Below are 72,089 nucleotides of genomic sequence, written 5' to 3'. Positions count from 1 at the left end.
CAGAGGGCATTTTGAACCTATGCAGCTGTGTCGACACTGTAACTGTAGGCTCCTCTATGACCACCCCAGAAATGTAACAGGGGTTCGGGGAGGGGATGCTAACTTTTTGGGGTCGTGTCTTTATTATGGCTTATTTTCAGAGACCTGCTGCTTATTTCTCCTCACGTGACCTGGCAACACTGAAAGCAAGTAGACAACACAGGGCCGCATGGCAGCACAGCTGATAGTTCCAGATATAAGAGTCCGATGAGTTGGATATGGACGTACAGTGTGAGCAGTCAGATCGCATCCAAACATCGGATTGTGTAGTGTGAGAACAGGAATCGTGACCTGCTCCTGCGAATTCACTCGAACAGTATGAGCAGCAGCTGAATACCGCGATTGAAAAAAAAGTTGCACAGTGTATGCCCAGTTTTAGAAAGTGGTGACTAGTAGAAATGGTTGGGAAGAAATACTGCAAGGTGTGACATTCAACCGTAGTGGAATCAGTCATTTTAAAAGGTCAAAAAAGGCCTTCAGCATTGTTGCTCACGTAACCTAGCAATTTGCTGGGCATCAATGTGTTACATTATTAGTGGTCAGGACAGCCACGCTCACAACATCAGAAAGGCATTCTCTCATTAAGGGCATCATTCAGGGATGAGCATAAGTCCCTGTTTAAACTCACTGAAGCTGGCCATATAACCCAAAGCACTTAAAGAGAGCGAGGTTAGTTTTGTTTGTCATTGAATTTCAAAAGCCCTTTAAGACACAGAGCCTAAGTTTTTTACTTAGAAAACACAATCGGCCCTTGAATTAATTTCTCAGAAGGCTTAGGTGATTTGCGGGAACATTTTAGCCTCTGATTCAATAAGGACTTTCCTTCTGCTGCAGGAAATGAAGACAAAAGGAGACCTTGGGCCAAATCTACGCTAATAGAAGATCAAAGCTGTAATGCTTGAAGAGCAAGAGCTTGTACATGTTCCTATTATTTATTTATTACATGTTGCTCTTAATGGAGTAGCAGGTATTCACATCAACCATTGATGTATCCTTGACAACCAGGCCAGGGCAAAATGTGATGTTTATTAAATCCCATACTCTGGCGAAACACTGAGCAGAATCCGTTCAAAGACACAGTGAGAACTTTCTGAGGTCATCCTTTGCCAATTTTTCTCTGGAGTTTGTTTAGTTTTAGCAGTTACAGAAGATTTGTGAATCCCTGTCTGTTCTTCTCTTTTCCAGTGAAAAATAACAGATTCTAAAATGGATTGTTCCGGTCCTTGATTATGATGACTGAATCAAGTTTGATGCTGTCGTAAAATTCAACACAAACACCTTGACCCCATTCGTAGGCTACGTACAACAATTTCATATCGGAAAGTTACCCATTTCCGCCCGTGCCCTATTGTTGCCCTTTTACATGTATGTGTCACTTAATATTAAATTCTATACAAACCAAAGGCAGATTCCTAAAGAAACGCAACCACCTACCCCATAAGGGTATAAAGGATCTCTGTATCAAAAATAACATTGTCGAGTTATTCAAAGAGCTGTAAACACTGTTGTAAGGCTAGTACAAAACCACTGAGAGCTCCAGAGGAGTTTTGATTTTGCGACCAGAATTCTCAGTCAAATTGTTGATGTGCCGTAGCCTGACCAGCCAGACCCACATCAAGATGTAAGGTCTGGGAACTCACCATAGGCAGGGCTCAATCGGAGGGGTGGGATAAACAGTTGTCTTTCAAATTCCCTCTCCACATAAGGATAACCGTCACAACGTCTGGTTGCATGTTATGTTAAGCCCGCCCACCGACTCTATACATGATGTGATTGGTCCGGTGATCCCTTCATTTCCCAGCTCCCATTATTTTAATTTATTTAACCTTTATTTAGCCAGGATTGTCCCATTGAGACTGAGCGTCTCTTCTGCCACTTCTGCTCTATGGAGCGTTGCTAGACTGCCCTGGCAGCCCAATTAGGTTTGCTGACGCTAGGGGCGTCTAGATTTCTAGGATAGATGTGCAGAGTAAGTGTGGAAATAGGGGCATCAACCAGCCCAGCACCAAACTCTGAGCACGGTAAACAAAATCGGATATTTTGAGGGGGAGGTGAGGGGGGGTGGTAGCCCAGGCCGTCATACAAGCTAGTGCACACAATGCAGGGGTGTCCAGGTTTTTATTTTAGTAAGGACCAAATACAGGAAAATAAACAAAGGGCCAGGCCAAAGCCATCGATATCTCAAAGTTGTGTCAGCTGTTGACTTCGCTGTTAGAGCCAGATTAGAGCGGTCACGTGGTTAGTGGTAGTCTCAGTAGTTCCTTTGGTCCCTGGTTTACTACGGGACTGACAGCAGCGATCGCATTAATATTTACGGAAAATACTCAATGAAAATTACTATAAACTGCATTGCCACATTCATATTACTCACTGAAAATGCATTATTATGCACACGACCATAAGTCATGTAGACAAGTCTTATGATAACACCTGAGATATTCATTCATTTCCCCATTGAGAGGAACTATTGAACGACCATGACGTACCGGATGTGCCGCCATTTTTTGGACACGGGAGTGAATGGATTTGTCGCAACTTTGAGATATCGATGGCTTTGGGCCAGGCCACACACTAGAGGTGACATATTGACACATGAATGTGTTGTTATGACCTGGCTCGTACTCAAGGTCTCAACAAGGTTAGGTTTTAAATAAAGTAAAAAGTGTCTAGCTGGTCTAAATACATGTCAGTTGCGTGTGGTGCAAGCAGTCTGGTTAATAACTGGAACTGCAAGCCCAGCCCGTGCACTGGCACAACAGGCCAGCAGGTGAACATGGGGAGTCTGCGCTTTATTTCTACTGCACAAGAGGCGTGATCAATGGGCATAGTTCAAATGACTCTGTCTGCATTTGGATAATCTTTCAACCAATCTGACCAATGATCTGGGTGCACCTTTTTCATAAGTTTGTGATTGGACCCAGCAAACGGGGACAGGAAGCTGGAGAGATAGATATGCAGGTTTCCAGCCTGAGCTGCAGTGCAAAATCCAAATCGCCAGCAGATCAAGCTAGGTTTACCCAGCTCAGTTACGAGTCTGAAGTCATCAAAATTGTGAGTCTAGTTCTGACTCATCCAAGTCATGTGATATAATATGTAATAATGTTATCTATTAATACAGTTATATGTCACTAATTTTCTTAACAACTTACATGTTACATTTTAGCAATCATAAAACAAACATATCATTTAGTAATCAGTTGATATATATTAATAATATATTACCCAGTAATACTGTAGGTGTCGGTGGTTGGGTGTGATATAGCACCCTTTTGATGAAAGGCTAATGCCTCCCTCTAGTGGTTGCATGTAAAAATAACCATGCACCCCTTTCTCTCATCCCGTCATGCAGCAATCCACCAGTGTCACTGAGAGGCTGTTTAAAAATATGATTCTAAAACGGATAGTTCCGACCCTTGATTTTCATTGGCTGAATCACATTCAATGCTGTTGTAAAACCAAACACAAACATACACCTTGACGGCATATCATTCTGTAGACCTCCACAGTCCCACCCACAGTCAATTCCGGAAGTAAAAATCCAATCCAATTTCTCCATTGACAACTGGAGAATAGAGAATGAGACATAAAATCGTAACCGTCCATGGTAGACTTACAATCAGCTACGACACGACTAAGCGATTGTACATACAAAAGTTAATGGGGCATCAACCTTGTTCTGAGAGAAAAGTTTCATTTGTGATTTAACAGAAAAGTAGCCTATAGAAGTAGTTCACGGAGTTCCGTACAGCGTTCTATTTCGAAAACAACACTATTGCGTACACCACAGTGTTCCGTACAGTTGGTCTTTTTAAATGCAAATATAATGAACCATGTCCAGGTCAATAAAAAACGTTTGTCTCCTTGGGAACCTTGTGTTGTCTGCTTTATATATTTGCCATTAAACTTTTTTTTTTTTTTGCTGCAACAACTTCTACAGCAAAGTAAGTATGTCGACACTGAAAATCTCTCAAAATGGCACCGTATCTGCTGTAACAGATTGAAACACTGAATACTATACAGGTCTTACATAAGCCATAAAGTAAACTGACTGATGTCACCTTTTATGTGCTTGTATTCTTTTGTATTATGCTCCATCAGTGTATAAGGCATTTTTGTAATAATAGAAATGTTTTTGTGTTTTTATGTACTTTTTTTTAAAGAAACATGCCACGCAAAACAGCATACTCTAAGGAGGATATGGCGAGGGCCTTGAGGGCCTTAGAGGAGGGGGGGCAGCCTCCGCAGGGTGGCTGCCCAGTTCAGTATCCCTCACACCACCCTCCAGGACCGAAGACATGAGAGATACACCCTCCAGCCCCACCCCAACCGGGCTTTGGTGCCGGACGAGGAGGAGGCACTCTTGAGGTACATTTTCTGGATGGCAGCCCACGCCTTCCCGATAACGAAGTTGGTGGTGTTGGTGCTGGCCATCCAGATCTGTAAGGCGTCGGGACGGATCAACCCATTTGTCAACATGGACCGGGGCCTGAGCAAGATGTGGTGAAGCCGCTTCCGAGCTCGCCACCCCACCGTAGCCTCCAGGAGGGCTAATCCCTTGGAAAGGGAACGAGTCCATGGGGCTATGGTGGAAAGGGTGGACGAGCTCTTCCACATCTGCCAGGCCCTGTACGACCAACACGGTTTCAGCGGGACCCCGCAGCTCATCTATAACTGTGACGAGACGGGATTCGGCGACAAGGGCCACTCCAGGCAACGTATCCTCTGAAGTGGCTGGGGCACTTCATGAAGTATGCCCGGCAGGAGCGGCCCCTCCTCCTCTTCATGGACCAACATGAGGCTCATGTTGGGACGGGGGTGGTCGACTTCTGTCGGGCCAACCAGATTGAGCTGGTGTGCCTGCCAGCTCACACAACACATGTGCTCCAGCCACTGGACGTGGCGGTGTACAGCTCCCTAAAGGCTGCCTTCTCCAGGCTGGCGAGGGACACGGAACTGGTGAGAAGTGTGACCTCGTCATCGGCAAGCGGCAATTCTCGTTTCTAGTAATTCTAGTTTGCGCTAGAGGAGACTTGTACTGCCCACAATATCATCAGTGGGTTCAGGCGTATAGGCCTCTTCCTACTGAACAGGAAGGAGGTGGACGAGTTAGAGGTCCACCACCACAACCACCATCCCGACGCCTTGGTATCCAGCCTCCTACTCGTCTGCCATCACCACCACCACCGCCCCTGCTGCCTCCACCGCCGCCGCCTCCACCACTACTGGACAGTGCCCGACCTGCCGCCGCTTCCCTAACCCCCTAGTGCGTGCCGGTGTTATCCCGGCGGCATTGGCAGAGATTTTGATGCCGCCCCATTTTGATACATCAGCCAGGGCCAGGAGGAGGGTGCCTCAGCCTGCTACTGAATGGAGGCCGGAGGCAAACTGTTGCTGTTGGAGGTCCACCGAAATCTGCAGGGTCGCTCACGGCTTCGGACTGCTTGGTGCTTCTGCTGCTAGGCCTACTGCTTCATGGTGCTCTCCAGACGGCCTGCCTAGCGCCGTCTTCGGTTGGTCTGATGGCTAGGCTGTGCGTCTTCATTGCCCTGCACTTCTCTCGGCAGCGGCAGGATCAGGCAGCCCAGTGCCTGGTCCGCCAGCAGCAGGTCGCTGCTCAGCTAGCAGAGAAGGGCAGCTGCACGGGCAGCAAGGGAGCCCACCATAAGGCAGCGGGAGGCGGCCCAGGTAGCAGTGCAGTAGGAACGAGAGACCAGGCGGCCCCAGCAAGCCGCGCGAGAAGACCCGGCCCACTGTGCTCTGTGCGGGCACATGAATCTGCCTGGGGCCGGCCAGGTCCTGTTGCTACAGTGCAACAGCTGCACCCTCTTTTTAGCAAAGCTTTCGGTCCTTTTTAGATGTTCTTAAAGGGATAATCCGGAGTGAAATGCACTTTAGATCAATTTTTCGGACTATTGGGAGTACATACGTTGAGTATCGAGTCCGTACCTTTCCGGAAATGTTACTAAAATGTTGTTAACGCGTTGCTAGCTGCAGCAGTGACATTTCCGGAAAGGTACTGACTCGATTAAATTCATTCTGGACTCTCTATCCGACCACATAAAGACGTGGGGATACTTCGGTTTGGCTTTAGGGACCCTCTACTCACTACCATGTAAGTGTAGTGTTGGTTGGAACAGTAGAAGAGGAATAAAAATTGCGTTTTGTAGCGGCAAAAGGACTTGCCCCGGTCACTTCCAGGCTAACGAGTTTTGGCTAAAAACGGTGAACTCGAACTTTCTCAAAATACATCCGAATGACATGATTTTGGTGTCAACTCAACGTATGTACTCCCAATAGTCCGAAAAATTGATCTAAAGTGCATTTCACTCTGGATTATCCCTTTAAACCCCTTTTCTTGTTTTTTCCTCTTTTTTTCTTTTTTAATAAATTGGTCATCTTATTTTTGTTTTTAACCTGTAACACTTTGAGATCAGCGATGTAAAGTGCATTATAAATAAAATGTATTATTATTATTAAAAGTGTTTGCTAAATTCAACATTATCAAAACCACATTATTAAGTAACAAAATGCTTCATTGGCTATTTAGTCTTAAAAATAACACATCTAGTAACATTGAACGATGTAAAAATGAAGTGTAACAACGTGCCAATGTTACGGCAAACAAGACCATTCTTAAGGATGGACCAACTCTTATCATTTTTAATTATAAATTCTGACAACACACCGTTTAGTAGGTTGTCAGAGCGATTTTCAACTATCAACTTGGGTCCGAGTGAACATATGAATACTGCGGAGCATCCTTCAGGGTATCTTCCAGAGATATGTCCGATCTGGACTGCCAGTGCAACTTATTTTTCATGTAATGGTTGTAGACATTGGTGGAGCTATAGATATGAGAGCAGCCAATGGACCGGTTCGAGGATTTCTGTAGGTGGGGCGCAATTAATTGGTGCAGGAATTTGTAGGTACGCTGACAAAGCTAAGTTCGCAGCGAACGTTCTGTCTCAAATAATGTGTTCCAAACTGCGTGGTGTTTGTAATGTAGTGCCATGCAATAACCACTCCTCACCGCATGGTGGGAGTACTGTTTTTCCTGAATACCACTGTGACTACGTTCAGCACAACCCCCCCCCCCCCCCCCCCCCCCCCCAAGCGTGAGGCATTTCGAATTTCGAGTCGAGTTTTAAGATTGGTCTCATCTTTAAGCAGTCGGTGGACTTCGTCAACACTCCGGACACCAATAAAAGGTACGTGGACCTATAAATAAAGCTTTTACCATGGTACTGACCAAATTTGATCGAAATCCATGCAGGAGAAAGTATTGTACTAGATCGCGGAAATTGAGTAGTGCTAGTCACATAATTTGTGGCGGACAGATTAGCGAACGTCATGTGAGATCCACCACTACTAGCATTGTTCTAAAAATTCTGAAAAGCATTGTCTTGATGCAACTCATACTCACCGTGTTTTCTTGAAGTTATTAAGGATACTATGTTATGTAGCTCATAGTTTATACTATGTTATGTAGTTCCTGACATACTTGTTTAAATGGTAATATAGTTTACTTCACTACGAATTTGATGACTAGCCTATGTAACTCTCGTTACAGAGAGTAGCTGCTGCGCCTGCAAAATTCAGATGACAGAGTGTGATCAACACGTTTAATCTGCACTTTTTCATGCTACCTTTGAGTATAGCAAATCTTCATAATTCGTATAACTGAACATAGTTTTTAAAAGTGACATTTTATTGGATGTATGAATGTGATGATGAAGTTATATTTGCTTATTGTTTGTAGCCTAGTCTTTCATTGAAAAGTATCCTGTAGGGCTTAAAGGGACACTTCACCGATTAGCATTAAGCTTTGTATCTTTAGAAAACCAGTCATGTTTTTGAATGGTCATGCATCATTCCCTCAGTTTGCCTTGAGATGAGAGAAATACGGATTTCAATGAAACCCATTGGTTGGTGTGTGTAACCTAATATTTGATGTTCTGTCTTAGAGCGAGCCATGAAGAGAAGAGAGGGAAAGGGGCCCAGCACACAGCCAGGTTTGGCCAAACAGCATCTCTTCAGCAAATACAGTAACATACCATCAGTCCATCACCAGCTCATACCATCCTAAATGGTCACATTTTATATATCTACATCTCATCTAAGTCAAGCAGAACTGCAACTGCAAGAGAAGTGATCAAGTACTTGCCAGAACTGAATATAGAACAATCAAAAACTAAAGTAAAGCTGCTTGTCGAAAAAACCTTAACAAAATACAGAAAGCTCACAGACAAGAGAGAATTCGATCAGTTTGAAGAAATTTGTAGCCAGATGTTTTGTGGAATCTCCACCTCCGCTCCACCTCAGCTCTGCCACCGCTCCACCTCAGCTCCGCTACAGCTGCACCTCCGCCACCACAGCTAGTCAAGCGAAGTCTCCAGCCAAACACCTTGAGAACCATTCACTTAGTCCTTTGAAGACGAGACAGACAGCTAGAACCATTTGTCCTTCTTGTGTGAGATATAAGGACTCTCTTAAAAACAAGAGGCAGAAACAGTTGCAAATGCAGAGAAGCAAGTACCTGGCAATCAAGACACTCAGAGCACGGCAGAAGAAGATGGGAGCAAAAAGAACACTTAATCAGAAACTGAAAAGAAAAGAAAACCAAATATCTTATAATAGCTTAAGAAACCAGTTGAAATCACATGAAACCATCTCTAAATTAAAAAATCTGTACAAAATCAAAGCAAGAAGTCACAAGTGCCTAAAGAAATCCCTTACACACATGAAGCAAGAGGTCAGATCAAATTCTATTGATGTAGACAGATGCTGTGAATTAGAAGAAAGGACTGTGAAATTCGTGATCTTCAGGTGGAAAACCTAATTTTGGAAGAGAAAATTCAGGATTTGGAAAGTGAGAAAAAGCTCACAACAGCAGATGCCAAGTCTTACTCAAACGAAATGCGATTGATGGTGTTTGATGCGATATCCAATCAGGTGCCCACTGCCAACATCCACAATTTGATCACAAAGTTTGGGCAGCGCTTCAACATCGGTTTAAGTGATGTGCCAAGGAGGGCTACTGTGGAAGCCATGACCAGAGAACTTGGGGCCATAAGTGACCTCCAGACTGCTGAAGCCCTTTTAGAATATTCACACTGTACACTCGGTTTTGATGCAACCACACAGGAAGGAATCCACTTGAACAGCATACACTTCACCACCAAAGAGAGCTGTTACGTTATTGCTGTCGATGAACTTCCAGGAGGCTCTGCTGAGGATTATCAGATCCACATTTGTGACTCAGCAACCTTGCTAACGTGTTTTGTCATTTCTTTGAGGCAGACTACGAAGTCATTCTTCAGAAAATGATCAGTAATATCTCAACACTCACTGATTGCTGTGCAGCTAATCATGCGGCCATTCGTCTTGTCTGTGCTTCTTGGAACAAAGCTTTGAATGAGCTGTATTGCAACCTTCACCCTTTGGAAAGCATTGCGTCGAAGACTAATGCTGCATTCCAGACCTCATCCAAACGAGTGGGAGGTGGGACCTACCCTACCTGGAAGGTTCTACCTCCCACTTCAAAGCGTTCCAAGCATTTTGGAGTGGGAGGTTTAGAAAACATGGGTGACCACCGTAACGTTAGCATACCGTCGTAACGTTAGCATATTAGGCTAGGCTAACTGTATAACGTTATAACGTTACTTTCACAAGACGTTGTATTCTTTGTTGACACAATTTTAAGTCATAATATGAAGAACAAGTTAATTACTGTGTCTAAAACAACCCTACCCTAAAGTTTGTAGCGTAATCCTTGAAGTTACCTCTTACGGAGCATGTCTCCATGGGCGCCGCCATAATCCTCCCACTTCATTTTGTTGAGGTCGGGGCAGGTTGAGCTCCTACGAGTTCGCGAGTAGGAGCTCCCACTTCGACAGGCATTCCAGTGCATCTTTCGTAGTTGGAGGTAGGATAAATCCCACATCCCACTAGTTTAAATGCTGTCTGGAATGCACGATAAGCTTGCTCTAAAGGTGATAGAGAAATCCATGGGCGTAACTGGGAAGATCAAGGGGAAAGAGTGCTTTGCAGCAAACATTGTGGTGCGGATAAACAAGATGAGGTACATGGATGGCAAGGGTGACCCTCGTGGGTTTAAGATTTTTCTTAATGAAAATGACAAAACAGCCACATGAAACTGTGACTCTGTCCATAGGTCTTCTTTTTGTCAATGTTTGGTAAAACAGCAGCCATATATGACACCGTCAACTTTCTGCCAACAGACATAATCACATTAACGTAAAGCTATAGTAGGCTAGCAGTACCGCATCACAATCCGTATAGCGGCGCTTCCGTAACAGAAATCCGGACAGTAACACTTTGTAACAAATGTACAATGAATAACTTCCAGGTCAAATAAAGTTATATATACCGTTGAAAACTGTGTTTTGTCCTCTTTGATCTTCTTCACACCTTGACCTAATCAAAGCCTACTGAAGACGACATTTTATCGGTAAGTACAATGACAGCCAACGGCATTTTAAAAATGGCAATTGGTGGGCAATGATCTCGCGTTGACTCCGTTGAAGGAGGGAAGCGAGTCAGCGAATGAAATGAATGAAGTTTTGGTCATGTGGTCAATAGTATTGTAGATAAACATAATGGTAATTGATATTGAACGTTTTTAATCTAAATTGCGTGTTATAAGGTTAATAAGACCCCATTTTAATGGCGGTTTAAACACAATGTTCTCGGTGTTGGAAACGATCTGTGGTGACTGAAAACGCCATTTTTCTTAATGAACAATATCAGCGATATGAGGTCTTTAAAGTCAACCCAAAAGTCAAATGCTAAATATAAATGATTGTGTACAAATTGTGTATTAATGAAATCTAGCTACTATAAAGCACCCTGCACGATGAGGCAGGGTGTTTTTAAAGTGAGGTAAGTAAGTTATGGGTGATCTGACCTTGTTTGGCACTGATCCAAACCAAAGGTTGTTCTGTTAATGCAATCGCAAACCTTACTTACCTTTCAGATGATGCTCATCCCTCTAGCCACTGTTCCCCCCACCACCACCGCCACAGCTCCCACTACCATCACCACCACGGCTGCTGTGCATGCGCTGCAGAACAGTGACCAGGTAGCTAGTGACAAAAACAAAACAAAACAACAGACATTGCTTAACTACAACAGAAACAGTGCAACAATCATTTTCAATCACTAATATCACTATCCTCTCTTACTTACCTTTCAGATAATGCTCTTTCCCACCACCACCGCCACAGCCCCCCCTACCAGCACCACCACCATCGCGGCCATAGTACACCCACCTCCCCGCCACACCTGGCTGGCTGATCCCGACATGGCGATCACCTCCGCACCACCATCACCTCTGGCTGCTCCCGACAATGACACCGTCACCACCACCACCTCAGTGCCAGTTCTGGCTGGCTGCGTTGAGTGCCCCACCTGCCATCGGCCGCCAAATCCTCTGATGGCGGCTGGAATTATCCCCGCGGGGCTCGCCCACATCCTGGTCCCGCCGCGATTTGACCAGTCAGCCCGGAGGAGGAGGCGGCAACAGACTCCCGCTGGGGCACGCTGCATTACCAGCGATGAGTTTGCCGCTCATCAAGCGGAGAAGGAGAGGGAAGAGAGGGAGAAGCAGGAGGTAAAGAGGAGGAGGATGGAGGAGCTCAAAGAAAGGAGGGCTCAGGGCTCTGCTGGAGGAGGAGAAGAGAAGAAAGCAGAGAGCAAGGGAGCAGAGAGAGAAGGACAAGGAGTAGAGAGAGAGAGAGAAGGCGCAGAGAGAGAGGGAGCAGAGAGACCTCTGCGCGGCATGCAAGCTACCCACTCCACCAGGTGTAATGACAGATTTTGGTGGAGTGGGTACAGTGTGAGCAATGCCTTCTCTGGTACCACATGGACTTCGTCAACCATGTGGTACCAGAGGAGGCGTGGATCTGTCGGAGGTGTGCTCTCCGCAACGACCTGTAAATATGTTGTTATTGATCAGTTGCGTTTCATATTCTTTGTTTTGTTCAAATTTCATGTTGTAATTTCTTTTAATAAATATGTTCATGTTTTAATCTGTCAATCAACCTCTAACTGCATTCATTATATAGGCCTACATACAGTACCTGAGGGTTCAGCTGTTTGTCTTCAACATTTGGTTTTCGTCAGGACGACTCTCCGGCTACAGAGAGGCCCTGACAAAATCAAAACTCACCAGATAACATAGCAGCTAATGGCAAATGCAATAATGTAATACAATATATAAAGATATAAGAATAAAATGATAAACAGCAGAATTTAGCAGCTATATTCACACTGATTCGGAACTAAGAAGCCATACATGAAAACTTACCTTATAGTAGTGACCAGATTTCTCTGAACTAAAACCGGGACACTTTGTGCGTGATCAAATGTAACGTCAACATGTGACAGGTGAAACTTTTTTTTCGTAGCCGTCCTTAAGCCCAAACGGTAGTGGGGGTTCGGGGGTGTCACCCCAGAGAAAATTTCTTAAATATTGCTGTGTAAATGTAGCCTGGAAAACCAGCGCCAACTGCTGGACGGCAAAATGTTTTGCCTGCATTTGGGTCTGGCCTCGGACCATTGAACATTTTGAAAACACTGCCCTGAATCTGGCAGATGGCAACTAAACCAATCACAACGCAGAGATGTGTTTTGAATCAACGCGGGCGGGGCAGAGGGCTCTGGGGCGGGGTTTTGAGGGAGCGTTGGCCTATAGGCACAGACACGGTTTGAAAGACAACGGGTTGTGCTCATCAAAAATGTTCCGTTGTTTCCATTCATCGAGGCCAGACTAAATTAGACATCCAATCCATTTAGGCTGGTTTATCAGGCTAGTGTAAATGCACATATTCTGTACACTTTCAGTCAGAGATTAGGGCCTGTACTGTCTGACTCCTAAACATTCCTCACCTATTATCCAGATAGCCTGCATGAAAATTTTTTTTGAAAACGAAACTCAGCCATATTATTTTCTCAACCATAGTTTACATTATGTGTGATAACCCTAAACAGCTACTCTTGTCAGATGGCCATTATACATCATTGAAAAGCTGAGATTCCAGGCTTTCAGAAAAGGTATGGGTTTTCCACCTTTTTGGTAACGCACCCCTCTGCCTCACGAACTAATAGGTTATTGAGAATGATGACTCTCTTCAGCATTGTCGTAGCGTAACCTGCTAGCCATTAAAACGAGGCTATGAAACAATGTAACGTTGACTGCAAAGATTGTGTAGACTGCGATTGACTAGCATGATCACACACACACAAATCATACGTCGGAGGCTTTATGCTAGTTTCTACATGGGTTTAGGTAGTGATCGGGCTATATTAAAACCACACTTCAACAGTGGTTGGTGAAAACCAGGACATATTAGCGTCCCGACGGGCTTTTGTCGAGACTCGGGACACGCCACTCAAAATCGGGACTGTCCCAGGAAAACCGGGACGTCTGGTCACCCTATCTTGAACACAGATTACCGTTAACGTTACAGAGATCCCGCCCTCCTGCAAACTAGCGTCTACTAGTGCTAGCTTCTGGCTAACTTAACATGCAACACTGTAAACTATTCAGTGCTATCCCGTCAAAAAACACTTAATTTGATAATCATTAAATATGGAATAAACACTGCCTACCATTACACGTACGCCCACAGGTATTCTGATAACAACCTGTCAAATGGGCTAACCTAAACCTAGCGTTAGCTATCTCACCATACTAGCCTACTATGATAAAGCTAAACTTGATAAGATGACAGTCGACTCATAGCAGCTATATTGCCTATTTTAACAAAACATAGGAAACCAACAATATAGAGCTGGGTTTCAGGACACGACAGACTCCCCAAAATGGGCACGTTTAGCACTACAAGCTAGTCACCCTAGAATCTATCCATACATTAGCAGAAAGTTTGCATGTAAAAACGTCACTTGAGGCTTACTAAACTAGACCAATTAAGTTTTGATGTGTCAGTTTCTGGGGAAGATTGTTATCTTCACTTCTTAGCTTTGATTGGTTTATTTTGGGCCAATGAAATGCTCCTAAATGACGGTTTCCCTCAGGTGGCGCTATGTGGGGAACTATAGCCCTTTTTCCATTAAAAAGTTAATTCGCTTAAAAACGATGCGCATCAAAAGTTAGTGCGACATATCGCTCTAACCTCGGTTTTGTCGTGATAAGTTAATTCGCTCGCCAGCGGTGGTTTAAGGAGAGTTAAATCGATATAAATGTGATGGAAAAGGTTTGTAGCGATAAGCTACTGTGACGCCTGCTCAGAATGTTCACAAAGTCGGCGCAAAAATGTGAGTTCTGTCTCGCGCATACAAGGACGTTCACCTCACAGTGGTGTACCACTCGCTACCTTTGATTAATTCGCTAGAAGTGTTCCATTCGCTACAACTGTTGATGGAAAACCATCCAGCGCAGTAGAAATATGCGCATTAACAGGGCTCTGATGACATCGTTTTGATTCGCTAGAATTGTTCTTTTGAATGGAAAACCGTCTTGGCGCTTCCTATATCGCTAAAACATAATTCGCTTAAAGAGTTAATGCGCTTGAAAATCTGATGGAAAAAGGACTTACGTTACATGGTACAGTCGTCGTTAGGAGGGTAATAGAACCGTACAATGGCGTGCAGGTAATGTTTTTACATGAATTATAGAAATTACCACATCTATTTCTGTTTGTTACCTTATATGTGTAGTATCTATTGTCTGACCGAAATAATCAATTTAGGTGTTTATTTTGTTGTAGTATAACCTTTAAAACCGTCGTCTATCATTTAATCAGTACCGTATGAGCTAGCACGTGTTTTCGACGAATCAGTGTGAACGCCCTCACGCACTCAAATTAAGTATTTTAAGAGCAGAAGTACGCCATTTGAGACACAGTGCCAGTCTGGCAAAGTTGGTGGATGTTTCTTGATAAGTAATATATTTGGATTTTTGTTTTTGTTTTTAATTACTAACTTTGTGCTAATATTTTAAACTAAATGTGACATGTAGGGAGTTAATCCTGCTCGAACAAGCAAGGATAACTGACATTGTAGCTAACACAAACTTTTTAACCACTTCACCTGTACCATCAAAGCTTACCACATGAGATGATTAGCTGTAGGGAGCTAGCTAGGTAAATAGCAGCTAACTTATCAAACAAAGTTGCATTGTTAACTAGAAAAGCACTCGGAGAGCGCAGACCTCCGCCTGTATTGTTCTTCCTAGGTTGTCATACATTTGAACCTAAACTATTCAGAATGCCATCACGTGGCCATACCATGCCATTACACCACTAAGCGAAACACAAACGCCTACGGAATCCCGGCGGAAATACGGATCACTCCTAAAATCTAATCGTTCCTTCCTTGGGTCATGTCTGACATTCGCTGAAAATGTCAGCAAAATCCATCCATTACTTTTTGAGTTATCTTGCTAACAGACAGACAGACAGACAAACAAATGCCGGTCCCGATGAAAACATAACCTCCTTGACGGAGGTAACTAGCAACATACCTCACAGTCTAACCTAAGGTCTCTCTACAGTAGAGGTCTGCGCGGGACAAATTCTTCAACATGCTGCAACATGCTGTCCCGCTCCCGCAATAATGTGCCATTTTTTGTCCCGCTCCCACCCGCAAGATGCAGTAGAGGTCTACGCGGGACATTTTGCTCCCGCAATGTTCAATCCAGCTCCTGTAAATCATTGTAATTTTTAGCCATGATCCCACACGCATCTGTGATATTATGTCCCACTCCTGCCCGCGGGGTGAATATCACCATTTTGGATTGGCAAAGGGAATTTTGTCCAAATTGAATTCAATTCACCTACCTAGTTGCCTTCAGATAATTCGGTTGCAATTTAACATTGATGGTTTACCCATTTTTAAAAGTTCTAAAGTTCAGTTTTGGCCAATTCTGGCAATGATTGATTGTCATTACATGAAAAAACCCTTCATCGTGGGTCTGTTCTGTGGAAACGCAAAACCGTCTAATGTGCACGATTACCTGAAGTCATTTGTAGATGACCTCACCCAGTTACTGAAGGATGGACTAACTCTGAAGGTGATGGTGTGTTCTTTTATATATGATGCTCCAGCACGGGCTTACATAAAACAGACAAAGTCCCATAATGGCTACTCTGGGTGTGACAAGTGCCATCAAGTAGTTGTGTGGCAAAATAAAATGACATACCCTGAGATGAATGCCAGGCTTAGGTCTGATGAAGACTTTGATGTCAGACACAGATCACCACCTACATCCTAGTCCCTTAACTGGCATTGTCCTGAAACACAGTTTCCAATCGATTACATGCACCTGTGGGTATCCGCCGTTCATTCCGACATACCAGCACTCCGACATTGACGTCCAATTGTCGTAGTGGAGGCATGTCTCCTTATGGGAAAAAGTCCCACCACTCCGACATATTTTTTTTTCATGGTCGCAGTGGCGGTATTTAACTTCTTTTTTCAAACAACGTGCCATTCCGACATGAGGTAATTAATAGGCTATTAATGTTACAGTTATTATTTCCCTGTCACTTTGTCTGTTTTATGACCTAGAAGGTTTTATTTGGCATCTGTGGATAGCTCTAGCTCTCCTCTTTTATCTGACATGCAAGCCATATATTTTTTACCATGGTTTCACGAGTAGCCTAAATCAAACGAAAGTAGCGGTAGCCGAAGCTATATGACATTCTTATTTGCTTGTCACTTCGTCTGTTTTTATAACACAAAAGGATCGATGTGTTTGGTATCAATGGAAAGCTCTGTTTCTCCTCTTTCATTTGATATGCTTGTCTGTTGCCTGCGATGCCTGGTCCCGGAGTAATCCAAGCGAGAGCAGTGGCTGCGTGGAGCAATATAGACTGTAAATATGATAGGCCTATACTTTGATTTAAATTCATGATTTTATTTTATTTTCATACTTGATCGTACAGACACTGTCTAGTCTCGTTAAAGCCCCGGTTCTGCTCTTTCATGCAATATAGGTCTCAATTCGCTATGACTAATAATCGCGGAGCAATGTACAGAGAAAAATGGGTGTGTTTTTTGACGCACTTTGCGTCCGTCGGGCTCATAGGGTCCGTTAAATTGTCTTGGAAAAAAATAGGATTTGTAAATTGTCGGAATGGGGGTACTAAAATGTGTCGGATTGGCAGCATGTCGAAATAGAGGCATGTCTAAATGGAAGCATGTCGTAGTGGTGGCATGTCTGAGTGGCAGCATGTAACCGCACCTGTGCTGTTTGGGTGTAACCAGAAAACGTATTCTGATCCAGATGAAGGGGAAAAATCTGGCCACTAGACAGCCATCTAGAGTGATCACAGCAATATCCTCTAAACTAACTGCTCTCCGTCCCCATATTCCCACTGAATTTGCCCGAAAACCACGAGAACTAGCAGAAATAGACAGATGGAAGGCCATAAAGCTAAGACAGTTCATGGTCTACAGTGGGCCTGTGGTTCAGACACACATTCTCCCAAGAGAGATATTTGAAAACTTCTTGTTGTTCTCTGTGGGTGTGTTTTTATTACTCAGCCCCTCTCTGCACCCATGATTGATTTTGCAAATAGATTACTGACAGCATTTGTTAAAAACTTTGGCGACTTATATGGTGAAGGGGAAATTGTTTTTACTATGCATCAGGTGATACATCCAACTGATGTATACCGACAATTTGGTGCCCTTGACCGTGTCTCTGCGTTTCCCTATGAAAATTATCTTGGAAAAATAAAAAAAAATGCTGAGAAAGCCTCATCAGGGTCAAGAGACTGTCAGAGGTGCCTGATGCCTTGACTCCACCAAGTGCGCAACTCCTTTTGACTCACACCAGGATGGTCCATTGCCTCTGCAATACAGCAATGCCAAACAATACAGAAAGGCAGTAACAAAAGACTTCTGTCTGTCAACAACGACTGGGGACAACTGTATAGCGATTTTCCGTTATGTTCTGGTTCATTTAAGTTTGTTTAAGTTTGTTAACGTCTATTTTCATTTACCCTGGGGCTCGTGGTGTTCCGGGAGTGCGGCCGGCACTTGGGGGAGCGGTATGCGTCGCGGTATGTGGTCCGGGCAGATCCTCCTGACTGGCAAGACGGAGCAGAACGTTCCATCTGCCTATGAACATCTTGGCCGCGTTCAACTACGTCTTTGCCAGAAGGGAATGGAGGGAATTTGTGTATTGTTGATTTGGGGTTGTTTTGTTAGGAATAAGAGGGTACTTATAATTTACTTAATGTTTAGTTAATTTATCTCTAGAGAAATGTTTTGTTATCTTTTCTATTGTTTTGTTGTTTTCTATAAGTTGATTGATTTTGATGGGATCCCTTTTAACAGCTATTAGTTTGACCTGTTTGTATATAAGTTTCCTTTTGTGCTCATTCTGTGGTTCATGGTGGAGGGTTCATGGTTTTCTGTTAAAGTTTGGGCATTGACACTTTCTTTTAATTTGGAATAAATCTAGTTTTTGTTGAACCCGCAATCCCGTGTCTCCGAGCCGACTGCTTGATCCCTCACATATGGCCCAAAACATTGTGAAGTCATCTGGTTCAGTTTTTATAGTGTACAGAACATTTAGCTACAGAGATTCACATTTCACTTATCCCTGCCCATCCGCTCACATAAGCCCCTTTCCCACATGACTTCTAGAAGTCACCCGGACATATTTACCCGGGTAGAGGCACGACACGGACGGTTCCCACATGAGCTTTATGTCCGAGTGAGATACGGGACCCTTCCAGAGCCACGCCCTAAAACCGCCACAGGCCAATCGTGGCTTAGCAACCCGTAACTAGGCAAGCAAAGCCTGGCAAGCTTTCGAGTTTTTGCCATGTTAACCTATGGAGACTGCATAACTTGTGGGCCATTAAGGGCATTTATTTGGATGTGTGGTGCCCCAGACACGTGAAATCACGGTGAAATAACATGTTGAACTAAATAGACATGGTATAGTTTCGAACACGTATTTTTCTAACTTCAAAAATGTGCATATTGCATGATATTTCCATAACCGTGAGATACGTTTCACGATGGCGGCAAAAAGTTCTGAACAGACATTCAACGAGACGTATGTATAGCCCGTCAGCAATTCTGTCTAAAATAATACCTATTTGAAGTACCAATAATGTTATATTGTCAAATATTGACGTTATGGGAAGTACATAGCTTAAACGTTATGCTAGTTTTGCCCCCCGCCTGTTTCATTCGTACTAGCCAGGAGGAACCATCGAAAACATCACGTACCTTCGACTTTTGCTTAAATAACTCATAAACGGTTTTGTTCAGAGCTGAAAATGCAACTGTATTTGACAGAGGACAGATGTAGGTCGCTATTGACAAAATATGAGCTTTCAGTGTGGTACGATGTCTTTGTAAATTACATTTGTTCAAAAAATCCTGTTTCTCCTCCATTGTAATAGACGTGCAGGGTGCGAAAGCTTGACAGGCGTAGCAACAGTAACTATGGAAGGCGGGACTTCTGGAAGGGTCAATTGTGTTCACACTAGACCCGAGTAGGAGCCGCGAGGGGTGGGGCAATGTCAGCACTTGCAGGGGGAGGTAGATGACGCTAAATAAATGCGTTGTTGTGCTGTTGCCTGGATGATGCGAACTTACATCAGATCCAAAACATCATGAAACAACATAACAAGTAGGTAGCTCACTAGTCAGCGGGAGCTAGCATAGAGGAAAAAATAGCTAACGCCAGGACCACAGTATTTAAACAAAAGCTCTGCTTCAACCCTGTCTGGTATAAACATCCAACACAACAAATTAATAGAAAATAATGACACACCTGGAAAATATATAAACAGCACACAGAGGTCTGAGGCTCCTTCCCAACTCCTACAAAAAGCAACAATGCTATATAACAGCGACGTTAACTATTAGCTGTTAATTGTTAATCACTATAATAACTACAGTATACAGTAATAAACAGCTAGTTGCAAACTAATCGACAACACTTAAAGCTATTCACGTAGCAGGTGCAAAAGCCAATTTAAGAGGCCATCGATAGCATATAGCCTATTCATCAAATGACCAAAGCCATCGAACAATTCAATTCCTTTAGGCTATTCATGTTGCTTTAGGCTTTTCATGTTCATGTTCATGTGACGATGTTTGCAAGGATAATCCTGCCTGTCCCGCAACAAACACAACAACAATGTGATTGCAGTTTAAATTTGTATTGTACGTATACACAACAAAACGTCACTGTTTTCTGTACTCCGGTGTTCTCGTCTGTGTTCATACTCGTAGGGCAATGATTATCGCTACCATGGCAATTTGTACTTTCAGCCTCGCGCTGCAAGGGCGCATTTATTCGTCATCGGTACGCCCTCCTCACTCTACCCAGAACTCTGCCTGGCCGCGTTCCCACCTAAGCGCACCCGGATAACATCTAGAAGTATTACTAAAAATAGAATAGAATAGAATATATACTTTTTTGATCCCGTGAGGGAAATTCAGTTCTCTGCATTTAACCCAATTTCACCGAATTAGTGAACACACAGCACACAGTGAACACACAGTGAGGTGAATCACACAACCCAGAGCAGTGAGCTGCCTGCCCAACCAGCGGCGCTCGGGGAGCAGTGAGGGGTTAGGTGCCTTGCTCAAGGGCACTTCAGCCGTGGTGGACTGGTCGGTGATCGAACCGGCAACCCTCCGGTTACAAGCCCGATGCGCTAACCAGTACACCACGGCTGCCCCCACTAGGGGGCTAGTAGGGTGAGTTCCGGGTAAGAAAATACTCGAGTTTTGCGTTCCCACATACAGTCACCCGTTTGACATCCGGATGTCTAGCTCATGTGGGAAAGGGGTTATAGGCTGTTTTCAGGTCCACACGCTAAAGGTCAGGCTTGAAGTTGGGTACCTTGAGGATGTTCAGAGAAAATGTGTGCTTTTGCCAGACCAAGACTATTTTTTTGCCTCCCTCTTCTTCACCAATCCTAATTCCTAATCAGCAACAACACCTAATTCCTAATCCTTAAAAGGAAAAAAAAAAAAGGCTATATATATTTAAAAAAAAATCTATCTATCTATATATCTGTCTTGACAAAATGCTGTGAATGAGTAGTTAGAGTGCTTCAGCTGAGTAGCGTCTACTCTTCCTGCAAAGTTTTTTTTTTTTTTTTTTGTCTTTTATGAAGGTAACTCTGGGGAGGGGCATGTGCCTCGAGCCCGGCAAGCCTTTGAAGATAATTAGGCTAATGTAGTTAATATGTTAGTTTATGATTAGTTACAGGCAGTTCTATCACTTAACATAGTAATCACTTGTAACATACACACCAATAGTGACTTTGGTGTGTAGATCAAGACAGATAGATACTTGTAATATAGAACATTTTGGATATATATTTCCAAGGGTTATTTTTCACACATTCAATACACATCAGAACTATTGTTCTATTTCAAGTGTTTCACTCATTCACCTTATCAGATGGCACAGATGTGGAAGGTGGTTGAGTTCATGGACAAAGGCACTGCCGTAGTGCCATGCAGCTGGCTGGAGAAGGCAGGGGAAAGCTGGAGGTGTTATTGGCCTGGCTCCTATGACCACTGGCGGCTCCAGAAATCTGTTTTAAACCACCTTCCAGACTGGGATGTTTATGATGACGTGAGGGTCTTGGTAGGCTGTGGTAAGGAAACATACTGCATTAAAATATTTTTTTAAGATTCAACTTGTTATATTGCACTAAGTCATGTCATTCACTTTCAGCGACATATGGCAAGGCCAAAGAATATTTGGATAAATGTTTGCAACCTGACTGCCCAACAGACATCCAGTCAGAGGCTGAAATTCCTGACAAGAGAAAAAGAAGGTAAAAAAAATTCTGTCCTGTCTAATCAAAACCGAAAAGCTCACAAAATGTAGCCTATACAAAAAACAACAAAAAAGTTTCAGTGTGTTCTGTTTACATTTCTGGTGTTCCTGTTGACCCACTAGCATGACTGTTCCAAAGGGCAAACCCACGCTACAATCAAGGTCGCAATCTTGGAAGAGCGGTAGGTGATGGAATTGAATTCAATTTGGACAAAATTCCCTTTGCCAATCCAAAATGGTGATATTCACCCCCACCTAATGTTTCCACAGCTATTCTCTTTTGAGTGCCAAGGAGTGTCCTTGCATCTCTAGGCAGCTCTGGGTGGTATACTGTCTGTCAATATTGACAGAAGCAGTAACTGCAACAAGATGGATTCCAAAAGTCGATGACCATTGCTTAAAGAGGAACTAAGCAGGATTGGCGATTTCATCTCTGGTTTCGGTTTCGGTTTTCGCTCGTTTTATGCTTGCATTTTCTCTGCAGAGCTTCCCCGACAGCTTTAGCGTGTATATTTATACATGTATAGGCTATATTTAAATACATCAATTGCAAGCGTGGTTCTTCATCTCAGACTTCCAGATGTAAACAAGGAGCGATCGTCTCCTGCAGAAAGTTGCATAGGGTCTCTTTAAGTTTGTCTTGTAGACTCATCTCCCCAGGCTCACTTTCATCAGAGCTGGATGACACACTAAAATCTTCGCTGCCTGCCCAGACAGCAAACTGACTCCGTAGCGGATCCGCCGCGGAGGTACCGCGACTTCCGGAACGGACCCGCGAAATGGGTCCGAAACTGCGTCCACTTGCACACTGCAGAATTGATTTATAAAGGTCTGAGTTGGAAAACAACATGTAGCCTGCAACAGAACACAGGCCTACTTAAATTAAAACTGAAACAATTTGAAAGAAATATAACATTTTATTGAGCTACAGGCAGACATTTAGTGAACAATAAACAAACGGAACATATAGGCTACATAAAATGTTGGCATCGACCTAGACCTTGGCCTCGTCCTGGGCCTGGGCAGCCCGGTTCACACGCCTCCTCGCCGCGCCGCGGTCAGCAGCCAGGTTGAAAAATCTGATAGCATGCCTCTGAGTGTCGGTATCTGACGTTGACCGGCACAGGCTATTCAGACGGACAGTGCCTGCAAGCAGAATACATATTTTTTTCAATATATTATGCATTAGACCAGGGGATGCCCGGTCACAAACAACTAACTGACTTGCATGGCAGAAACCACGCTCCAAATACACAATTGCTTATATAATAATGCTGATAGTTTATGTTATTGTGTGATTGCCGGTGTTTTGTGGTAACTGGCTTCCTATGTCAACTTGCTTCCTTGATGACGTTCCACGATTGATGACGTTTCTTCGACAGATGTGACACCTTGATTTGTCAACTTCCTGATATAAACGGGAGACGAACGAATACAAATATGCATGACATCTTTAAATGTCAAAATTGGTTGTAGTAGGCTACGTGCACTGGATCCGGGCTAACTGTCTGAAACTAGCACATACCGCAATGAATCTGCACTAATACTTTAACAAATTAAAATAATGGTTACGTCCCGGTTATAGCTGAAATATGCGGAATGGGGATTCAATTCAGCGTGGTTAAATTCACAATGCTAACTTTATGCTAATGTTATGCTACACATAAGCTATGAATTAGCATATACTGTAACACCCAATAAATAGCAACCAAAAAAATCGACAAACATTTTATCAAAAGCCTTCGACATGCATTTACGTAGGTAATGCCCATAGATTATATTTCAATGGCATATAACATTAATAAAATATAACTTGCACTTACATTGCCTTCTGGTATAAGCAAGCAGCCGCACTTCAGGAGAAGAGGATCCCAACTAATTCCTTCACACACAACCCAACCTGAACCGTTATTAAAGGCGCGTCCGCAGTGCGGATCCGTATGTGATCCGTTCTGTGTCCGCCGATTGAAAGTGCGGGCGTGGCCGATTCTGGAGGTGGGGCCGATCCTATTAGCGCAGCTAAAACGAAGCCGACAGTCAGGCGGATTTGCTGACAGTCAGGCGGACCGCCCCGGAATCCATTGCTGTCTGGGTGTATTGTCACTGACATCATTGTTTGCACTGTGTTGAGAAAGACTGTTCGCATAATGATGCCTCACAGAGCTCGCCCCTTTCAAAACCATATTTGACGCCTTTAATCATAATATTGTCTGTAGTGCTTAATATAATTCAGTGTAAAATTAGACATCATGTAGTCTGATTTTCACCATACTCTCAATTGAATGAAGATTGAACATTAGTCTGGGGAAGATTTGCTTTGATTCTACTGCAAAAGAGGCGTGATCAATGTGCATCGTTTAAATGACTCTGTACGAGCGGGGCTAGTTGGTAAATAGGGAGGTAGAGTGAAAACCACCAGCGCCCCAAGCGGTTGTGTTCCTATCGAAGAGCAGCTCCAATGTTAAGTTCCATAGGCCGACTTTTCAAATAAATACTACGCAGCTATACCAGCTATCTTATCCACCAAAAATATTTTTCAGTCTGCATACTGTAATAATCTATTAACTGTGAAAATATCAGACCCTATTTCACCTTATTAAAAAAAACACGTAATTGCTCGTTTCATTTCATAAATGAACTACACTACAAGTGACGTGACACCCTTCAACGACGTTATTCACCTAGCATGGTTTGTTTATTAGCCTGTTAGCTAGTTGGTTAGTTAGTAGACAATCACACTTACTGCCAGCTCTTGTGTGAGTAGGAGCACAACACAAGTTATCCCAACATAAAGGTAATTACCACGCGGTTTACATCGCTCTCTGTTATTACAAAAATATGTAAAGCCAGTTTAGCAAATTGCCGTTTTGATCAGTTGGAGATTAAGCGCCCAAACTGGTGACGTCAAATGCTACTGTAGCTACTGTAGTTCGTTATCACCATGTTACAAACAAACTCAAAACAATTAAACTGATCCTAAAAAATAAAGTATGACCACTAGAAGCAATAGAGCTGACCTAAATGCATAGCATACAGAAGGCAGTTCCCATCATGGGCCGAGATATATTTTTTCTAAAAGAAAATCCCATCCCCTCCCGCTAGTCTCTAGGAACGCAACCACTAGATGGCGATGAGATTACTTTCCCTCCCTATTAAACTTTTAGCCTATACCAAAAGCCACCGGTAGAATCGCAAACACGTCCTTCTGCTGTATGAATTGTTCCAGGGCAAGTTTTTGTTCTGTTTTCAAAGAAAACTTGCCTTTAACATCTTCTAAAACAGAAGTGACAGCGGCTGCTGCATAATTATCGTCACCTCACTGGCCAATAGCGTTCCAGGACTAGAGTATGGCCGTTTCTGATTGGATTCTGGTAATGAAACAGAGAAAGTAGACATGCTGGTATCAGAGACGGTTTATAAAGCGAGACGATTCATATGAGGGTAATTGAATTCTGGTTTCATTGTGACGCAACTGCCACTCCCATTTAGGAGGCAAACGGAGGTATTTATATGGGAGAAATAATTCTACACCTTTCTAAACCGATTATTTCGTCACTGAACACGCCCCTTTAGGAGGCAGGAAGTGCTGCTATTTTGTTCCATTGAAAAACCCCTTTATGATTCATCTTAGTAACTATACGATCTTTGCTGGTATCCAGCCTGAGCTGCCGGGCGAAATTCAAATTCCCCAGAAGTTCAGGCAGGGTTCACCCAGCCTAGACATCATGTAGAATACATGCAATGAACTGGCATGTGGCAGGTGAAAATGTAGAGTAGGTCTCGGGTAGTGATATGCCTTTGGAGCGTTAGGGTAAAATCTCCACACTGCCTTGACAGGAGATGAACCGGAAGATCTGAAATTAAACTAGAAATGTACATGTCCGAGGACCTGCAAGAGTGGGCTCGCAAAAATGCTAACTGTGCTAACAATGCTAACCAGGTTGATCAGCGAACTTGGCTAATGATTTCTAGCAGTTATGCTAAAAATGCTAATTATGCGAACCAGATTGATTAGCTAACTTCGCTGATGATACAACAGTTTGGCAAAGAAAATGCTAACCATGCTAGCTATGCTAACAATGCTAACCAGGTTGAGTTAGCTAACTTAGCTTAGCTTATTATGTCAACAATGCTTAAAAAAATAAGGCTGCAAAAATAAAATACCAAAACAAATCTTTTCCCCATTCATTTCAATGGGACCGAAGAACGGGAATAGGCCTACCGGGAAAATGTCAACCGGCAGCTATCCGACATTAACAAGCAATCTACACCGAATCGGGCCTGATTTTTTTAGTGTTGGAACGGCGTTGATATCTCAAACGCTCTAGGAGGCGGCGTTTTTAAAAAATGGGACAGGAATAAATAAGTATAAAACTTAAGAAGAACAATAGTGGGGCTTGCTTTACAGCAGCCCACTAGCAAAAGTGATTCAGCATGTCTCCTATTAAAAGTAACTAGGAAGTCAACAAAGACTATATATTACACAAACTATTCAATAGAATATTTTTTATTTTACCTGTATAACATTCAAGCCTGTCTATCAGCTCTTTGATGTTTAGATTGTTCTCCTTCAGCTCCTCCAGAAGACCCTGCATGCTGTTCTTGGCCCTCTTTTCTCTCCTCATGGCATTACTTTTTTCCCGCAGCAGTTTCCTCGGTCCCGTTGAGGCGTGTTGAAGTTTGAAGTTAATGTAGGAAAACAGACACGCAAGGCTAATAAGCGCTAGGCAAATAAATTGTTTCAAAGTGTGTGTGTTTGTGGGTTGAAGGACAGGAAATGATGGTCTCACAGGGCTGGGCCAGTAGGTAAGCCATTCCATTGTCTTCTTGGATGGACAGGTCACTGATGACGAGATGAACACCGATATAATTATAGTTACTGGAGTAGCAGCATTGTCTCATAAACACACACACACGTACCCTTTTCCCCCGAAGCCCAGCCTCTTCTTCATCCATTTGAGGAATCTGACAAGTTTGTTTTTCTTTTTCTGCTTCTCGCCTTTAATGATTGGTCGATCCTCCTCGGAGTCAATGTCATTGTCTTCAGAGTCAGGAGGGAGGGCATTCATCTCTGCCACCAGGTGGTAGGTGAATTGTTGAATTCAATTTGGACAAAATTCCCTTTGCCAATCCAAAATGGTGATATTCACCCCCATCTAATGTTTCCACAGCTATTCTCTTTTGAGTGCCAAGGAGTGTCCTAGCATCTCTAGGCAGCTCTGGGTGGTATACTGTCAATATTGACAGAAGAGCTGTAACTGCAACAAGATTGATTCCAAAAGTCGATGACCATTGCTTAAGTTTGTCTTGTAAACTCATCTCCCCAGGCTCACTTTAATCAGAGCTGGATGACACACTAAAATCTTCGCTGCCTGTACTGTCACTGACATCATTGCTTGCACTGTGTTGACAAAGACTGTCCTGTCCTCCTTCTCAGACTGCTCCCTGTCCCTTCTAACCAACTCCTCCCTCACTCTCTGCACCACCTGCAGCTGAACTCTTTCCTGGGCACGGAGCTGAGCTCCAAGTTTATTGGCTTGACTTGACTGCTCGTTCTTCCTCCTGACCCATTCCTCCCTCACTCTCTGCGTCTTGCAGCCGAATCTCCTGGGCTTGGAGCTGAGCTTGAAGATAATCAACTGGATTTGATTGCTCCCTCTCCCTCCAGAGCAACTCCTCCCTCACTCTCTGCACCTCCTGCAGCCGAATCTCTTGGGCATGGAGCTGAGCTTGAAGATTATCATGTAGACTTGACCTCTCATGCTATTGCGGGAGTCTCCATTCTTCGCCCAACCATCTATTCATCCTCATACAGCGTCCCTTTTGCTCTCTGTACAGTTTCCTCCATATTTCCTGGTCCCTCCTCCACAATCAGAGCGTCTAGTTCAGGGATGGGCAACTGGCGGCCCGCCTCCTCACTCAGTGCGGCCCGCGGATGATCATTTTTACTGTGATTAAAAATGCGTGTTTTTTTTTATTATTTTTTTACCGCACCGTCATTGTAATTATACTGTTCGCCGATAGATAGCGCCTCCTATGCAAACCATCTCGGGCCCTCGGACCTTTACCATCACTGAGGAAAAACAGTGCACACATAGAAGAAAAGTAGAAAACTCATTTAGAAAACCGTAGGCTACCTTTCAGTCAAAATCGGAAGCAGTGTCTGTTCATAGAATGGTAAGGCAAACCCATGTCAAGTTTTGCTAGAAACTATATCAGCCATGAAAGATTTAAACTTCAGTCGCCACTACATTACAACACCTTGCGAAAAGTTATCAGAAGTAGCCTGCCCTACACACACGGAGCTTCTCGGCCGCTGTCGTAGCCGACCTCAAATCAAAAGTAGGCTAGCCTACACTAACAATAGCGACTAATTGCCAGAACTACACAGGAATCCGTCTTTTGCTGTTTCGCTTGAGCTTGCCAAAGCAAAGAAGCTGTATCAGATGGCGAAATTGTTTGGGTGCGTAGTGGAGGTAAAAACTTCGAAACGGTATATTTGTCCCGACGCACGGTGATGCGCATAATTGTTGACATTCTAATAATGTCGAGGGGGGGAGCTGAGACAAATCATGCATGACTGCAAGTAGGCCTACTGTAGCTTACTTTTTGGCGTTGGATGAGAGTACAGATGTGATGGATGTTACATGTTACATCTGTAGGCCTACTCTCATTATGGACGTTAGGGAATGTCTATAAATTCTTAAAAATGGAGTGGGAGCATAAATGCATTGAATATGAGGCTTGTTGCACTTCATGATGGGCCATTGTTTTTCAATTCTGTGCCATCATTGAATGGTGATTTATGTGAGCCCTTTGCACTGAAAATAATACTTATCACTGGCTGTAAAATATTTGTATTTGTTGTTAGGGAGTCTATGTAAAATATGCATTTGAGCATGAAAATGGACATATTTCGTTCTTATTCAGAATTATTTTGCAGCATCAGATGTGCGGAAGTGCGCGGCCACATTTGGCCCTCTGATGGTGATGATAAAAAAATGTGGCCCTCTTAGTCATGAAAGTTGCCCATCCCTGGTCTAGTTGCTGCACCCTGATCCCAGTGTGTACAGCGTTACAGCGCTTGCCATGCCTGAAAAAATTAAATGCCTCATCATGTAATTTCTGGATTTTGACATGAGGTCAAGTTAACACAAATAGAGGTCGACAGTCCCGCCCCTCCTCCGAGAGAGCTGCTTGTCCGGATGTAAATTTCTCATTCATTTCTCCCATTGACGTCTGGAAAAATCCGTGTTTAAAGAGTTTTAGACCATGCCTTAGGCTAAACAGCTACGACGTGACTCATACTTATACAACACATCATTTCAAGCAAAAAAAACTATCAGAAAAACGAAAAAAGGCAAAGGTACAAGACTGTGTACATATCTTAAATTCCGAGTTAAAGAACTCAAATCCTGTGATGCTTTGCAAACGTAGTGTTAATTTTGTCACCTATTTTTAATTTAGTCATAAGTGACGAAATGTTCTTTTAGTCTTAGTCATATAGTCATTCAAATATCATTTTTGTCAGTCTAGTTTTAGTCGACTAAAAGTTTCATCATTTTAGTCTCGTTTTAGTCAAAAGAAAACTCAAGGTATCTTTGTCAAGTTTTAGTCAAAACATTTTAGTCTTTTTTATATAACAAGATACTTTTGAATAGGGTACTATCAGTCAAATAGTGTTTCAGCTATGTATTTCACACATCTCAATTTTCCCCCAATATCTTATGTCCACAGCAGTAGACCCAAAGAAGGCCTACGAATGTTTTACTCCGCTACACTAGATGGCGGTAGGCCTATGCGCCTAAACGCCATACAGCCCCAAACATTTCATATTATCTTCCATTAGCTTGCTTGCTAGCAAACTTTGCATCATCAGTGTAACTAGTTAAATAGTTGACATTACTTGCTGAATATTTCCGTATGGATATTCTGAGGGATGTTGATTTGTATATGAACGAGAGAAGCTGCAACTTATGTGTTGTGGCACTGGTAGTTAGTCAGTTAGCTTGCTAACTCTAGCAGAAATCTCCGGTGTTCTTGCATGTAGTTTGGTGTTGCAGCCACAGGATTGCAGCAACAGCGTGTAGCTAGCCTACAGGAAAGCTGCTGTCCACTAATTCATTTGGACTATTTTGAATGCGTAACAGGTAGATATTCTGTCTTCTCATTTTGTAGACGAAAAAAAATAGAGATTTTATCTTAGTTTTTAAATCATGCAAAACATTTTAGTCTCGTCTTTTTTCGTCAACAGTAATGCATTTTATTATAGTCTAAGTCAGCGTTTCAGGACATTGGTTCAGTCTCGTCATCGTCTCATCTTAAGGCTCTGGCACGCTCCTGCGTCACACGCACGCGGCATTGGACGTTGACGTGCGTCATTTTAGACGCGTATAAGAGGCATACTCCAATGTCTGTGTCCTGAATGCGCGCCAGCCGATCAAGGTTAGCGCCTGCGCACTACGAATTAACTGTGATACTCTGGGATGTGCGACCACTGAACTAATGGAAACTAATGGGTTAGCTTATGGCTAATATCTATAAGAAATCCCATAGAGATGCTAACGGTTAGCATAATCGATAAAAGTGTATATTTAGAGCGAACTTCAGTCCATTTACACAACTTGGATTACATAGGAGGTCTTTGTTTACAACTGACTATTAAGATACTAAAAGACTAATGTTTTGTCTCCATGTAACAACGTTAGCGTGTAGCGTGTTTAAGTGTTCTTCTGTCTATGTTTGCTGCGTTTTAAGCGTTGTTTCTGATGCTCTACCTACTGGAGGGGCGTGTTTACGGCAGTTCCGTTTCACACATGCGCAGTCTATGCGACGCATGCCGTAAAAATGACGTAATTCTCGTCACGCGCTCACCAGTGCCGCGTGACGCAGTCGCGGGACCATGCCAGAGGTTTAAGTCTCGAAAAAAAAGGTTGTTGACGAACATATTTAGTCTCGTCTCGTCTGGCGAAATTAACACTAAAACGTACACACATTTCCAACATTTGCAGCCTAACGATAGTTTAACATTCCATATTAATCTGAGAAAAGAAGATGATTACTTCCTACCGTTTCCATTGAGTAAATTCAACTTTCAAGATGAGAAAACGAGGTATGAAGCAGTCCGAGACTACGGGCTAGAACCCCAAATGTAAATGATTGGTTGAAACGCTACTCGATTCTGATTGGTTTACATACTCGGATACGGTCTTTTTTCGAAGATCATGTCAGGTAAGTTGGGGCATTTGATTAGCGTCCGTCAATTGATACTACAAACTGTTGTCAAACGTAACATACAATTATTATATCATTCTGTACACTTGTCAGCTAAATTATAATTATTATTTAATTATTTTTTTTTTAGTTTAGTTTAATTCTTAACTTTTAATGGAGCCCCTAGCCATTCCCAAATATATTTTATGCGCCTTAAGTAACCACATGCATGTGATAAATAAAACTAGTATTGAATTGTACTTATATAATATTTGTATCAGGTACTCTGGCATCATCCTTGGGACCTGCCCCTGCCCCTACCCCAATCCTTACCCCTGCCACAGGCTGAGCAGCTACACAAACTGCCTCTGAATTGTTAGGTAAATAATTACACATCTTTGTTGAAGTTGAATTGAAATTTACTGAAGTTGAATCTTGAAATCTACTAAAATGGACTAAAGAGCTCCTGGAAAAAACACAACATGTCTTTTTGATCGTAAAGATTTTGTATAAAGTTAAGGTTTTAGGTTTTAGATTTTATTTCACTGAGGTTGTTACGGTATCTAATTTTTTGTAAATTCAGTTCTGAATACCATATCAGCTCATTTCTTTACCGCCAAACTGTATTTTTATGCCTTTTGGGGCCATAGTTACTGTGTGTTCACACCGCCAGCGACTTGAGCTTCCAAAGATTCCGGAAGTCATTCATTTTCAATGGAAGCCGGCTTCTCTCAGCTGCCAGCAGCGACCAATCCTTCGGCGTCGCGTTTTGGGCGTCTTGAGTGACTAGAGAAAGTTGAAAGTGGTTTAACTTTATGGTAATGAGCTATGACGCGGTTCAGCGACCAAACGACTTTCAACGAACATAGAATGCTACTACTGTACGTCAGAGCGGCCAAAGCTTCCAAGCTTCCCACGGCGTCCTTTACAGGGCGTCCAGAGCGATTTTGGAAGCTCAAGTCGCTCTTGGTCTGAACACACAGTTAATGTTTTGTTTAATCACACACAGAATTTTTGTGTCTTTTACTTATCACTAATACATGGTTATTTAATAGGGGCATTTTTATCTCCCCTCCTCTACAGATTTGCCATCTCAGGTGGAATTTCCTTCCTCTTCAGATACTGGTAAGACTTAAAGGGACACTTCACCGATTAGCATTAAGCTTTGTATCTTTAGAAAACCAGTCATTTTTTTGAATGGTCATGCATCATTCCCTCAGTTTGCCTTGAGGTGGGAGAAATACAGATTTCAATGTTGGACTTCCTGCTTTCAATGATGTAAAAATCATCATTTTACATCATTGAAAGCAGGAAGTCCTATTCATGGGTTTCATTGAAATCCGTATTTCTCCCATCTCAAGGCAAACTGAGGGAATGATGCACGACCATTCAAAAACATGACTGGTGACTTTTGCAACACAGAGGGGCTTGCTCAGCTGGTACAGGTGTCATTGTAGCCACACACACACATTCTCCCTCTTTTTTAGGCATGAGCTGCAGCACCCCATCCACAGATTCAAACAGCTCTGTTGGAACTTTTCTGTAGAATGCCTACCTGGTCTGCCTCCTGTAGCTGAAATGTAATTATTATTTTTTTTGGAGACAGCAGCAAGAGACCTCTCTTAAAAATGTGTGATTGTCTCCAGTGTTCTCTACACAGAGTATGTTTTATTTAAAGCTATCCTTACAAATGTCAGTTTTAGACTTCACAAAATGAAAATGTGTTAAATCATGTCATAGTAAATAACCTTCTGTTTTTCCATAATTTAGCTTTCAAGTATGTGTGGACACAAGATGCCCCTGCTCGTTTTATTTTGATGGAGGGGAGTCTTTCATTTTGAACATGGGGACTTTTTTTAATCCACCATTCAGTTCTCCGCGACTACATGCTTCATTTTCTGTTTTCTGGGTAAGCACTTAGTGTTTCTCTCTAAAGAAATTCAAGTTCTTTGATTTTAATTGTGTTCAGTTCACAGTTCATAGAAAAGTGAACTTCATAGAAAAGTGAATTTCATCTCTGAATCAATGTTTTTCACTAGGGCCCCGATTCTCCCATGTGCGTAAGTCAAAAATTGCGTATCTGCCGTGTAACTTGCTAAGCGCATTCAGCGATGCCATTTGCACACTTATTTACGCGCCTGTGTTCGAGATACGCTCTCTTGGTGGAGCAACCTCAAAATGTGGGTATTCTCAGTCAAAACATGCCTTGCGTGCAATTCAAGGTGCATAAAAATTGACTTAAGCGCCCATCGGAGAATCAGGGCCTAGATTTAATGTGTGCTTAATTGTACTGTATGTTGTGTTTCCATACGAAAACAGCACATCTATTTTTAACTTTTACCGGGTGTTGGAAGCCCGCCACCAGGATCATGGGAGTGATTTCAAATGATCATATAACAAATTCCGCATGGCATGCATGGCATGCATTTCTGGCTCTGCTGGAGCTGGACAGCATTGAAGGCTTCAGGTGCCACCTGTGTCAGGATGAGCCCAAGTAAGAAAATGAATACAAGGATCTACATTTTTGGCCTCGTAAGCAAAGGCTTGCCAACTCCACCTTTGTTTATCTGTCTTAATCAATGCTGTTGTCATCGATGCATGCTCTTTTCTGTATTCCTTGTGGGGGGTTCTTCTTTACTGCTCTTTACTTCTTTACTATTATTAAACTATTTTGACTAAAGTGATCTTGACAGAGATGTATTGAAATGGCATCAGTTTTCTGAACATAACTGTAGGGGTGTATAGTGTAGTGTGCAGTTTTGGGGTGCTGTGGTGGTGGGTGAAATGAATGGTTATTTTCATTCAATTGCAACTCTGTTATGTTCTCCACTAATTCTCACTTAAGAGAGCTTGTTATGGATGGCACAACACTGGGCTACCACCAGTGGTACAAAATGGATCTGCCACCAGTGGACAACATGTATTTGGGAACAGGAAGATAAGTATACTGTATATGGCTTTGTAAATGTGCAAGTTTGTTGCGTCTTTTGCTTTCATGTCCAAAAACCTCTTTAAATCGTATAACTTACTACATTGTGTAAAACACCCTGAGTACGAAATGCACAAAATGAATTGCTTCGCTTTCCCTACATTTTACTGTATTGTAATAGTGTTTTCTTATTTGAGTACTAGGCACATGGACCGGGTCCTCATTGCCTCAAAAACACTGAGGGATATGTTGTCCCAGTATAGCCGGGGTGGCTGTACTGAACAACAATTTAGGGAGATGGAGGCTGAGGCCAAAAGGACAGCCAGCTTCCTGTCTCCACGACTGGAGTTTTTCAGCTGTGGCAGCCATCAACACCAAGCGCCACAGGCCTACCGGTGCCTCCTCGCTGAGCTGTCCAAGTCGTCACCAACGTGTGCACTGTTACACCCCTGTACCGACTTGGACAGCCTCCTTGAAGATGTCTCGAAGGAGCAATCAGGGAGTATCATTCACCATTCAGCCTTGATGCATAAATTGCACTTGCATTGCCCCCTGCTGTGGCAGGTATTGAGTCTTGATGGCTTGAGGAAAGAAGTGGTTCCCCTCATTCGAGCAATGTATAGGGTGGCTAAACAGGCTTTTGACGGTGTGGGAGGCCCGGTCACCTGCCCTCCACAAGAAAGCACTCTGCAGTACTTCCCCCACCTCCCCATGAAGAGGACCAGGGGCAGGTTTCTTCTAGACAATGGAAGAACAGAGGGTCCTCCAGATGGATGCAGGAAGAATATAGGGCATCATTCAACCCTGATTCCAGGGATTTTTACTCTGTTCTGTGTCCATGGTAAGCAGTCTTACTTGTAAACCAGGAAAGTATGAAAAATATTGTTTGTTCAGTCTCATCAGTAGGAAAATGTGTGTCTTTGTTTAGAAAGTTGTTTCTTTTACCTTTCATACAAGGGGCTCTTCAAATAGTTTTACATATTTTCACTAAACTGGTCATTAACACATACCATTATAACAATGAATACTTTGTGTATTATCTACAGCAGTGGTTTTCAAAGTGGGGGCCGACAGGGGGCGCTAGGGGGGCTGCAGCAAGTTGGATGAAAATATAATGTACATGTAATGTATAATCATAAAATATTTCTATTATTCTATGTATTGATATGAAATACCATTATAATAATTTGTTCTATACCGTGCTTTTAGGGATGTAACTGTTATTGGTGTAAAGGTAAACCATGATAAAAATGTTGACGTTAACAATTACCGTATTCATTTAAAATGTCATTATTATCGCGGTTGATAATCACGGTCTGGAAACCGTGTGTTAATTTGCTTCCAGCTTCATCCGGCCTGGTAGGCTACTATGATGCAACATTGGTAGGCCTACCCTACTGATTCTGTTGTCTAATTTGATGGATTTAACCACGATTCGGATTAAGGTACACCTTTTAAAAGGCGGAACATTTTCACCGCAAACGTGCGCTGTGGCTGTCATATTAAGGTTTTGCTTGTGACGTTTTGGTCACGTGATTCTATGTTCCATCGCCAACTGGTAGGCAAGCTGGCGAGTCAATGCACTGAACCTTCGTTGCATGGCTAACCTAACTTTTTCATACATTAATTTGATTAACAGGCTAGATATGGCGATACGCCTAAGCACACTGCCGCCTTATGGAACAGGCACAACAAGTCGGCATATTTTCACCTTGTTTTTATACACATGACACGAGAACACGTCCTCCCCATACATGTTCTGCCTTGGATCTTAAAAGCTTCTTTTCCACCAGGCAGTAGGTACAGTTCAGTTCAGTACGTTACGTTACGTTTTGGTACGGTTCAGTCCGGTTTGTGTACCCACTACTGTATAAGATTGCTGGCTGTGCTCCATAGGGCAGCATTATCATATCATTTAAATAAAACTGTCATAAAAATAAATACAGTGGACACATAAAGCTGCTTTATTTGTTTATGTTGCTTATGCTACTTGTTGCTGTCTTCGTTTGGTGGACATTATAGCTTAGCTCGCCTAATCAACCTGTCTTCTTAAGGTAACTGTTAATCAGACTTGCTAGACTTTTATTTACAACGGTGTCTTACTGGAGTAGGTAGGTAGTAATCAACATTGCAGAGCTTGAAGACGTGCTTTATAGCCAACTGTAAGCTAGATAGTTTACTAGAAACGTTTGCAAGTATCCATCTGCTGATGCAAAGGCTAGCAAACTAGCTTAAAGTTAAAGTGACAGACGTGGCCACTGGCTATCACGGATTGATGCTGATATAATAGCTCTAACAACAACTTGGATTTGAAACACGCAACTTATAACTTGGGTTCATGTGACCCAGTTGTGGTTTATGTTAGCCTACAATTACAAGTCATGTTTTGGTTCACTGTAGTTAATAGTTTTGCACGTCATGGATGTGAGCACCACCAGGTAGGTTAGTTCTGTCATTTATTTGGCCATGTTGTGTTATGTGCTACGTTTTGAAAAGACAGAAACTATGGTGCTTACAATTATGTGACCAGTTTCGATGTAATTACACGTTCGTAAATAGTAAAAAAAAAAATAATGTTTGTGTTGGAGTGTCAAGATAAGATATTGTGGCATGGGAAGTAGCTAGCCAGTAAAGTTACGTAGCTAGCACAGGCTACCAGATGCATGACAACACGAGGACTCACTAAGGGTACGTTCAGACTTAGCGTCTTTTTCTGACAAAAGAAGTTGTGCAGACCGTTTTCTCATCTTGAAAAAAAAATCTGCCAGCGTTTTTATTCCAAAAGCAGCCGGAAGCGTTTTTTTTATTGCGATAGGCAAAGTGACTAACGTACGTGTGGAAATAAAATATCGCGAAAGAGAAAAATGGGGCTGACTATTGCTTTTATTATGTTGTGGCAAAGTTGTGAAATCATGTCAAACATTTCAGACACCTAAAACGAGTCTCTCGACCGATGTTCTGTCACCTTCACCATTTTTTACCTGTTGTCATGGGAAACCACAGGTCTTGTTAATCCACTTCTGATTGGTCAGTTGTAAAAAAGACAGCATGACGTAAGGCGTTTTTCCGCCAGAAGTTGAACATTTCTCAACTTCGAGCAGCAGAAAAAAGACAGTTGCAGTCGCGATTTAAAAGAAGCCGGCAACTTTTTTGAAAACACGGTCTCCTTCATAGGGTTATAATGTAAAACAGACGCCGGCAGCTGAGAAAAAGACGCTTAGTCTGAACGTACCCTAAACCGCTAGTTAATCAAATAAGATTCACCAACCTGACAGACAAACAAACAAATGGTACGCAAAATCTGTGTTTCGATCATAAAAAATACATTTCGGAGATATTTGTAAGCGTCGTAACTACAGTAGGCCTATGTGTAACATAATGTAACCCCGCTGATATGCACGGTTCTGCCTACCACCAGAGCCCGTCTACGGAGAGCCTTGCCACTCGTATTAAGTCCCATTGTAACGAATTGTGGTTGCAGTTCCACCAGAATTCCACTGGGGGTGGTCGCCTGAGTGCAGAATGAATGGGAGTCTATGGAGCTAGACGGCTAAATTTGGCTCTTTCACCCAATTGTCGTTGAGAGATCTCAGATTTGATTGTAGTTTTTGCAAGTTCAACATAGGTTATAGGTCAAAAGTTGAATGAACGAGTACTTATGTCCTTAAGATTTCTTACAGGTTGAGTTGTTGTTGCCCATACCATGCTAGCATTCTGTTAATAAAGCTTGAGTGTATGACGTCATTTACATTTTAAAAGACGTTTTAAAGCAAATAAGTGAATTAAAAAAATCAAACACCACGCAATATGTAATTTCTTTGCACCCCCTTTCGAAAACAACATTCAAATTAATTGACAAAAAATTATATTTTGAGAAAAGTGGATTTTGAGGGGTATTGCGCCATAGACCTCCATGCATTCTGCACTTCAAATGTGAGCGCCTCCAATGGAACCAGCGTGGAACTGCAACCATTTCAAATCTGGAAGTATAACGACAGTGGCATTTCTCCCCTTATTAGACATTTTCTGCTACCACTCCAGTTGTAAACCAACGGTCACATGACAATTTTAGGCATTATGACGTTCGTGGATGCAAAACCTTAATATTCAGTTGTTAAGTCCGACGTCACGGACCCCGCAGCTATTTTGTGAAAAGACGTTTATTAGCGCAGCCAGACGGGTTTTGCTACTTGTAAATTTTGTCATCACCACCTTCGTTTTAGCAGTTTTAAAACGAAATCGCAAACTTTAACAAAGTAATCACTGTAGCTATGCAGCCAGATGATATATGAATGGGTAACGTCCAGGCTTCCGCGAAAAATATAGATTTGATTAGGTTGAGGCAAGTCCGTATAAGATGACAATTTTCTTAAAGGCTAGTCAGAATAGCGGAAAATAATAGTTTATTTTACTGTCTATGGAGAATAACATGTGAGTTTGAAAGCCGACCCGGAAAACGATTTATTATCCCATTATTACATCATCACTTAAAAACCGAATAGCCACTCTGCGTCTTTTTATGTACATTCATATTAAATCCATTCTACTACCGTTATCAGGAGAATATCATAACGTTTTATTTTGAGCACTGGTTGTCACTCATTGGATACATATAACGGATACCAAACTCAAAGTCATGATAGAGTAAGTTAATAGGCTACCACGCCAATTAAACATGACCAAGGAAAAAGTGAACGGGACCACACAATGCATGCTACTCCTAAATCATAGAATTTAACATTGCAAGACACTTATCTTTTCTATGACACCAGAAATATTTTCTTTACCTTATTAGTTTTTGAACATTCATTTTATGTAATGAAAGCATATATCCTTGAACTATGCATGACTTTTTTCCAAAAACCGAATGAAACCTAATTACGTTCACGTGACACTCAATTAGACCTCAGGTATTCAAATTACTGAATATGTTTAGCTATAAGTAATTATGCAGATCACAAAATACTAAGCCATTTTCTGTGTGTGTGGAGGGTTGAACACCAACTTTGGTTGAATACAAAAAGAACGTGATAATTTTGGTCACTGTAAACGTGTAAAACCATTACATCCCTAAATAGTGTTAATATTGAAAAGCCTATAAAATAAATAGATTTTCACATATAGGCCTATTTTATTATTTCTACATTTGCCGTATCGTTGATGGGTTCAATACAACATCATGCAAAAGGGCGGCCTTGGCCACGATCTAGTGGTATTTGGGGGGCCTTGTCATGGGAAAGTTTGGGAACCCCTGCTGTAGACAGTATACTGTAAACCTGAAATTAAACATTTTAACCCGGAAGTTTGATTATTCTCAAAATGGCACAAAAGTGCAAAAGTGATTGATTTCTCCTTGCAGGGTCACATGTGTTTTAAAAGAGAAGGTATCAATGGCACTTTATAAAAACAATAAAAGAAAATCCTAGGATTTCAGACCTCTCACCTGCAGCAGGCCTATTCAAAAAGCCCATTCAACTTAATTTGTATTTGAAAGAGCCACTCACTAAGTCTGACTTTTTTCCAATTTGTAGTAAAACTTCAAAACATTTTTAAATGTTCTTTTTACTTATATGGAGCCAACACCGTTGTTTTCAAGGTACACAGTTCAAGTCATACCCTGCGATCCATTTGTATCGTAAGTCGCCCGCCCGAGTTGAAAAGTGTAAATTACCCAGCTTTATTGCTGCATTTTACGGAGGAACGCCCCCTTTACCTCGGAGTACTTGCGAGTACCCCGCGTTGGGCTTACGACCTGTCGACAAACATGGCTGCGCATAGTCGAGATGAGATGATGTGTTTTCTTTGTATTTGTACCGTGTTGGTCGTTTTAATGACAATGGAATGATTTAATAGCCTGACGAGCCAGACCCACATCAAGATGTAGGGTCTGGACACTCACCGTAGACAGGGCGCAATCGGAGGGGTGGGATAAACAGTTGTCTTTCAAATTCCCTCCCCGCAATAGGATAACGCTAAACGAATCATCTTCTTGTTTTCAAGTAGCAGGATGCGTAACCTTCCCTCTCCACACAATAGGATAACGCTAAACGAATCATCTTCTTGTTTTCAAATAACAGGATGCGTTACCGTCGCAACGTCTGGTCGCATGTCAGCAGTGATGGGCAAGCTACTTAGAAAATGTAGTGAGCTAAGCTACCAGCTACTCTGTATTAAATGAAGCTTAGCTACACAAAAGCTACCTAAAGACAAAATGTAGCAAGCTAAGTTACATAAATTTCACAAAAGTAGCTTACTACATCAGAAGCTACTTTGTAATTTACAAAACAATGAACATAAACCAATAAAGTGAACCAGCTTCATGACATGTCAGTGATATGGCAATGACCCAGTCATAATTCAGCATATAAGATACAGTAACTTAATTATCTTGGTGTACACATGTGGGCTATAACATATGTTCAGTTCAAAAACAATAACCAAAATCAATTTGAGAAAAACAGGCTCCATGTAGTGAAAGGAAGGTAGGGCCTATACTGAGCGAGTGTGCATATGTGGTCCAAATTAGATTTGCCCATTTCTTAAGTTTGCAGGATAAACTTAAAGCTACATTTTTAGGGTTACTCAAGCTCTTAACTCTATATTCTAAGTATTTCATTGTTGGGTGGGTTTTCACCTCTATAAGCTTCACCTCTTGATTATCACAGTTTTATTCCACTTGGCTGAAATGTTGGTGCTACGTTTAAAAGTACAATTAGGCCTACCCATTCAGTTTATTTTTACCACAAGCTATATTAAACTTGTGAGCTCCACAAATGCTCTGGAAAATGTAGCTTCTGTAAAAGCTACAGCACTACATGGTCAAAAAAACAGCTAAGCTACTGAAAAGCTATCTGCTTCAGAAAATAGCTACGCTACCACCAAGCTACTGAGAAATGTAGCTAAGCTAGTAGCTTCGCTACAAGTAGTGAAGCTACTGCCCATCACTGCATGTCAGTCACCATTATGTTAAGCCCACCCACCGACTCTATACACGCTGTGATTGGAACGCTGGTGCTGGGGGTTCTCAGCTCCCTGGCTCAATGGATCGTGCCTAGACTGCCCCGCCAGCCAAATTACATTTGCTGCCGCTAGGGGCGTCTAGATTTCTAGGCTAATGATTTAACACACTAGAATACATTGCTGCCTCAATCCGGTCAACAATTCTACATTTAACGGTCTAGCTGTGCGTGCAATACAATGTAATGATTTGTTTTAGCGCAAAACGATAACAATGACTAGCTAGCCTCCTAATGCCCATCTAGCTCATTAGAAATGTGACGGCACTTGTTGAAATTGCTCAAAAATGTTTTATTATTCATTCACATTGACCATACCCAACAAGGGAGAATGAGGGACATCTTCTTGTGTTCTAGACAAATGTCCAGCACTAAGAGACAGTTGCTGTCCTGGTGGCATCCATGTTCTTTCCCAAAAGACTGCAAACTCCAGCGTTCACGCTAGCCACTAATTCTCACATGTCGGGCGGGTAAACGTACGAGACTGACAACACTAAATGGAATGCGGCATAAGCTAGATATATTCATAGTGTGTTTTTTACCTTTGACTTTTGAAAATCATTTTTTAAATAGTTGTGTTTACACTGAATTATAGTGAAATGTAATTTCATTACATCCACTTTACTCTCATATAATTATTGTGGAGGACCTCTAGAATATAACCATATGTGCCACTTTTGCATAAGGTATAGCAGACTGCCTCAAAGTGCCTGAAAAGGCCCCGGATGTCCAAGTGTTAAAATGCACATGAAAATATTGTTAAGAGCAGCTTTAATGTGGCAGTCTATGCATATCGATATCTCTAAATAATGTTTTAGGAGGCTTGCTTTCAAAGGGTTATCATATGTGTGCCCAGTTTTCCAAAAGGCATCATTACCAAAGTGTGTTCAGTGGAGGGGATTGATGCACTGTAATTGCTCTGTTTTGGTCAGTGTGTTATGCTGTGGGTTGAATCTGTCAAGCACACTGAGAAGATGAGAGGGAAACGCAGTTAAAGATTCTGGCAAAAGGTTGTTACTATCTGAGCCCAGGCAGTCAACAGCCAGTTCAGTGGCACTCTTCCCTGTTGCGCTCCTGATTATCCAAAATGCTCTTTGGCTTGGTCTTTGTTGGCCATTCTATAGAAACATGCAGGATTTTTTGAGCACATATTCAAAATGGACAGAGGGCCATGTGAGCAATTTGCACACCCAGGTGTAGTTATAGCAGACACATGTTGGTGTGCATGTTGTGAATGCTTACAGCCCAGTCAAATAAAAGCTTTTTACAATCATAAATCCACCTGCCTGGGCCTGGAAGTATTATGCAAAGAAGCTTTTTGTATGTAATTTATCCATTTTTCTGGATTGACAAAGAGTCTATTAAGTTGGAATCACAGACTATACCTTTAAGAGTAGGCCTAGTTCTGTCATGTTTATATCTCATATTTATTGTACCTTTATCAATCAAACTATAAAAGGAAACATTACAATTTATGTAAATATGTTTTTTGTTTGTATTCTCAGTGTTTTATTTTCTGAAATTTCACCTTAAGAGGCTTTTTTACATATCTGCTATGCAAAAAGATGTCACAAAATGACATTTTCAAAAAATGTTTTAATATGATGTATTCTGGTTGCACAATAGCTCTGCTGTAGGTATGCCATGATATGTTTTATTAAAATAAAATTAAATTGTAAAAAACAATAGGAGCACAGACACATTAATAGTCTGTTTATAAATAAACTTTATTGTCTGCGTAAGAGTGGTGAGTGGTGACAGAGCTGACAGTGATGATTGAAGCCTCATGTTCTGCTCACATATCCCTCAGGATCTTAACCCATGATCTGGAGAGAGCAGAGGGAGAATATCAGAAGGTATTCTAAGTGCTGATTTATTGTCTGTATTCAGATTAGTAATCTACAGTCAGATTTCAGTGCAGTGACTCAGGAAAGGACTTAACCCTGAATCAGCACCAAGACTAGACGGATTTCAGAATTATCTGATGTATTACTGTATGTTGTGTGTTTTTGTCTGAATTTGCATCTGTGTTTATGTACTGTGTGTGTGTGTTTGTGTGTGCATACTGTAATGTGAATGCGAATGTAATGTGTGTGTGTGCATGCATGTGGGATTGTGTATGCATAGACTGTAATGTGGGTGTGAATGCTATGTGTTTGTTCGATCTAGTGTGTGTGTGTGTGTAATCTAGTGTGTGTAAATGTGTAAGAGCTCTTACGTTCTCCATCCAGCCGATATAGGCGGACACACGAGTGAAGACGGTGGGCTTGCGGCTCTCATTGCAGGCTCTGCCTGAGACAAAGCTGGTCACTCCATGGACGTAGTACCTGCCACTCAGCTGACAGTTCAGAGGGCCACCGGAGTCTCCCTGAGAACACAAACACACACACACACACACACACACACACATAACATTACAGCCATGAACAATCTAAAGGCAACTAACTAATCAAAATGCACTTTGATGAAGACCAGTGCTGACAAGTAAAAACATGTAAAAAGAATAACATTGAAAAGAATAAAGGACAAAATAAGTCACAAAAAAGAAACTGTAGGTAAGAGCGCCCTCACCTGGCAGCCAGAGTCTTTTCCGCCTCCAGCGCACACCATTGTGGTCTTCGCATTGCCACCCCACCAGCTGCCACTGGAGCAGGTCTTATGGTCAACCACGGGCAGGTAGGCCTGCTTCAGCTGCGCAGAGAGGTTACCACCAGCTAGAGAGAGAAAGGATGGATATTGGGATTACAGATTACAGGTGTTTAAATATACTGCAGGTTAGTCTTATGTGCTTATCATTCAGTATTGTATCAGCTCTCACCAGTATGAATGGACCTTTTCATGTTTCAATATCAATGTGAGTATCATGTCAAAAACATTAAGGATGATGTGTACTGTATTTGTATGAATATGTGTTGTTTTCTTTACTGTAAGTGCATTGTTCAAATCACAAAACATATTTTCACAGCGAGCACATCCTCTGGACGGAATGCTTACTGGGTCACTTTACTCTCTTGTAAATGTTTCATCTAAATGAACCGGAGTAAGAGTGAATTGAACTCACTGGTGGTGCGTCCCCATCCAGAGATGTAGCAGGGGTGGTTGTGGTTCAGAACCTGGCCAGAGGGAGGCAGGTTGGCCAGCTGCACATAGTTGTTCAGAGTGACCTCTTGAGAGAGACGCAGCAGGGCAATGTCATATCTGATAAAACCCACACATGTCGTATACACACACACAGACACACACACACACATTATTTAAATGCTTTATGACATAAGGCAAGGAGGCAACACTTTAATAACAATTCTGGAAATGTAAAGGTTTACATCACTGACATAGAAATAGTAAATAATCTATCAAAATAAATAGATGGGACTCAAGAATATGACAATGTTATATTATTATATATTATTATTATAACAGTGTTATATATATTAGACATACAAAACATAATTAATTGCAAAAGTAACTCTAACCTACTGTGTTTTTGTTAACAGTGATGACTAATTGAATACCATATGGCCTGATCATTGCTTTTGTCGTAGGTGTAAAACGTGTGGACTGACCCGGCGGCGACCTGGTTGCGGTTCCAGTTGGGGTGGATGTGCACGTGGCTGACGGAGACGTACTGCTCACGACCCTCGTTGCTGTTGAGGTTGTGCTCTCCCAAGACCACACGCCAGGTTCTCTGGCTGCACAAGGCAAGGGTGTGCAAAAAGCAACAGTAAGTACAACAACTACTACAACAAGAAAAAGAGAGATCATGCCTTCTGCCTCCCTCAAAAAAATATATCACAAACATACACACACTTACTCACTCTCACCCTCACATAGCCATGTACACATGCATATCCATAAACTCTCTATCACACACACACACACACACACACAGAGTTGCTGTACCTGTCCACACAGTGGGCAGCGGTCATCACCCATCCCCTCCTGACCAGGGAACCTCCACAGGTGTGGTGGTAGTTGCTGCCAGACTTGAACTGCAGAGAGATCTGTAGGGCAGATGGGACACATGAGGGCAACAGAATGTGGGTTACAGACCGGAGTGCAGTTTTCTAGAGCCTTACTCCAGATTCATACTGGAAGAGTCTAGAAGCAATTTAGCGTTGGAACCACGGAACATTAGTTCAATTCAATGATTCAGTGATTTGTAGAAAATGCAAGTGAAATGCTGGCTGTAATAAAAGGTCATCTCAGTGAAGAGGCTAGCTGGCCCTGCCTGCAATTGGTATTGCGAGTGCACAGAACCACACGTATCCACTCTCCCAGCCAGAGGGAGATGTGGATTAAGAGTCCTTTGGGAGAAGACTGGGCTGGTGGCGGTGTGGGAATGTTACCTGCCAGGGCCAGGAGTTGGGGCGGGCCACCTCGCCTCCCACAACCCTCTCCAGGGACTCCTCCAGGTACCGAGCCTGGGGCTCCTCCTCAGCCAGCACTGGAGAAAGATAGACGGGGGAAGGGAGAGGAGAGAGAAACGAGAGAGTGGGGTAGGGGATTGAGAGAGATACATGACATCATTTTATCAAATCACAGATCAAACACAACTGCTGACCGCTAGTGGAGGGAATTTTGAGAAGCTTGACCTAGCAACATCAACAAAGTATGCAACATGTACATAACATCTACAATACATGAGGTATAAGGGTATGCAACAACTTCAAGATAGATCATGTTGAGAGCCCGGGTCAGCCTCTGTGTTTTTCAGGAGAACATGCTGTCTTACCGAGCACAGAGAGTGCAGCAATAAGTACGACCTTCAGCATGTTTGCAGCCTGGTGAGACTAAGCTAAAGATACTGGGATCTGCTCCTATGTATATATACGCTGTCTGTACAGTGTGCCTATACGCTGGGAATGTCCCTCTGATACACAGCTGTGAGCTACATGTACCAGCTATCGTTTGCCAAACCCAGTCACCTCCCCAACCCACTCATCATATGGACAGTATTGCGTAATGTTTAAGAACTTTAAGTTAGTAAGCAGAATTATGGTGAAAGCATGAATACTGAGGAAAAGTGTGACGACACAAGCTGTATATGAATTAGGGGATGGGCAACTGTGGTGCAAGCAGCAGCAGGCATTCCACATTTGGGTCTTAATGCCCACTTGGACCCAAGTTCTCTTCAACACGTATTCCAACTCACTGACTTTCACTCTCAACTAGTCAACCCTAAAGGAAAAAACTAAAATTATGATTAAAAAAGAACAAATGAAGCAAAGTCTTTATTATTGATCAGAGAGGCAGGTTTGTCTGTTGATGTTGCTTCTGATGTCACTAGATTTGAAATGGGACTTGAATCTCCGTTCCAGGCCCCATGCTGTATTTTAATACAGTATACTTTTTTGATCCCGTGAGGGAAATTCAGTTCTCTGCATTTAACCCAATTTAACCGAATTAGTGAACACACAGCACACAGTGAACACACAGTGAGGTGAATCTCACAACCCAGAGCAGTGAGCTGCCTGCCGAACCAGCGGCGCTCGGGGAGCAGTGAGGGGTTAGGTGCCTTGCTCAAGGGCACTTCAACCGTGGACTGGTTGGGGATCGTACCGGCAACCCTCAGGTTACAAGCCCGAAGCCCTAACCAGTAGGCCACGGCTGCCCTGACATCACTAACATTCAAATAGATGAGATCTACTCAGCCGAATGTCATTTAAGCTACAAACATCACCTGGTTACTCTTAAAAAATCTGAAAAGATTGTGACACACCATCACCTGTCACATGTTTGTCTATTATTCATGTGAAATCACTGTTATTACACTGTTATTGTAACTGTTACTATCTGTTCCAGGTACGTTTACAGTTGAATTCTTGGGGCTATCCAGCTCTGTTCTGTGAATTAGAGGTTCTGAAATGTAACCTTTTTATTCAAAAGCTGGTTCCTTTTTAAAACTCTAGTCTACCCTGGGCCCTGAAACACACCCTTTCTGCTTGTATAATCATGGCTGAGTGAGTGGGCAGATAAGATAAACAATATCAGTTGATTCAGTGTGATCCTGATAAAATCAGGTCCCGCTTGGATATCCTCTTTCACGCTCAGATGCATCAGCACACAGACGGACAACAGGCCTTCAAGGACAACGTGCCTTTGTGGAATATCTGATATAGGATGACTTTTATGACGTGCATGCCCCATGCATTATTCATGTGTGTGTACAGTCTACCAGCTAATATTTCGTTGAAAGTACTGACAGATATGCAGTTTGCATATAGATTTGTGTTAAACAGTAATTGGATGAGTACAGGGCAGTTATATAGGGGCAGAATGGAAACAGTAACAAGTAATGTGGTTACTGTGGTAATATTTTCCTCTTACAATGTCACTTTCATCGCCTTGCTTTCTCATTACTTGGATAATTTTATCCTGCAATTCCAATGCATGCCTTGAAGATAATCCTGTTTGTCTTATTTTATCACCCCAACCCTGTCGGTCTCTCTGGGTGTCGGCTAAAAATAACTTCAAAAGTACCGGTCCAATACATCAGGCAGAGGGACACAGTCTTGGTTCTCTCACATTTTAATGAATCAGAATGCTGATGCTGGAAAATGGTCTCACTTTGATTAATTTTGTGTGACAGGGGTGACAGGCTGATGTCACCTGACTGCTCTTGTTTTATTCTGTTTTTTTACATCTCTGTCCAGGAGTCCTTGAGCTTGCTGTGTGGTTAGTCATTAGTGTGATGTTTAAATGAACACAGGAGCATCTTTTTTTTCCTGTCTGGAAATAACTTTATTAGAGGGCTTTTTGAGCTGGTTAGAGAGTTGACATGGCACTAAGGACTTAGTATGGACAGTTTTCATTGCATTGGGGACCCTTGAGGATTTACTAGTTGTTCTTCATGGTCTGTAAAAAAACAAATAAACAAGGACATATAAGACACACTAGAACACAAACAATACACACAGAGAGAAAGAGATATGGACATGCAGACAGACTGAGAGGGGAATAGTTCAGGATACGGTCACAGCACAAAACCATCCATGTACTTGCTCCATGAGCATGTGTGTGGGGTTGGCTTACAGTCTCGATCCACTCGCTGAAGGCGGACACACGGGTGAAGACGGCAGGCCTCTTGGGCTGGTTGCAGCCTTTAGCAGAGACAAAGCTGGCGATGCCATAGACCACTGTCTGTCCATTCACCATGCAGTTCAGAGGGCCACCAGAGTCACCCTGCACAGGGACACACACAGACCAAACGTTTTTGATGAACTCAAAAGTGAGTTGTGGGCAGTGTGACAGACGGCTGACGTGTCTTACCTGGCAGTTGGTGCTGTCCCCTTCCCCAGCACAGACCATAGTGTCCTTGACTGTTGGCCCCCAATAGTCTTCACTGCTGCACTTCTTATAGTCCACCAGAGGCGCAGAGACCTGCTTCAGCAGTGTGGACATCACACCAGAGGCTGCGTAGAGAGTTTTTAACAGCAGTAAATAAAGGCATACACACACACACACACACTGTGTATACTCACACATGCTGTATGTGTGTGTATGTGTGTCTGTCTGTTTGTCTCACCCTTGGTCACCCCCCAGCCTGTGACGAAGCACATGGTTTTGTCTGGTAGCTCCTCTTCAGGTTTAGGGAGAGTGGCAGGCTGGACATACTTGTTGATGGCAGCGTCTGACAGCAGCCTCACCAGCGCAACATCAAACCTGTGTGGACCAGGGCCATTACAACATGTTCACTGTCCTTCCTCTCAGCAGTTGAGTCTTTAAGGCCAACAAAATACCTGCTTTCACTATTTTTGATCTTGTGATGTATTGTAATGTAATGTAATTTTCCAGTTCACATCTAGTTTGGACCTGCAAACCTTAGTAACTCATCTAGCAGGATCTAACAGGGCACCAACATCAACTGGACAGCCACTTTCATGATGACCACCATAGTACAGTAAGCCATCTACAGTATACTATCATAACATGGTTCTAACATGACCCGAGCGCTACTCAAGTGCAGTCTGCACTGACCCGTTGGCCACTCGGGTGGAGTTCCACTCAGGGTGGAGGTAGATCTGCTTCACTCGTTTGTACATCTCCGGGCCGCCATAGCCTGTGAGGTTGTGCTCGCCGAGAACAATGCGCCGCAGGTCATCACTGTACACAGAGAGAGAGAGAGAGCTGAGTCATGTTATGCTAGAAGGGACAACTGAGTCAGAATTATTCTTCCAGTAATAATGCAAGGTAATGGTAGAACAATTTTAAAGATGCACAAACACACACACACACACACACACACACATACATACACATAAACACACAAATACACACACGTGCACACACACACACACACAAAGTAATGTCCTCACGTCTCCACACAGTGTGCAGCAGTTAGGATCCACCTCCTGTTGAGCACCACACCCCCACAGGTGTGTTTGAAGGGGGAGCCACGGGGGTAAGACACCTGAATAGTGGCCTGCACAATGCACACAAGATACATAATAATTAAACACTCTAATTTCATTTATTTTTTTATTTTCATTTGTATTCATTTTATATGTTCTAATTACCACTATACACACATTACTGTTATCATACACCTGCACAGTGGTGTCCACACAACATGATACATCCTGAAGTAGTGTGGACCTGGGGTTGTCAGGGGTGACCAGAGGGTCAAGTTACAGTACCTGCCAGGGCCAGGAGTTTGGCTTGGCGACCTCACCAGACACATCACGCTCAGACAAATCCTCCAAGAAGCTCAGCTCCTCTTGGGACAACACTGTGGAAATTACTCAATGTAATGAGTACCTACACACACATACCCGCCCCCCCCCCCCCACACACACACACACAGACATATTTGCTCTCACACATATTATGCACATAATGTGGATACGAACACCATACACACTGTCAATTAACATCAGCTCAGTAAACTAAATGACCTCTGTAGAGCAGAGGTGTGTGTCTGTGTGTGTGTTTGTCTGTGTGTGTGTGTGTCAGGTGTCCAGTTCTCTCACCTAGAGCAGAGAAAGCGACCAGAGGCAGGAATCGGATCATGATGGTGATGTTCGAGTCGTCCTGATGCTGGCACCCTCTTTTATACGTCCACTACTCATGTGTGATAAACCTCATCTTCATGCTGTCTGTACATGCATACAGTACATGCAGAGACCATGATCACCCAGCTGCTCTTTCTCTCACACATACTTACATCCAACACACATGCTTATCGTTTTAGCCTGATACACCAGCACCAGGACATCAGGCGGCTGCTATGCTGAACACTTACGTGTGTTCTGTTCTGTTGACACAATCATTTAACCTGCCTATTGTGCAGAACATTATCATATAGCCAACATTGAGAGCTCACCCTTTTATAAAGGACCAAGGCCTGTGTGTCTCTGCAAATTAGTCATGTGATATGCACTGGCATGTAGATTCTTAAAACCGACCCCCATGGTTTTATGCAGGGCCGCTGATGGCCCTTTGGATGCTCGGAGCGGATTTGCTTTGAGGTGCCAAAAGAAGGCTGTTTTAGTTATGATTGTGAAGAATGTTAAATTGTTATAACATTTAAATGACACACAATAAGACAATTATTTATTAGAAATATTTCTCAAGAAAAGCTGTTAATTTTATGCTGTTTGACTTGGCGTATTTTATAAAAGCTGTTGTGTCATCAAGTCTTTTAAGTTCTTATAGTGCCCTTTTGTTCACAAATAAAGCTAATCCACAAACCTTTTTTGTTTGTGTCACATTGATAGCAATTCAGAGCCAGCAGCCCTCTGTTAAAACATTGGAGGGTGATTCATAGGCACTAGCCTACTACAGTAGGTAAGATAGCGTCTATGCCTATGCCTTTCAGTATGTACAGTATTGCCATCTGTATAAAAAAAAACATTCTACTTAAAGGAACACTCCACCGTTTTTTTTTTTTTTTTTTCATATTAAACTGCGTTATTCCTTTAACTAAGAGGAGTTGATACATACAGTACCTCTCGCGTTTCAATGCGTGGACTCACTGCCCCTGGCGCACGGCGCTACTTTGATAGCACTAGCCCAGTTCATTCATTAGGATCCAAACAGAGATGAAGATAGAAGCAACCAAACACCTCCACATTTTCCCTAAATTAAAATAGTTACACGAGGAGTCACACGGCCAAGTATGGTGAGACAAAATAAAACTGCCGCATGTCTAAGCGGGTAAGACTATAATGTGTGGCGGAATAACACTTGGGAGCACTTTGACTCGGCACTTTCTGCAGTAATATCCTCACTCTTGCTGTTTGAATCCTGCAATCTTATTGGCTCCCAGAATCCTTCAATTTGATTGGTTGTTGGAATCCTGCAATCTGATAGGCTCCTATACTATGATGAAGCTGATACTGACATGCCTAATTCACATGTATAACACTCTGTGGTACATCTAGTTTAAAAATGCTTCAATGTGTCACACAACACCATGTTTGATACAGTGCAGTCAGATTCATGAGGCTCGACCACACAAAAGTATTTATATGATATATAACATTGATGATATCACTCCTAGTCCTAGCGTGAATAATAATACAGTTTACAGAAATTAACGGTTTCATGGCAAACTAAATTCCAGACGGCTCTAGAGTAGGCCTACACATTAACGAAAACATACTGTAACATTACAATGCAGGACGCAACACAGTGTGTTAAAGGATTGAACCCCGTGTGAAATCACACTGTCAGCAGTATTGTCTGTGGTTCGAGGGCTATTAAAGGCCATTTAATATTTATAGGAATCCAGCGAGCTTTCACATAGATCTCCATTTCTCGAGGTCACCGAGTACTGTTGGTACAAAAATAAATAAAGAAAGAGAACAATCGGTTTTACCTAGCTTGAGTTGCTACAGCCAGCGACTATAACGCTGCGCTCAGGGGGACATATACATTGGGGCTCAAAGACGCAGCAGAGAGCGCGACATGCATGTCTGACAAAATGTTGTATGGGCCAAAACGACAGGTCGGCTATTAAAAACACTGACAGTTGAGTCTGGGGAAGTGGGTGTGGCTCCTGTCTGTCTCTGGGTCACCTGCTATCAGCCCTGCTGCGCCTGTGCCAGAGGCAGCCGTTATCTCTGGAGATGACATGGTGTTCCTGCCATTCACGTTGCTTAGCAACAGAGATGAGGTCCACAGCTCCATCATCCTAGTTGCCCCCCGAGTCAGAGATCCCCCTGACAATAACTGGCGTTAGTGAGAGATGGATCTCCACAGGGCCCCATGTGTGTTTGTTGATGTCTGAACTACAGCGAATATAGCAGAATGAACTGACCTGAACTCTGCCTTTTGTCTTGTATTCTGTCTGTTCAGACACCTTGTAGAAACAGTGTTCACACAATGAGATACATGCTGTGCACAGTACAAATAGGAGACACAATACATAGCTTATCTCCCCTGCTGGTGGTGATGTTAAGAGCCAATGCAATTATGAGGATAGTCTAATCTTGTACACGCACGATGATAATCTTGAGATGATAACTTCTGAGCTTAAAATGAAACAAAAGTAAAACCTCAAGGGTTCAACACACATTCTGTCTGTCTTTTAGCTTTACTTTGAAGCTTGACTAACAGAGTGGGATGGAGATTATATCAATGAATACTATATTTTTGACAGTTTGACAACTGCTTGCCATATGTGATATTCTGAATGTTTTCAATCAACCATGGTTATGACAGATTTTCATGAAAATATACAATGTTTAAACATGATTAAGCTATTTTATATTAAACCCCTGACCTTGATGTTGCTGGCACCCTGCTGTACCAGTTGACATATTACTACTATTGTAAAAGTCAATGTTTAAATTTTAGGGAGATCATCATTCACATTGTTAGCCAAATAAAATGAGTATTCTGATGCACATTACTTAGTATGTTCTGAAAGATGCTCCAAGCAATGACTTACAACAAAAGCCATCCTTACACCAAGGCTTTGATAATATTTGGGAAAGACTCTTGAAAGATTGTAGTCTTTTTATAAGCATGCATGGTGGCATTTGTTGAAAGACTCCAATCTTTCGAGAATCTCTCCCAAATCTTGTCAAAGTCTTAGCATTAAGACAATGAGGAAAACACAGAGGAAGGAGTTCACTTTCTGGGTTTAACTGTCTTTATTGATCCATTGATTTGTTATAAAGAGAAACTTGGACTTGTAAAAACATGGACTCGTAGCTCTTGGTCTTGAAGTGGGTTGGATTTCATCGTCTGACCACCTTGTTTATTCCTCTCCCATGGCCTAAAGAGAGATTATTAAGGAAACATTAGGATGCATAAAAAATCAAGCTAATTAACAGTAAGAATAATATTCAGTGTGTCTAATACCATTGTTGCAACGCAATCACACTTTAAGGAGGAACAACAGCAGACTGATATCAATGTGGTCATGTCAGCTTTCTGACTGTGGGAGTGGTGTGTGTCTGTGTCTGTGTCTGTGTCTGTGTCTGTGTCTGTGTCTGTGTGTGTTCTCTCACCTCCTCCATCCAGCCCAAGTAGGCGGACACGCGGGTGAAGACGGTGGGCTTCATCTCTGTGTTACATCCTGATGAGGACACAAAGCTGGCCACACCGTGGACCACGTACTTGCCCTCCACCTTACAGTTCAGAGGACCACCAGAGTCTCCCTACAGCAGGTCAGAACAAAACAAGAGCACCAATCTGTCAGAAACTAAAAGACAACTTATTGCATTGTGTTTGTCTTACTGTATTATGTATGTCATATTGCAATGGCAATGTTCAGAACAACCAAACTCAACTGTTTGAACCAACAGTTCCCTACAGGGAAGGTTCCCACCCCATGTTAGCCTCGTCCCACCAATCTCTCGTAGTACATAATGTACAGAGAGTCTGGCCACTTTCCATTGCCAAGCATGAACTTCCTTGAATGCGAGTACTTGTAAGTTAGCTACAGTATATTGGATCTGCCCAGAGCCACTCAGATCTGCTACAACCAATCGCTAACGTTTGGTCATGATGTAACATGCTCAAACTAGCGTGTAATTAACTAACACTAATTAACTAACATTCTCAGCTACTCCCTCTGTTCGCTGATTGGATCTGCACATTTTTGTCTTAAGAAAACACGTGAATATACTGTAGACCCAGACAATGTTACTGAGGGGAAATTATAACTGAGCGGAAGTACGTAGGAGGGCGGAGCCAGGCTAACCACAGGGCACTCTTTTGAAATCCAGAAGGGGTGTTTGTGTTAAGCATTCAAGCATAAACTCATACCTTCTTGTATAGATGCAGTGGTGTACAGTACATGAATATTTTTAGCATAAACTTCCCATTATCATCCTTATGTGTCAATGTACATATATATTTTTCAGTATAGGCATCTAAGACAAAGCGTCCTTACGTTGCATCCAGAGTCGCTGCCGCCTCCAGCACACACCATGGTGTCCTGCACAGTGCTGCCCCACCAGCTGTCACTGGAGCAGGTCTCATGGTCAATGGCGGGCAGGAGAGCCTGCTTCAGGACGGTGGAGATCTCACCACCAGCTAGAGAGAGAGAGAGAGAGAGAGAGAGAGAGAGAGAGAGAGAGAGAGTTGTTAGACTTTGTGTAGATGTTACTGCATGTTAAAAAAGATGTTCTGAAATAGTATGTGAAATTGCCCAGTTTGTTAGGCCTAAATATGTGAACATGTGGCAGAATCTGCCCTGTGTATGAACATGGTAGAGAGGTGGAGATGGGAGCGAAACTCACTGGCGGTGAGGCCCCATCCGGTGATGTAGCAGGGGTGCTCGTGGGGCAGGACCTCGTCAGGGGTGGGCAGGGAGCCGAGCAGCACGTAGGGGTTCAGCACAGCATCCTTGGACAGACGCAGCAGGGCGATGTCAAAGCTGAGGAGAGGGAGAGAGGTCAACAAAGTACAGAGATAGATACATACATAGTAGCAAAGACACACACATACATACACACACAGGCAAAGAAACACACACTCACACCCATCCACACACACACACACACACACACAAAGCAAGACCCCCCCCCCCACACACACAGACATAAAAATACACCACAGAAAGCATACACGCCATATTTAAAATGAATATCAACGTTATTGAAGACCTACCCAGCAGCAACGTTGCTGGAGTCCCAGTTGGGGTGGATGATGACTTCGCTGACCTCACGCACCTGCTCAGTTCCCTCGTTAGTGTCAAAGCTGTGCTCTCCCAGCACCACACGCCAGGTCCTATCACTGTGGAGGCACACACAGTAGAGGGGATTACGGTTCATAGCTCACTTCTGCCTCCAGGCCAATTCAATTCTATTCTATTCAGTTAAATTCAATTTGCACACACACACACACACACTTAAGGTGTACCTGTCCACACAGTGAGCAGCGGTCAACACCCATTCCCTCCTGATCAGAGTGCCTCCACAGGTGTGTCTGTAGCCACTGTCAGCCTTCCACTGGAGGGAGATCTGAGAGAGAGAGAGAGAGAGAGAGAGAGAGAGAGAATATTAACTCTGTCTCTCAGGGAAGAGTGTAAATACTCCACATGTACAGTATTTGGCTCTTTCCAAAACCAGGGAACACAAAATGCCTCAAAATGTTACACATTAAACGGCTGAAAAATGTAAATCCATGAAGCTCATAAGTGCCAGTGGACATGTCAAGGATCAGAGAAACTGGTACACTATATTCCTGAACATTTTACTCTTACCTACTCCAGAACATTTTATTCTTACCTACTCTAAAACCTTCTATTCTTACTTCAGAACCTGCAAGTATCTGTGCAGAATGAGACTGAGAACATCACACAACAGACCACTCATCAGCTGACTGATTCTTAAATGGACCCAGTTGGGACTGGGGTGAAGTTTCTTTCACCTGCCAGGGCCAGGCACCACGAGCGTTGACTTCCTCTCCTCCAACCACCCTCTCCATAACGCCATCCTCCAGGTACCTGGGCACAATCTGGGGCATCTCAGCCAGCACTACAAAAACAATGATATCATCATCAACAACTGCAGCAACACAGATACAGTCAATTAAATCAGTAGAGCATTAAGCACATATCTCCATTTAAAGTAGGTGCGCCTCCATACCAAGGCTGGCGAGGACGGTCAGCAGGACGACTCTCAGCATGTCTGTGGCTTTTCTGTAGACTCTGTGGTGGTGTTGGGATGCTGCAGAGGCTTTTATACACACCTGAGACAACGTGTGTGTGTGTCTGCGGGCATGAGAAGGCAGGGCTCCAGGTGTGTTCTTTACACACTTATCACTCCTCACCAAGATTGTGTGTGTACGGTATGAGATGGACATGGAGCTCCCCCTATACACCAGACATTTCATATCTGACGTCCAGATACAGTATGTCCAAACCACTAACTCAGCAATCCTCAATCTTGCCTCCGAGTCACCTTCCACATGTCACATGTCATTTCATGTTTAATGGGGACACCTGTGTTCATTAGATACATGAATTTGCACATTTAAGTATATTACATTTTTTTAGCTTAATTTGCCTTAACTGATCAGATTCTATGTCATTGGAGTGGTTATTTGACTCATTTTGGGTTGAATGATGGCTATCTCTCTTCCCCCTAGCTCCTGTGAACGGAAAAACCATGGTTGCAAGTTTGTGCCACCGGGTCGCAAAACGAAAGTTTTGCAGCCTCGCGATCATGATCATGAAAAGCAGACTGACCGATTTAGTAGTGTTGTAAAATATACACACTAAATCTGTAGGGGAAGCTCTGCAGCAAAACCTGCACGTGTAACACGAAAAAAACAGGAAAGAAATCGCCAAACATAGTTTCTCTTTCCTCTCCTTTTTTCAAGGCAATGTGTTTGGGCACATGCAGCGGAGAGGAAAGGCTTCTTTAAAGGAGAATTCCAATGTCCTTTAACAGTCAAATGGCATGAACTAAATACTGCATAACCATGCATTATAACTGCAGTCACTTTATGTGCTCTGACTGAACTTACGAAGACTCAAAAGACTGAACTTATATAATAATACGTTTTTATATCATGTAAAACAATACTGTACAGATTATGGTGGAACAGTATTAGTCTGTAATTTCAGTATTTTACTGAAAGCCCTGATAAAGCTATGGAAGCTGAGGCTCTCCCACTAGTTGTTAGAGGTGTTACGACCCTGTGCCCTCCTCAGGCCATCCCATGTCAGTGCACGGGCAGGGGTTGGACCTTAGGAGGTCAATTGTTAATTTTGGTGCACCTGCAACCTGATTGGGCTGACAGCACATGACTAACTACATTTGAGTCATTCCGTGTGAAAACAGACAAAATCCAGGACAATAGGCGTGTTCAAGTTCAACTCCAAATGACCTCTTGCAGCAGCGAGAGCTGCTGGTGGCAGCAGGGGAGGGGATACAAACGCTGCTATGAAGTTGTACACTCTACTTCCCGTAGTCCAGACTTGGCTAGACTTGACCATGTGGATATGAGGAGGCATCTAAACACCTGCACATACGTCAGGGATGTAAAAGCCAATTAGGGCAAAGACCTGACGTCATGAAGGCAGGGTCTAGCCTCCGCTGCGCTCCGCAGTACCTCCAGAGCGGCTGCTCTGCTGCTCCGCAACTGCCTGGCCACGCCTTGCTCCCGCGATAAGTTGAGGCCATGTGATACCGACTGCCGAGTCGAAAACACACCCATCTAGACCATCGTGGACAGATTTTTAACCACGTGCATCTTGTGCTGCGCAGCCATCTTGAACGCGCCTAATGGTTGCAGCACCGACTCGGATTTTCTTCATCATGTCTACGCGAGACATGATGAAGTACAGACCAAATAAGGAGATGGGTGGAGTCAAGGACAGATGACAGACAGACCAACAGAGCACACGTGGGAACAGCAAATGCAAACAACCACAGTACACAAAATGGCCACCATCAGGGTGGCAAAAGTCGGTCAGTCCTGCAGGATCCTGACATTATGATACGAAAGGAAAAGACAGCACTGCAGTTCAAAGGTAAAAAGGTAGAAATATAGGACTTTCTTCTTAGGGAAAACTGTGCATGCAGTGCTGTAGAAATGTACAGTGCAGTCTTCCTATACCTCCTGACGTTCCTGTCTTTTCGGTCACAAAATCTCATTTGACAACTTGTTCAACCATTTTGCAGGTAAAGACTTATGCTATGAACTAATGCCTACATTTTGTGGGGGTGAGACTATTCAGCAGAGAATTGTGCATAATAATTTGCATGGATGTACCAAAACATTTGACATTTCACTTGTTCAAAGAAATGAGAAACTGTTTTTTTTTTATGTGCACAAGTGACACTGATGTGAACATTGAACAAATAGTTTTGAGAATTTAAATTTTGATCTGAAAAATGTACCAAAGCGACTGAGAAACTGTAAACGTACGTATTCAGTGTGTTGTACTCACTTACTCCCTAAACTGCAATCTGTAACTTTGTTTTTGAGGAGTGAACAATCCATTTTGAGCAAGTGATTTTGCCGGCTAACCTGCTTTTGCAGGTGATCCACTAGGTTTTGCAGTTTGCTTAAAGGGATATTCCGCCATTTTTGGAAATACGCTCATTTTCCACCTTCCCTCGAGCAAAACAATCGATATTTACCTTGTTCCCGTTCATCCAGCCATTCTGTGAGTCTGGCGATACAACTTTTAGCTTCAGCCTAGCATAGATCATTGAATCGGATTAGACCATTAGCTTCTCACCTGCTAGCTTCATGTTTAAAAGTGACTAATATTTCTGGTAATTTTCCCATTTAAAACGTGTGTCCTCTCAAGTTAGAAAGTGCAATAAGACCAACTTAAAATGAACCCTGCCGTTTTTCTAGGCTGATTTGACATGGAACTACATTCTCATCTGGCGTAATAATCAAGGCAACTTGCAGCTACTGGCACTACTACTGCTTGATGTCTATGGGGACTATTTTCAGATGCTGCGTACGATATCACTGCGCCTATGGTACGTTTGCAAGTTGCCTTGATTATTACGCCAGATGAGAGTGTAGTTCCATGTCAAATCAGCCTAGAAAAACGCCAGGTTTCATTTTCAGTTGGTCTTATTGCACTTTCTAACTTGAGAGGAGACGCGTTTTAAATGGGAAAATTATCAGAAATCTTAGTCACTTTTAAACATGAAGCTAGCAGGCGAGAAGCTAATGGTCTAATCCGATTCAGTGATCTATGCTAGGCTGAAGCTAAAAGTTGTATCGCCAGACTCACAGAATGGCTGGATGAACGGGAACAAGGTAAATATCGATTGTTTTGCTCGAGGGGAGGTGGAAAATGAGCGTATTTCCAAAAATGGCGGAATATCCCTTTAATAGTTTTGAGAGATGCACTAACTGCTGTGCAATAACAGTGACTTGAGAAAAGAAAAACTGTAATGCCTTGGAAAATGCTATACTGTTTTGCCTAAGGGGGGCGCTAAAATTGATTTCTTTATTTTTTATTGTCATTTTTTTGTATTGTTTATTCTGGTGTTCCCAAAACACCTGTAACTATGCATTTATTCTGTGAATGGGACTTGGTACAATCTTAGTACTTTACACACTACATCTCTTTATACTTAGCTATTTCCACATAGATTTTCATGGTCCCACTACCTACCCCTCATAGCATTTCAGTTGCATGAAAATGACACAAAAATATAAACACACCTTATTTATCTTTATTGTCATAGCCATTTGTTGTAGAGACTGATGTATTTGAAGAGAAAATAATGACTGATAAGTGATTTTTTTTTTAATACCCTCAATATCACAACTAATGCACATTTTTCCAAAATCTAGGGTCCTTTCCAAAATCAAGAGACATTTAGTACAGACTTTAAATTGTTTGCACATGCTTATTATGAGTTGATTTTCCACCCTAAAATATTTGGGAGGCTAGGGAACATATTTGTCAAGATATCAATGCCCGAACACACAGTGTTTTTCAAGCTGTAAAATTAAAGAATTTCAAGGTCTGAAAAAGATATGAAGACGGATGATTTGCACAGAAATATTTCACAGGCCTTGGTTTTAGGACCCATTGATGATATAGACAAAGTTTGAACAAAATCTGAGACAGTGCAGCAAGAACCTTATCTGATTTGACACGGACTCAGGGACAACAACAAAGGAGGCGGACATTCCCCCCCTTGAATTGCTGATAGAATTGCTTTTAAAAAGCCTCAAATGTTTACCATGTTGTAAGTCGCTTTAGTTAAAAAGCGTTAGCCAAATAGAATGTAATGTAATGTAAAGATATGAATATCAAGCCTAATTTTGGCTGTGCTCAGTGTTCCTCTCAGCCATGGGGTCCTTTGGCACCCATTACAGTAATTTTACAGTATAAGTTAATGGGCTTGTACTCTCTGGAGTCCCCATCCAGTGATGTGGAGCAGGACCTGCCAAGAGGAAGGCAGATAGGCCGGCTTCACCCAAAGATTCGTAAATGCCTCAGATGCCAGACGCAGCAGGGCAATGTTGTTCCTGAAGGAGGAGGATATGGAAACAAATTGACAAGCCAAGGGATTTATTTTTGCAGAGAGAATGTGCAGGACTGAGCGGCAGTCATATTTTGTACTGCGTTGCGGTACATCTAGTTTATAGTTGTATCAGGTAGCTTAGTTGACTTTACATTCTCCTACAGTATGTGGGCCAAACACATTCAACCATTTGGAACAGAAGCACACACATCGGCATACAGTGTTTGGATGTTCAGTACCTACCAATAATACCAACAAGTAAGCAAAAACAGCTCAAATGGAACACAATGCAGAAACCTCTTTACACTGTTCTTCCACTCAAGGAAATGTTTTATAATTGTATCTCCTTTTTTGAGATCTTTCTTGATCTGATGTGAGCCAGCTGTTATCTACAGTATTGACAAAAGACACAACCTCAGTTAAAAGATGAGCTTTCATGGTATTTATTTTTTCCATTTCAGAACTGGATTGATGTTGAATTGGTCCAAGAGTCATCGTATGATTTAGCCCATGATCTAAGGAGAGAAAGAATAATGACGGCCAGCAAAGAAAGTATGTCAGTGTGCTACAGACTGTGTGTTTGTGTGTATGCTTTTGTGTAGGTACTCTCGCTCTCTCTCTCTCTCTCTCTCTCTCTCTCTGTGTGTTTGTGTGAGTGCTCTCTTACTCCCTCCATCCAGCCGATGTAAGCAGACACACGAGTGAAGACGGTGGGCTTCTGGGGGTAGTTGCAGCCATAGCCGGACACGAAGCTGGCAATTCCGTGAACCACATACTTGCCGTTCACCTGACAGTTCAGGGGGCCACCAGAGTCACCCTGCAGTGAAGTCACACACAGTCATTCTCTTTAGGTATGCCCATGAATGTCCAGTAGGTTTGATTTAAACAGCTTACAGGACCTGAAATATGTTTCCTAGATGGTACACTGTATTCTTTTCACCAGTTCAGAAAAAGTCTTTACAGTACAGTATAGCATAATGGGAAGATGACCTTCCTACATGAAAATAAAGCTGAAATACATGAGAGAGAGTGCTGCGATTGATGTTCAATTTGGAAGTTAGATTCTTCCAGGTGCTTCGCATATAAAATGTGCTTCCACTGTCCAATGTTCGACACACTTTTTAAGGTTATTGGATGATGCTATAGATTTTAAATGGTAGGAGGAGCAATGCCTCCAAACATTAAAAATTGCAGTCGGAAGAATGTGGAATGTATTTACATCAAAAACAGCTGACATCGATTGTTTCCTGGCTACCATTGCTGTTTTTGTTAGTTTGTAAAGTGTAGGTGAAACATCAGGGATCTCCGATCAATGTAATTGGTTAGGTTGGACCAAATATTTGAAAGTTAACGCTATGTTTATACCCATCATCATGATATCGTTGTAAATGATTCCTAATCGCTAGTGTCCAGACTCTATTCACTTTGTGACTGTTGCTTGCCAGGCTATTGAAGAATGGCGGTCCTTACGTTGCAACCAGATTCGCTGCCACCTCCACCGCACACCATGGTGTTCTTGACAGTGCTTCCCCACCAACCACTGCTGCTACAGATGCTATGACCGACCAGGGGCAGATAGGCCTGCTTCAGCTGGGAAGAGAGGCTACCACCAGCTACAGAGCGAGAGAGAGAGAGATAGATAAAGGGAAAAAAAGAACGGATTGCCATTGGAAGATGAGGTAGAGGCAAGGGAAAGAGAACATTTCCGGTACACTCATCATCCCATCTCATTATTCTGTAAGAGAGGGGCAGAATGCTTTGCACCCATTACAGTAATGTTACAGTGAAGTTAATGGGGTAGAACTTACTGGAGGTGAGTCCCCATCCAGTGATGTAGCAGGGGTTGTTGTGGGGCAGGATCTCCCCAGAGGGAGGCAGAGAGGCCAGCTGCACATAGGAGTTCAGAGTGGCCTCAGATGCCAGACGCAGCAGGGCAATGTCGTACCTGACGGAGGAGATGACTGAATATAATATATATTTTGATAACACTTTACTTGAGGGCATCTAAGAGTGACATGACACTGTCATGACACATGAACCCGAACCCAAACCCTGACCCTAACTTATCGTGACAAAAAGCGAATGACACTTCATGACGGAAGCGTTACGTCATGCGTCATTCTTGTTTATAATGTTTATGACACGTTCATGACAGTGTCATGTCACTCTTAGATACCTTCAAGTAAAGTATAATTTATATTTTTGTAGAGACTAAGTAAGGAGGCCAGTGAAGGCGGAATATGAAAGAATATGAAAACAGAATAATTCATGTAGTAGTTAAATACCAATGACATATTTCATTAGGCGGGGTGAACCCTGCCTGAACTTCCGGGGAATTTGAATTTCTCCTGGCAGCCCAGGCTGGAAACCAGCAGATCTATTTCCTCTGTTTACTGCCAGACTACCTACTACCTTTGGCTCCAATCAGAAACGGCCATACTCTAGTCCTGGCACGCTATTGGCCGGTGACGTGATGATAACGAAACTTAAGCGACACAAAGTGCAGAAACAAAGCGCAGCCTCCCCAGACTAATGTTCAATCTTAAAAGATTGAGCTTAGTACGGTGAAAACCAGACTAACATTTCATAGGTAGTCTGGGGATTTTAGTAGCCAGGAGACCAGACACAGAATTGAATCACAATACTTGTTGTATCACAATATTAATCGCAATAATATCGTATCATGGTCCGAATGTTTAGCAGTTCCCACCCCTCTAAACATCACAGACTTGTATTTTCAACTGACTGCATTTTAAATGTTCATATACAAGAGAGATGTGTTGACTGAAAAGAAAGGACATTTCACCACAGGTTACACTCCTTGGAAATTGAAAGTGAACTCAATTGAGAAATAGTTTGGTGTCAGCAGGCCATCCTTTAGGGGTAATAAGGAACAGAACAACACTTACCCTCCGGCGACACTGTTGGAGTTCCAGCCGGGGTGGATGTAGACCTGGCTCACACCAATGATCTGCTCATTGCCACGGTTAGTGTACAGGGTGTGCTCTCCGAGGACAACCTGCCAGGTCCTGGATCTGTGTAACCAAATAGGGCACTTGTTGCAGACAGGTGAGACGAGTTCACAAAAAAGTTCACACTGGTTCACAAACAAGCTCAGACGAGTTCATGTTCAGATTCAGTTCATTTCAGTTAATTGCCAAACTTGACTTGAGTTTCAGGTAAACCAGACTTACTGTAACATTACTGTTACATACTGTACACACACACACACACACACACACACACACACACACACACACACAGAGTAGCTGTACCTATCCACACAGTGGGCAGCGGTCATCACCCAACCCCTCTTAACCAGAGAGCCTCCGCAGGTGTGGTAGTAGTAATTGCTTCCAGTTGAAGACTTGTACTGGAGGGAGATCTGAGAAGGGGAGAGAGAAAGAGAGAGAGTGTGTGTGTGGATAGGTATTATTTATTTATTTGCAATATATTATTCTTTCATCAAGAAAATTGATGTCCATAAAGGTTGGATATTTCCTCATTTTTTTTTATTTATTTATTTAAGGCATTAATTAATTTCCAAAAGATGATTTTATATTCCTCTTTACAGTCAACTTTAGCTTGTCTTCCAATACTTATGGAGGGGACTGTACATAGAAAGAAATATTCTATCTGTCCTCAAATCATTATTGCATCATCTCACACACACAACTTGATCATGGCGGATTATGAGCCACTTGCCCTGCCCTGGGCCATAGATATGAAAAGAGCACGCTCTGTGTGGCTCAGCAAGCTAGTATTTCTGCTAAGCTAGTGGGGAATGGAATGGGGGCATGCCCTCTTCAAGGAACATTTTATGGAAGTTTTATGGAAAGAAATGGACAGACTAAGAGTTGAGACATAACCATCAACAGACTCAAGGCAAAAAAGGATGATTATCACAAATATTGTATCCGGCCTCATTTGACAGAAGGGGCTGTTTTTCTGAATTGACATGATAATAAACTCGTTAATTCAGAAAAACATGATCAGTTTTTTTTTTTTTTCATGAATGCAATACGCTTCCGTAGTTTTCAAACCAAAACAGAAAAAAACTAAATTGCCGTGATTGTTTTTTCTGTATTTAAAACCGAAATGGGAAAAGCTTAAAAACCAAAACAGAGAAACCAAACGTCTGTTTCTGTTTCTGAAATCCAAAACGGGATAATAAACGATAGTCGGTCGCCTAGGAGATGACACGAAACAGCTGATTAGAACGTCATCCGGAACTTTTTCGCAAGCCGGAACAAATTGTCTACGACAGGGCCTCATTCAGATATTAGGTGAATAACATAGCCTCAGCCATCGTCTGATTGAGGGGCCCTACTTAAACTTGACTGGCATTCTAAACATTATCCCTGACATAGCACATAACATAAATGATGTTATTTGAATGAGGAGCCTAATTCAGATCAGGGGTAAATAACATAGGAGCAACTTCACACAGTCTTGGGATTCAGGGCTCCCTGAGCCCTTGGGGCCGTGGGCCTTGGTTAGTTTACCTGCCAGGGCCAAGAGTTGGGGCTGGCCACCGAACCGCCCACCACTCTTCCCTGAGCAACTTCCTCCAGGTACCTGGGCTCAGGCATCTCAGCCAGCGCTACACCCACAACACACCACGACACAACATGACACAACATAAACAATTTCAGATAAGATCAACAGGACACTGACACATCTAACCAACACAACACAACTCAAGTCATCTCTGACCAAATAAAGTTCACATAGCTTTATGCCCTGAAGAAGGCCATGTGGCCGCAACGTGTCGGCGTATATTTCTAGTCCTTGCCATTTACTATTAAAGGCTTTATTTTTCCTCAACTGAGTGCCTTTGACCAACTTCTTTTTCTTACTTCAAAGTTCACATATGTCTGTCTCTTTACCAAGTTGCTCTCATACTGTAAGTGTCCATTTTTAAGCAAAGTTTTTCCAGTTTTCGTTGTGATGTACACCATGTGCTACAGTATATACGCTACAATATACAGTAGAAGGTTTGTATCACAATAAAAAGTAAAGGAATAGTAGCGACTAATGTTCAGCTGAAGTTACTCCATAAGGAGTTGAGTGGTGTTTGATCCTGAGTTGATTGTCCTTCTTACCCAGGCTGGCGAGGACGGTCAACAGGATGAATCTCAGCATGTCTGTGGTCAATCCGTTAGCAAATGGGTACAGAGATGCTGTATCTGCTTTTATACACACATAGTGTGTGTGTGTGTGTGTGTGTGTGTGTGAGAATGCTCCAGGTGTGTTCATTACATACTTATCACACCTCACCAAGGTTGTGAGTGGTTGGCCTCAGCTCGTATCCACTCGGCACTGGGCTTCCTCTCAAATAACAGCATCTGTATCTTTGTGCAACCAACCACACACACAGACACACACAGACACACAGACACACAGACACACACACACACACACACACACACACACACACACAAACACACACCAGCAAGAACAACATAGGTCAAATGAGGTCAAATTCAAACACATTGAGAGGCTCTACTGCGCCAGAGGAGAGGAGTGAACACACAGCTTAAACACAGCACAACATCGAGTTTTCGTTGTTGAAACCCTGTCCTGTTATAAGCTAGCCTGTTCATCCTTACGTTAATCAACGTTAACAGTCTGAATCACTCATATCATATTATTAATTTTCCCCCCTACTTCTTTTTTTTCCATAATCTACTTCCTGAATTTTTGGTCAATGATTCCTGGGACACGGTAACACCAGGGCACATGAAACTTGGTAGGCATGTAGACCCAGCAGACTTTTACAGAAAGTTTTGGTTTTTGATTTTATTTGGTCTCTTTGGGCCACTCCACCCCTGCGCAAGAGCCCGCATCAACTTCGCTTATAACCATATAGTCATTTGTGATTTGCACCCCCCTGGTAAAAAATAAGAATACAATATTATACTTCTTTAATTGCCCATATCTTCTGATGAGATGTTAGGAGCATAGCGGTCACTACAGTGGACAGCTAGTCATTTTCATCGAAATGCAATAGTTTCTATATGGTTGAGTTGCATATCAGTTGTTAAACTGCTCTCTGCTGCCCCCAACCATTGAGGTGTATTCAGTGGTTAGGTGTTGTAACTACAAGTGAACCTCATCTGAATCAAAGATGGCCGACAGTCAGCCACACTTGTTGACCATTGCTAGAATATCCGGTCAATCATCCTATAACAGGACAACCCTAGAGGTAAAAAATATATATATATATGATAATATGCAGGAATACCTAAGGAACAATATTACTCTTATAATTTTTTTTATAAATATTTCAACTAAGTTGTAAATTGCGATTAACCATGTGTCCAATACAGTGGACGTCATGCATCCTAGGTATATTTCCAACACAAGTCATGTGGTTGATTAATCTCTTATAATGACTATTTTGGTTGCAATTCAGTGCATTTTGGGTATATTTATGTTAGATTTATACATTCTATGCATAATATTCATATTTTATGCATATTAGTTGTAGTTTATACCCATACAGAAAAATCCATGGAAAAAATATATGCACATATATGCAGCTGCATCCAGCATATGTTTAAATAGATGGCTAAAATATATTGAATACATATATAGTACCAATCTGTATATATGCAAGTATATGTGGAACCAAGCACTGTAACATATATGTGGATATCTTACATGAAAGTCTATGTGCTGAATATATTCACTGAATAGATGCAAGTATATGCGGAACCCAGCACTAACATATATGTGAATATCTTACATGAAAGTCTATGTGCTGAATATATTCACTGAATAGATTTTTTAACGGTTGCTTCAAGTGCACACGCACACACAGCAATTCCCATCCCCCACCCCTAACTGACTTTTCAACTCCAGCCACAAGTCACTTCAACTGTCACTTTTCTGTCATGAAGCTTGCTGTATGTAAGCTGTACAAACTCTGCCGTCATCATCATATTCAAGGTAAGAATTACAGTACTTTCGTATGCCAATTGAAAACGGGAATCTATTAGAAATGTATTGTTTTCATAATGAAATCTCAACCATAAGTGATTATGATTTGATAGTGTTAGATTAGAATCATAATTCGTTAGCATATAGCTAGCGAGCTAACATCACTAACGTTAGCGATGTTAGCTGTTAATGTTAACGTTTACAGTAACCAACTTCATTATGAGGAATATCTGGAATGGTAGTTAATATATCTAGCAATAATTCAGTCTGAGATGTCGTTATGAATGTACAGCTTTAGTTTGAATTAAATATCAGGCGCAAGTAGCTTATCAAACAGTACATTTAAAGTGGCTGTTACCATGCAGGCTGAAGTTACAGACACATGAAAGTTGTTAACGTTACTATTATAATAGTGTTACGTTGCAAACGTCCATGGGACATGGGTAGTTAACATTATTTAAAGGTAATACATGTAGTGTTGATGCATAATATACATAGTGTTGCTATACGTTATCTCACCCCCTGATTTCAGGAACTATAGATCTTTGTGTTTGCAACTTGTTCATTTTAGCCTCCTTCTGTTCCTTCTGTTTGCAGGCGGTGTGGTAATTGTGTGGAGGACTGCTGCCCTGAGACCCTGAGAGGAATATTGTCACTTCCAAAGCCCATTACAAGCCTGCAAGTGAGTTCACTCACCAGGTAGAGACTAGAGAGACACACACACACGCGCGCGCGCACACACACACACACACACACACACACACACACACACACACACACACACACACACACACACACACACACACACACATAATTTCATATAGCATTGGTATACGTGTGTGCATGTATTTGTGTTTGTAAATGTTTAACCCTTCCTTTCATGTGTCTGTTTGTTATGACTTTGTAGTGGGCTCTATGAACTGTCCAGAGCAAAGTCAGTCTGTCCTGATGGCACTACCTGCTACTATGGCTGCTGCTCTCAACCTGGTGTAAGTGTTTGTGTTTTTATCCTTTACAACATTAGGAAGATCAGACCTTATCTGACACAAGATTCCACACAGTTTATTGTACAGATTATGGTTATTTCCAAGCTGGACTATTGTACTGTTACCTGGCCTGCTTGTGCATTAAGATCGTTACAGTTGATTCAGAACGATACTGAATGCTTTATCTGTGTAGTTCTCTATGTCTCTCCTGTGTATGAGTTAGTTGTGTTGTCTCATTTAAAAATGTTAGGCTATCTGTGTGGACTGCTTCACATTTTCACCTCACCATCATAGATCTTTTCAGTAGTAAACTATTTGAGGGGCTACCGCCGTTCATTCCGACATACCCGCACTCCGACATTGACGTCCAATTGTCGTAGTGGAGGCATGTCTCTTTATGGGAGAAAGTCCCACCACTCCGACATTTTTTTTTTTCATGGTCGCAGTGGCGGTATTTAACTTTTTTTTCAAACAACGTGCCATTCCGACATGAGGTCATTAATAGGCTATTAATGTCATAACTATATCCAATTGTGTAAAATAATAAAGATTCACATTTAAAATGTCATTGTGAAGACTTCTTGATATGGTTAGGGCAACCTATGTGTCTGTTGCGTGCACGACTCGGGAAAGTGAAAGCAGTTCTATAGACATGGCAAGTTTTCTTCTCTGTCTCATTATTCGCGGACTAAGTGGAGCTAAATTAAGTTATTATTTTGCTGTCACTTCGTCTGTTTTATGGCCTAGAAGGTTGTATTTGGTATCTGTGGATAGCTCTAGCTCTCTTCTTTTATCTGACATGCAAGCCGTATCTTTTTAACCACGGTTTCACGAGTAAATCAAACGAAAGTCGCGGTAGCCGAAGCTATATGATTCTTATTTGTTTGTCACTTCGTCTGTTTCTATAACACAAAAGGATCGATGTGTTTGGTATCAATGGAAAGCTCTGTTCCTCCTCTTTCATTTGATATGCGTGGTATGTCTGTGCGATGCCTGGTCCCGGAGTAATTCAAGCGAGAGCAGTGGCTGCGTGGGTGAACGCAGAGCAATATAGACTGTAAATATGATATAGCCTACTTTCATTTAAATTCATGATTTTATTTTTATGTTCATACTTGATCGTACAGACACGTGTCTAGTCTCGTTGGAAAGCCCCAGTTCTGAGCTCTTTCATGCAATATAGGTCTCATCTGGCTGTGACTAATAATCGCAGAGCAATGTAACAGAGAAGAATGGGTGTGTTTTTTGACGCACTTTGCGTCCGTCAGGCTCATAGGGTCCGTTAAATTGACGTGGAAAAAAATAGGATTTGTAAACTGTCGGAATGGGGGTACTAAAATGTGTCGGATTGCCAGCATGTCGGAATAACACCATGTCTGAATAGCGGCATGTCGGACGAAAGGGATGTCGGACTGGCAGGATGTCGGACTGCCGACATGTAACCTATTTGAGGATCTAATTGATTGTGCATAAGAGTTGCAGACGGGGGAGCAAAGGGAGTTCCTGGACCCTTAAAGGGTTAAGGCCATAATGGGTGAGTTTATTATATTTGTATGTCTTTCTCTCCAACTCACTTTGTATTTCTATGCAATATTTTTTTGAAGTGAGATAACCTTAAGTGAATATACAGTTATGAACATCATTCATATTCATATAGGCTACAGTCATATGCATAAGTTTGGACTCCCATGCTGAAGTTGAAATCATCTTTTAGAAATTGATCTCAATGCCTTAATGTAGGAAAAGTCCAACCTTTAAAGACACCCCTATGTTAAATTCCCATAGAGACAGGCAGATTTTCCTCATGATTTTGCCTTATTGACTTGCAGTTATGTCATGGATCCTGGATACTACTAGGAAATTATTCATCCCCTTGGCAAATATCGATTTAATGTTGATTTTCTCTTGACCAATATGTTTGTTCTGACTGAACATGACACTGCCACATGCCATTTTTCATCAAAATGTAAAAAAAGTTCCATGTTTCTAGCACATGGTCTTACAACCTTTTGGCATGTGGCAATGTCGTTTTCAGTCAGAACAAACATTGGTTAAGGGGAAATCAACATTAAATAAATAATTCCAGGGGTATGAATCATTTTGTTCCCAATTGTGTGTTTATTTGATCTATTATGTGCATATATCAATACATCTTTAGACATTTTTGCATTGTATGTACACTTATTTGACCTTGTTATAAGTGAAAATCTACTTCTATTGGTGAATCCTGCAAATGAAAGTTTCTTGTTTTGTGGAAATACCACTTATGTAAGATAAACTAAATTATCTTGCAAGATTTGTCAATAGAGCAAGATGATTTTCACTTATAACAAAGTCAAAACTTAAATGTAAAAAGGTATTGCTATAAGTAAATGATAGAAAACAAGACTATAATGGATGAATTTATTTTATTTTACATAACGTATGTCTTTCTCTCCAACTGGCTTTGTATTTCTCTCCAATTATTGTGATTCTGTACTTTAGCATCCGTGGTTGTCACTAATATTTTGCATGTTCTATTTGTATATGTTCTGTCTTTTCCATAGGCCACCCAGAAGAGATTCAGGCACTCCCTCAAGATTGCTGGGCCATGCAATTAATGCCAAACTTACAGAACTGTGATGTCAGTACAGAAACAAAAATAGCAATTTTTAAATAAATTCAACAAAAGAAAACAGAAGAGTTGTGTGTTTCTTCCTCTTTATAATGATACTATGGTTAGTTTTAAGTAAATACTATAGTGAAAACAATTATAAATGCAGAAAACATGAAACCATAGTAGAATATGAACTATATTTAAACAATATATCAGAATATATGTGAGAAATATAAGTCTGAAATATATAGGTCATGTGATCACAATTTTCATGAAGGGTCACGTGATCATTCTTTTTAGTGCCATATATTTAAATATATTTAATTATATGCAGAAAATATAAGAAAGTGGCCAATTTCAAACATGTACTTATATGTTGACATATATTGATACATATATGTATTTAACATAGATATAAATATATGTATTTAACATAGATGTAAATATATGTATTTAACATAGATGCCCTTATACTGGAATATATTCAAGCTGCATATATGTCAATATGTTATTTTTCTGTATGGGTATTGGTAAAAATGATAATTTCATCATATTTTTAGACCACAAGCGCAGCAAAGAGTAGGGAAGACCTCTCCGACTGCAGTAAGGATCAGTAGTAGTAACAAAAGTGATGATGAGTGACTGCCAGAGAGCAGTAGAGGCATGGGATATGAGGATTATGAAGGAGATGCAGAGAGTCAGGGTGCAAATAATTGATATGATTGATGAACATGATTGTTGTACAACATCTGAACACAGAAGCATTTGATAGATGAGTATAAAAGAAACCTTAGGGTTTAGAAACTTAACAAAAGGTTACAACCTGAATGCAGGTCAAGTTTTTTGTTGGATTTGAAAGTCCTGGAAGAAGGTTCATCAATCTCAATAGACGGCGAGCCAACCCAATTTGATTTCTGTCAGTGAATCCTGTCCACTGAAGGAGACAGTCCACCCACTCTCCAAAAATTAACATTTGAAACCTACAAAAAACACATAGGCCCCCTTACTGATATCCACGCACTGACTATTTGACTTGACTGACATGACTTTACACTTTGACTTGAGCGAGGATTGGAAAAGGAACTTTCACTTAAGTTCAAGGAAACACAACACAAGTCCATTTAAAGGATCATTCATTT

The 72,089-nt window shown here is 42.2% G+C and overlaps 4 protein-coding genes and 1 long non-coding RNA gene across 5 annotated transcripts; 1 reads left to right on the top strand and 4 right to left on the bottom strand.

The window, feature by feature from the left end:
* Positions 1-17,854: 17,854 nt before the first annotated feature.
* On the bottom strand, positions 17,855-45,783 carry LOC134092153 (elastase-1-like). Its single transcript, XM_062544946.1, has 10 exons — positions 45,744-45,783; positions 45,358-45,455; positions 44,912-45,012; positions 44,575-44,700; positions 44,073-44,209; positions 43,583-43,725; positions 43,224-43,379; positions 36,871-36,927; positions 18,030-18,116; positions 17,855-17,878 (listed from the first exon to the last, which is right to left on the bottom strand). The coding sequence occupies exons 1-10, from the start codon at positions 45,781-45,783 to the stop codon at positions 17,855-17,857; spliced, it is 969 nt and encodes a 322-aa protein (XP_062400930.1).
* A 2,065-nt stretch (positions 45,784-47,848) lies between these two features.
* On the bottom strand, positions 47,849-52,144 carry LOC134092151 (elastase-1-like). The gene is made up of 8 exons (XM_062544944.1): positions 51,982-52,144; positions 49,648-49,739; positions 49,327-49,433; positions 48,989-49,114; positions 48,537-48,673; positions 48,281-48,423; positions 48,044-48,193; positions 47,849-47,866 (listed from the first exon to the last, which is right to left on the bottom strand). Exons 1-8 carry the CDS (start codon positions 52,142-52,144, stop codon positions 47,849-47,851), a joined length of 936 nt encoding a protein of 311 aa, XP_062400928.1.
* Positions 52,145-53,143: 999 nt separating this feature from the next.
* LOC134092206 (elastase-1-like) lies at positions 53,144-56,095 on the bottom strand. The gene is made up of 8 exons (XM_062544996.1): positions 56,056-56,095; positions 55,838-55,944; positions 55,328-55,428; positions 55,076-55,201; positions 54,706-54,842; positions 54,357-54,499; positions 53,470-53,619; positions 53,144-53,234 (listed from the first exon to the last, which is right to left on the bottom strand). The coding sequence occupies exons 1-8, from the start codon at positions 56,093-56,095 to the stop codon at positions 53,217-53,219; spliced, it is 822 nt and encodes a 273-aa protein (XP_062400980.1). The 3' UTR covers positions 53,144-53,216.
* A 4,983-nt stretch (positions 56,096-61,078) lies between these two features.
* Positions 61,079-65,568, bottom strand: LOC134092150 (elastase-1-like; the record flags this gene model as incomplete). The annotated part of the gene is made up of 7 exons (XM_062544943.1): positions 65,529-65,568; positions 64,929-65,026; positions 63,699-63,808; positions 63,333-63,458; positions 62,232-62,368; positions 61,894-62,036; positions 61,079-61,240 (listed from the first exon to the last, which is right to left on the bottom strand). Coding segments are annotated over exons 1-7 (816 nt in total), but the record flags the coding sequence as incomplete, so codon positions are not given.
* Positions 65,569-67,289: 1,721 nt separating this feature from the next.
* On the top strand, positions 67,290-68,358 carry LOC134092050 (uncharacterized). The gene is made up of 3 exons (XR_009940158.1): positions 67,290-67,377; positions 67,966-68,050; positions 68,276-68,358. It is a non-coding gene; the product is annotated as an uncharacterized LOC134092050 (long non-coding RNA).
* The last annotated feature ends 3,731 nt before the right edge of the window (positions 68,359-72,089 follow it).

Source organism: Sardina pilchardus, chromosome 9 (assembly GCF_963854185.1).
Source record: "Sardina pilchardus chromosome 9, fSarPil1.1, whole genome shotgun sequence".
Lineage (NCBI taxonomy): Eukaryota > Metazoa > Chordata > Actinopteri > Clupeiformes > Clupeidae > Sardina > Sardina pilchardus.
This window is presented reverse-complemented; position numbering and strand designations above follow the sequence as displayed.

Excerpts from the sequence above, each read along its gene's own strand:
- LOC134092153 (XM_062544946.1), bottom strand. The coding sequence starts at position 45,783 with ATGCTGAAGGTCGTACTTATTGCTGCACTCTCTGTGCTCG. Across the intron at positions 45,013-45,357 it reads CCAACTCCTGGCCCTGGCAG|ATCTCTCTGCAGTTCAAGTC; the intron begins GTAACATTCCCA and ends TCTGCCCTACAG. Across the intron at positions 18,117-36,870 it reads ACAACATAATAAAAGCAATA|TCAGGAGGATCTGCCCGGAC; the intron begins GTCAGCCCCATT and ends CCGTCTTGCCAG.
- LOC134092151 (XM_062544944.1), bottom strand. The coding sequence starts at position 52,144 with ATGATGGAGCTGTGGACCTCATCTCTGTTGCTAAGCAACGTGAATGGC. Across the intron at positions 49,740-51,981 it reads CCACTTCCCCAGACTCAACT|TGTTGTCCCAAGAGGAGCTG; the intron begins GTCAGTGTTTTT and ends TAATTTCCACAG. Across the intron at positions 48,194-48,280 it reads GGGACAGCACCAACTGCCAG|GGTGACTCTGGTGGCCCTCT; the intron begins GTAAGACACGTC and ends GTCCCTGTGCAG.
- LOC134092206 (XM_062544996.1), bottom strand. The coding sequence starts at position 56,095 with ATGCTGAGAGTCGTCCTGCTGACCGTCCTCGCCAGCCTTG. Across the intron at positions 54,843-55,075 it reads TCCAGCAACGTTGCTGCTGG|CTTTGACATCGCCCTGCTGC; the intron begins GTAGGTCTTCAA and ends CCCTCTCCTCAG. Across the intron at positions 54,500-54,705 it reads CGGATGGGGCCTCACCGCCA|CTGGTGGTGAGATCTCCACC; the intron begins GTGAGTTTCGCT and ends CTCTCTCTCTAG.